The following is a 71,764-nucleotide window of genomic DNA, read 5'->3' as shown; positions in this document are numbered from 1 at the left end:
CGAGCAGGCTGATGATCCGTGAGGCCGTGGAGCTGTCAAGTGCGGTGACCACGTAAAGGTAACGGGTCTGATCCGCAACGATGTTTCGGAGTTCGAATTGTTCTTCTGCTTGTATGAACCAGGAGGCCGCCTGTTGTTCCCAAAACTGTGGGAGCTTCAAAGCCACGGAGTTCGCTTCCATGTTTCGTTTCGCTTCGCTTCTTCCGCGAAAATTGTTCACGAAAGTTCGGGGTCACCACTGTAGGAATGGCTAGATTCCTAACTAAAGGACTGAGGTCGAGTCAGTCTATCAAACAAACGATGTTTAATACTATTGAACAGAGTTTAACACGAAAACACAGGAGAACTAAATTACAGGTCTGTACTCTTTGCTGGCTCCACGAGGACTGGCTAGGGCGGCTCCCCAGCCTGACGTCATGACGTCATCACGTTTTCCCGCTGCTGGAGGATCACGTGATCAACGTGATGACGTCATCGCGTTTGGTCTCATTCTTAAAGGGACCGCGCTATGTACATGCAATAATATGAACAAAGATACAGATTCATTCTGTAGCTAATAATTTGTTAAAGATAATTATGTACATTAGATCAGAGTTCCCTGGTGGCTCTGCCACAGTTTTAACTCAGGGTATGAATTAACTCATTACCTCCATCTTGTACATTGGTGCTACATTATACATATTCTAACATACAAAACTAAAGTATAATAGTAATTTGGTTACTTCATTGGGGTTGGTTGGGTTTGTGCTCATATTCAGCGTCCGCGCGTCTCTTCCGAGTCAGCGTACACGTGCACCTTACCGGGCTCGAGTGCAATCAGGGGCAGTGCCTGCAGAAGGATCCAAAACCCCTGATGTGTTGGTATCTCTAATCCGAACTCCAGCTCAACAACTGATTAAAGACAGACATTTCCTAATCCGGGACAGTCTCGCTGTCTCAAACTGCCATATTCTGCAGTCCTGACAAACTGTTACCATTATCTACTCTGTAACTGCTAGAGAAATAATTAAAAAAAAGATTTATCTGTCGTACTAACTGAATTGCCCTTAATGTTGAGTTAGTTTCTTCTGCTTCATTTAGTAAAATTTATCCTATTGGGTCTATTTACTTAAAGTAAATATTTTGGGCTGGATTTTCTCAATGGAGACGAGTTGGAGGCGGGACTGCTGCTTGTCGGGTCAATGTCCCGCCTCCACCATCTTCTGGCCAACCAGAGGGATTTCCCTGATTGACCGTGTTAAGCCCACCCTGCGGGCTCAGCAGTCCAATTAGGGGGAAGTCCGTTGACGTGCTATCTATCGAGACTCCTTGAAAGAAGAAATGTTAGTGTTTGACAGCTCTGTGAAGCTGTCCAAACTACAGAGAATGTCAGTGTTTGATTCCTTGTGTTCAGGGCTCATCAAACCTTTCAACTTTGTAGATTTGAGACGGCTTTTGCATCGGAGGATTCAACAGTCAGTCTGTGAAATCGACAACGAAGATGGCAGGTACGGAGATCCAGGAGGTAGTGTTGGAGGAGCCGCAGCCCTTGCTCTTGTCCAACAGGTTTGAGGCTCTTACTCCCTGTGAGGATGGGAACAAGGACTGCGGGGAGGATGAGCAACCTGGCCACAGCACCGTGGAGCGGGGGGCCATTCAAGTGGGGGGAGTTAAAAGAAATGTTGTAGTGGTGGGGGATAGTATCCTTAGGGGGATAGATAGAGTTCTTTGCAGCCGAGAGCGAGAGTCCCGAAGGCTGTGTTGCCTGTCCGGTGCCAGGGTTAATGACATCTCCTCTGGGCTGGAGAGAAACTTGGAGTGGGAGGGGGAGGGTCCAGTTATCGTGGTCCATGTTGGTACCAACGACATAGATAGGACAAGGAAGGAGGTTCTGCTGAGGGAGTTGGAGCAGCTAGGGGCCAAATTAAAAAGCAGAACCACAAGGGTAATAATCTCTGGATTACTACCTGAGCCACGTGCAAATTTAGCTAGGGTAAATAAAATTAGAGAGTTAAATGCGTGGCTCAAAGACTGGTGTGGGAGAAATGGGTTTTGCTTCCTTGGACACTGGCATCAGTACTGGGACAGGCGAGAGCTGTTCCGTTGGGACGGACTTCACTTGGCCAGTGCTGGGACTAGAATCCTGGCAAATCGAATAACTAGGGCTGTAGAGAGGGCTTTAAACTAATTAGTGGGGGGGAGGTTTTAAGAGAGCGAAAAATAAAAATGACAGCGGAGAAGGCAATAGAGCAAGGTAGCAGTGGGGGAATTAAAAACCAGAGCGTGTCAGGAAGGGACAGAATGTATAATGATAAAGGTAAAGTGGTAAAAGCATGAATAAATTGTCAGAAAACATATTTGAAAGTTCTTTATCTGAATGCACGCAACATTCGTAACAAAATTGACGAGTTGACAGTGCAAATAACTACACATGGGTATGATCTGGTGGCCATTACGGAAACATGGCTGCAAGATAATCATGAATGGGAACTAAACATACAAGGGTATTTGACAATTAGGAAGGACAGACAGGAAGGAAAGGGAGGTGGGGTTGCAATGTTAATCAAGGATGGAATCACTGCAATAGTCAGAAATGATATTGGGTCAAAGGATCAGGATAGTGAAACAGTTTGGGTGGAGATAAGGAATAATAAGGGGAAAAAGTCACTAGTGGGCGTAGTCTATAGGCCTCCTAACAGTTGCAACTCTGTTGGTCGGAGTATAAATCAGGAAATAGTTGGGGCTTGTGATAAGGGAACAGCTATAATCATGGGGGATTTTAACTTTCATATTGACTGGACTAATCAAATTGGGCATGGCTGCATTGAGGAAGAGTTCATAGAGTGTATTAGGGATGCGTTCCTTGAGCAGTATGTAACTGAACCAACCAGGGGCAGGCAATCTTAGATCTGGTCCTGTGTAATGAGACAGGATTAATAAAAAATGTCCTAGTAAAGGATCCCCTTGGAATGAGTGACCATAATATGGTTGAATTCCAAATTCAGTTTGAGGGTGAGAGAGTTGGATCTCAAACCAGCGTACTAAGCTTAAATAAAGGAGACTATGAAGGTATGAGAGTAGAATTGACTGAAGTGGACTGGGAAAACAGATTAAAGTGTAAGACGGTACAAGAGCAGTGGTCTACATTCAAGGAGATATTTCACATCTTTCAAGAAAAATATATTCCACTGAGGAAAAAGGGGAGTAAAAGAAAAGACAGCCATCCGTGGCTTAGTAAAGTAATAAAGGATAGTATCCGACTGAAAACAAGGGCATATAAAGTAGCCAAATCTAGTGGGAGGATAGAAGATTGGGAAGCATTTAAAAGCCAGCAAAGAATAACTAAAAGATTAATTAAGAAAGGGAAGATAGATTATGAAAGTAAACTAGCAAAAAATATAAAAACAGATAGCAAGAGTTTCTACAGCTGTATAAAAAGAAAAAGGGTGGCTAAAGTGAACGTTGGTCCCTTAGAGGATGGGACTGGGAAACTAGTGGTGGGGAACATGGAGATGGCAAAGACGCTGAACAAATATTTTGTATCAGTCTTTACAGTAGAGGACACTAAAAATATCCCAACACTGGACAAACAGGGGGCAATGGGGGGGGAGGAGCTAAACACGATTAAAATCAGTAAGGAGATGGTACTCAGTAAAATAATGGGACTTAAGGCGGATAAATCCCCTGGACCTGATGGCCTACATCCTAGGGTCTTGAGAGAAGTGGCGGTAGGGATTGTGGATGCATTGGTGATCATTTTCCAGAACTCCCTGGACTCAGGAAAGGTCCCGGCAGATTGGAAAACTGCTAATGTAACACCCTTATTTAAGAAGGGAAGTAGACAAAAAGCTGGAAACTATAGACCAGTTAGCCTAACATCTGTGGTTGGCAAAATGTTGGAGTCCATTATTAAGGATACAGTAACAGAGCATTTGGATAAACATAATTTAATAGGACAGAGTCAGCATGGTTTTACGAAGGGGAAGTCATGTTTGACAAATTTGCTCGAATTCTTTGAGGATGTAACATACAGGGTGGATAAAGGGGAACCAGTGGATGTAGTGTATTTGGACTTCCAAAAGGCATTTGACAAGGTTCCACACAAAAGATTACTGATCAAGATAAAAAAAATCACGGGATTGGGGGTAATATACTGGCATGGGTGGAAGATTGGCTACCTAACAGAAAACAAAGAGTTGGGATAAATGGTTCATTCTCGGGCTGGCAATCAGTAACTAGTGGTGTTCCGCAGGGGTCAGTGCTGGGACCCCAACTCTTTACAATCTATATTAACGATTTGGAGGAAGGGACCGAGTGCAACATATCCAAGTTTGCCGACGATACAAAGATGGGAGGGAAAGCAGTGAGTGAGGAGGACATAAAAAACCTGCAAAAGGACATAGACAGGCTAAGTGAGTGGGCAGAGATTTGGCAGATGCAATATAATGTTGGAAAGTGTGAGGTTATGCACTTTGGCAGAAAAAATCAAAGAGCAAGTTATTATCTAAATGGAGAGAAACTGCAAAGTGCTACAGTACAAAGGGATCTGGGGGTCCTGGTGCATGAAACACAAAAAGTTAGTATGCAGGTGCAGCAGGTGATCAGGAAGGCCAATGGAATCTTGGCTTTTATTGCAAGGGGGATGGAGTATAAAAACAGGGAAGTCTTGCTGCAGTTATACAGGGTATTGGTGAGGCCACACCTGGAATACTGCATGCAGTTTTGGTTTCCATATTTAAGAAAAGATATACTTGCTCTCGAGGCGGTTCAGAGAAGGTTCACTCGGTTGATTCCAGAGATGAGGGGGTTTGTAAGGGGTCTTTTTAACGAGCTTGTGGTGTGCGAGATCGATTCTTGATTTCACACTGCTCTTGAGCAGTTTCGAAGCGCTCCCCCCTCACTGATTCTAGACACTGGACTTATTGCCAGACTACCTTGATGTGTTGGCCCAACTTGTGACTCGGAAGACAAATGGATCAGGTGAGACAAGGTAAGTTTTAAAATTAATGGTTTCTTTATTTATAAGGAGAATAAAAACACAGGGAACAAAGAAACAACACAGACAAAATCATTAACACGCCTCCCAATGGGAACTAAAATTGAACACACAAGAATTACTTTGACTATCTTAAAATACATCAATTCATTAGCTGCGGTATAATAAAACGGGGGTGGGGAAAGCGCGCGGTACAACGAAGGATAAATAACACTCCCGATTAACAAAGCCCTTAATATTAAAACCCTACCATCTCTAAAGTATCCCTCTACTAGGTCAGCTAGGTGGAGTTGGGCCTTTATGCTCACCAGGGTTTTAAAACTGTCCTCGACCTTGGTGCTCCTGTAGCTTCCGGGATTCCCGATTGATCTTCCTTCTGGGATGGGCTCCTGAACCTGCTCTCCTGCTCGAACTTGTAGAACCTCCGTGCTCCTCGAACCGTAATCGAACCTCCTAATCGGACCTCTCCACTCGAACCGTTCAACTTAACCTTAACCTCTCGTTGTTCTCTGCCTCCGATCGTACCTTCTGCCCGTCGATTTTCCCCCAACAGTTATACCGTTTCCTTGCCCTTATCTTTGGCGCCAAATCAGGGGTTTTCTTTTGTCAAAGTTTTGGGCCGGCTACTTTGACAAAAGCTGGTACATTAGTTTAACGACTTTAATCGTGGCCGAAACCAAACTGATGGGTTATGTCCCGTGTCCCGCTGAGTTTGATGCAGATAATGGGTCTTGTCTGTGCTCTGTGATTTCAGTGATGGGTTTACGTTTATCTGGCGATTAACATGACCTTTTCAAGTGCAAGTCCTTTGTTTTTGACTTCGTTACTGCTGCTACCTTTATTACCATATCAATTGCAGTCAGTCTGGAATTTTCCAATTGGTGGTGACTCAGGTTTCTTTAAGGTATTGCAGTGGTATGTCCTTCTGAAATGAGTCATGTGATCTGCCGACTCCATCTTGTGCTCTTAAAAATGTGGCCATTTCAGGGGTTTTAAAATGTAGGCTGTATTTTCCTGGATTTTGCGAATCCTACAGGTTGACGTATGAGGAAAGGTTGAGTAGGTTGGGACTCTACTCATTGGAGTTCAGAAGAATGAGAGGCGATCTTATCGAAACATATAAGATTGTGAGGGGGCTTGATCGGGTGGATGCGGTGAGGATGTTTCCACTGATGGGTGAGATTAGAACTAGGGGGCATAATCTTAGAATAAGGGGCTGCCCTTTCAAAACTGAGATGAGGAGAAACTTCTTCGCTCAGAGGGTAGTAAATCTATGGAATTTGCTACCCCAGAGAGCTGTGGAAGCTGCAACATTAAATAAATTTAAAATGGAGATAGACATTTTCCTAGCAGATAAGGGAATTAGGGGTTATGGGGAGAGGGCAGGGAAGTGGACGTGAGTCTAGGTTCAGATCAGCCATGATCCTATTGAATGGCGGAGCAGGCCCAAGGGGCCGTATGGCCTACTCCTGCTCCTATTTCTTATGTTCTTATGTTCTTATGTCGGGTCTCCCAATCCAGGGTGGATGAAGGCTGTCGGCAGAAAACAAGCTACGTGAATATTTTTTAACACTTATCACTCACCTTCCATACTTACCACTCCAGACTTGCACCCATCACTCAGCTCTACATCTTACCTCCAGGTGTCTCCGACCCCCGCAGACCTCCTTCACGTCTCCTCCAACCCGGCGGGATTATCCGAGGCCGGGAAGCTTTCACCTGAGAAGGTAAAATGGGACTAATCCTTTTTTCTACCTGTTAACAGGTAGTTAAAAGGATTTAATCCCTTTCCCGCCTCCAGGAGACGGGACCCGAAGCAGCACATCTTCCCGCCTCCTGGCAAAAGGGGGATGGGGGCGGGTTTGCCATTCGCCCCCACTTTCTGTACTTTACCGGCAGTCCCGCCTCCTCGGGACTGAGAAAATCAAACCTCTCCAGTTTTGAAGAAGGGTCAAACCCGAAACGACAACTCAAATTTCTCTCCACGGATGTTGCCTGACTTGCTGAGTTTTCCAGCATTTTCTGTTGTTACTTCTGTTTTTAATGTTGCCTCTTGTGTGTTTTTTCAGTTCCGTAGCCCCTTAATCCACTATATAGTTGGGTGGGTAATAAATTAAACACTGAGCTTTAATTCCAAGGCTCTGCCGCTCCTCCCTCTTTATTGACCATGATGTCACCTTTTCCCTCCGTATAGTTGACGTCCCCCGTTCGGAACCCCTGGAGGAAACGGCTAAAAATGGCCCTTTACTCCATTTCTCCTAAGGCAGGAGATTGGGAACAACCCCACGGAATTTCTGCCCCGACAAGTTTACATCTGTAGACTTAACTCCTGACTGGGGTTCATTATTGGACCCTCTGATCACTCGGGCTGTTTTCGCCAGCGCTGGCTCTTGCTCTTTGCCTCAGCGCCTCGACTACCTGGAGGTGAGCTGGCCCTCTGCCTCCTGGTGGCTGCCCAACTACCGACTGACCTGGGGTCAGAGAGATGGCCCTTATATCCCCTGATAATTTTACTGACAGACCACTTCTAGCTTTAAAGCTCCGTCTCCAGTTAAAGGTTAAGTAGGACGTCTGAGTCCGTTCCAAAGTGCCGATCAGTTTGGATGAACATATGTTGGGAAATTAGTCAATTTTTCACATTTTTTGATGGGGCCGCCATTTCTTGACCCTTGTTTACATTCAAGTTGCATCAAGGTCTATCTCGACAAGTTGCTCGGCTAGCTTCACAGATGTGCTTGATGCATCGGCTTCTGGGCCAACCAAAGAAACTACTACGACCGGCCACCTGCGTGTGTGCGACACAGTCTATCTATCATGCTTACTTCTTACAGATCGTTTGCCACGGATTCATTGTTAACCCTTCAGGTTCTCCAGAATTCCATATGTGGTTGAACACCCATTTTTCTTGGTTGGGGGCATATTTATGCTGCAGGTTGGGATCCCAGTGAGATTCCTGCCCCCCGAGAGACCACCTCCACCCCCACAGAGGAATATCCTGGCGGCAGAAGATTTAACGGGGCCAAGGAGTCCCAAAGAATTCAGCTGACCTTCTAGTAGACTGAGGGGGTGGGTGGAGGTCGGGAGGAGATTGCAAGGGTGCGGTGTATGTCCGATCGCGGCGAGGCAGGAACGCTGGATCCAGCAGGTAGGTGGAGAGGCACTTAGCTCTTGGATCCAGCAGTCCTCCCCTTCCTTTAGCTGGCGGGTTCCCCGAGGCATGGGGAAAACACCCGCCCACAGTTACATTTAAGATTGTGGATCACAATGCGGCACGCTGCCTCATTACAATGACCCGGAATTTGCGGTCGGGCACGGAGATCGCGAGGTCTTTGTATGAAGCTTACTTCGCTTCACCGCTGACTGCAAATTTCGGTGCAGGACAGGTCCTAGCTGCTGGAGCTCTTCACACTGAATGTAGCTGTTCTGTAGATAGAGGCGTTTTATTGTATCACACAGTCCCATGGCATGAGCCAGCACTGCACGGTCAATCGGAGTCGGCCACAAATCCTGCAAACTAAGTTCTCCCAAATCCCACTGTGGCCCGAGCCAGTCCTTTATTCTGAGACTCAAACAGTGCAATATCTGTTGTGTATGTACCTTTAAGAGAGAACTGTTTTACAGCTCCTGTATACTGTAGCACCGGCAGTGACCACACCTGTATATAAAGCCAGAGCAGGCTTCTGTACTTCAGTCTTAAGACTACTCTACTCCAGTAAATACCTGTTGATTGTTAAGTTACAGCATCCGTGTAGTTCTTGGGGAAACATCCGATTTAAAGAATCACGGATCTAACAGTGGCGACGAGTGTCGATTCGAATCTACCTGCAACTCTGCATTTCCCTTCGAGGATTCGCTCCGGGAGGGCGGTGGAAGAAAGTCGAGGCCAGAAGCACGGGCGTCGACCACGAGCAACCGCCCAGTCGTCCGGCAGAGAGTGAACATTGCAGGGGAGGCTGTGGAGAGCAGGGCTTGGTTCCCCAGCCACGACAATCAGCAACAGACTGACGGCAGGTACAGCGCAGACCCTTCCCGGACAGCGGCGGCTGGAGCCGACCGACGGCAGAGAAAAAGCCGAGCAGCGTCGACGGGGTAAGACAGAGGGTGAAGCGCACAGGGCGCAGCCGGGGGTTGAAAACCGAGCGGCATCGAGGAAAAACAAAACAGAGAGAGAGAGGGTAAAGCAGCAGCCAGGTTCAGGACCGAGCGGCGGAAACGGGAAAGGCGCACAGAAAAAAAAAAGCGTAGAGCACAGCCAGGGCTCAAGGGCTGAACAGTGTCCGCGGGGAGAAGAAGGGGGAGTGCGGGAGATGCCATTGAGCCGCGGAGAAGAAGGGAAAGCACGGGAGATGCCATTTTTGACAGTTAAATCACGCCCAGGGATGCCGAAGAGTGGCAGTATCTCTACGTTCGACAATGAAGTCGAAGATTGGGCGACATATGTGGAACGCATTGAGGTGTACTGCAGGGCGAATGAAGTGCCAGATGCTAGGAAAGCACCGGTTTTGTTAAATTCCATGGGTGCAAAAACTTATGGGTTACTGCGAAACCTAATAACGCCAGAGAAGCCTATGAATAAGAATTTCGAAAGCATAGTAGAAATCCTACAGGACCACTTAAACCCCACACCGCTGCTGATAGCAGAACGATTTAAGTTCTATAAAAGGAACCAACACAAAGACGAAAGCAATGCTGAGTACTTAACGGAACTGCGCAAGCTATCGAAACACTGCCAGTTTGGAGTGGGACTAGCAGATACGTTAAGGGACAAGTTTGTGTGTGGGCTTCAAAGTGAAGGAACCCAGAAACGGCTTCTATCAGAAAAGGATCTTACGCTGGACAAGGCTTTCAGCATGGCAGTATCACACGAAGCAGCCGCAAGGGGTGCTGCAGAGATACAATGGAGACCGCAAGAATATGGCACCAATGAAATGTCATATGGAGCAGTGAAGTGTTATCGCTGCGGCAGAACAACACACGACCATAAGGATTGTTGGTTCAAGGACCAAGTGTGCAGACAGTGTGGAAAAGTAGAACACATAGCAAGAGTCTGCACGTCGGGAAAGAAAACCAGTAGCAAGAAATCTCCACAGGAGAAGTACAAAAAGGTACATAAGGTGACGGAGAGTAGTTCAGATGAACAGAAAAGTGATGCAGACTCCGGAAGCAAGGAGCTGGGTTGCCTGAAACTACATAATGTAATCAAAAAGGAGGATCACCAAACTATCTGGGTCACGCTCAAGATAGACGGAGTCCAAGTGAAAATGGAATTGGACACAGGATCAGCCCTAACAGTCACAAACCAAAGGGACTACAAGTGGCTATTTTCACATATACCCTTGAAAGCTACAGAGATTGTCTTGAAGACGTACACGGGGCAAAAAGTCTACCCCAAAGGAAAAATAAGGGTGAAAGTGATATACAAAGGCTAGGAAATACCTAAAATGGACTTGTATGTATTGCCAGATGGAGGACCACCACTGCTAGGACGTGAATGGATCCGGAAGATACAATTAGATTGGCATTCCATACAGGCACTGAAGGTTGAGGCCAAAAAGGATGACGACGTCACACCTGGACGATTGTCAAAAATGCTAACTGACGCAAAAGAAGTGTTCCAGGAGGGACTTGGAACACTAAAAGGCATGACAGCAACGATTAAAATAGAGGAAAATGCAAGCCCAAAGTTTCTTAAGGCCAGACCAGTGCCTTATGCGATCAGACCAGCCGTCGAAGCAGAGCTGGAAGGGTTGGAACGTTCAGGAGTACTGTCCAAAGTAGACTGGAGCGAGTGGGCTACATCCTTCATTCCTGTAATGAAGAGGTCGTTGAGTAATACGCCTGGGGAACCAAAGGAGGTCCGCATCTGTGGGGATTTTAAGGTGGCAGTGAACCCAGTCCTTCACATGGCACAATATCCGCTTCCACGAATTGAGGATATTTTCGCCTCGCTATCTGGAGGTAAACGATTCACCAAAATTGATCTAGCCCAGGCGTACTTGCAAATGGAGGTAGAAGAAGCCTCGAAACAATACCTCACGATCAACACTCATAAAGGTCTCTATCAATACAACCGGCTGGTGTTCGGGGTAGCATCGGCTCCGGCTATTTGGCAAAGGGCGATGGATCAAGTCCTGCAAGGGATTCCAGGGACCCAGTGTTATTTGGACGACATCCTGGTCACGGGCGAAAATGACAGTGATCACCTCGCCAACCTGGAGAAGGTGCTCACCAGATTAAAGGAATATGGGCTACGAGCTAATCGCCACAAGTGCGAGTTTTTCCAGAATCAGATCTCGTATTGTGGCCACGTTATTGATGAAGAGGGGTTACATAAGTCCCCTGAAAAGATTGAGGCAGTAGTCAAGGCTCCAGCACCGGAAAATGTGTCACAACTGAGGTCGTTCCTCGGGCTGGTAAACTACTACCATAAGTTCTTACCAAATTTGTCCACGGTATTACACCCACTGAACACCCTACTGCAAACAGGGGTGCCATGGAAGTGGAATGACGAATGTAGACGAGCTTTCCAGAAGTGTAAAGAATTGATCACATCAAAAGAGGTGTTGGCCCATTTCAACCCAGCACTACCAATTAGTTTGGCATATGATGCATCACCCTATGGTATTGGAGCGGTGCTGTCGCACAAATTCCCAGACGGGTTGGAGAGGCCAGTAGCCTTTGTGTCTCGGTCACTAACCTCAGCCGAGCGCAACTACACCCAGATTGACAGGGAGGCCCTCAGCCTAGTGTGGGGAGTAATAAAATTCAACCACTATCTGCACGGGCAGAAGTTCACCTTGCTGACTGACCACCAACGACTTGTCTCCATCTTTAATCCAAAGAAGGGCGTTCCGGTGATGACTGCGCAATGGCTACAAAGATGGTCCCTTTTTCTAGGGGCGAACCAATATGAAATCGAGTATAAGGGCACGAAACAGCATGGAAACGCTGATGGGCTATCACGCCTGCCACTGCCTACTGCGGAGGAAGCACCAGCAGTGGACCCTGTCGAAATATTTAATTCGACTATAATTGAACGCTTGCCTGTAACTAACGCTGATATAGAGAAGGAGACCCGAAATGACCCGACACTGTCTCGGGTATATGACTTGACGGTGAAGGGATGGCCAACACATGGCGACTCACTGTTGCCAGCATTCTCATCCAGAAGAGAACAGCTGTCAGTATGCCAGGGGACCTTGACGTGTGGATCCCGAGTGGTAATTCCACCCAAGTTAAGGGAGAGAGTGCTCAATGAGCTTCACGAAGGCCATCTGGGAGGGGTGAAAATGAAAAGCCTTGCTCGGGCTTATGTGTGGTGGCCGGGGATCGATCAGCAAATCGAGGGCCTGACAAAGAGCTGCTCAGGATGCCAGAAGGTCCAAAATGCACCACCACATGCCCCTCTACACCCATGGGAGTGGCCCTCATCTCCATGGCAACGGGTGCATATTGATTTTGCTGGTCCATTCATGGACTCAATGTTTTTAATAGCCGTGGATGCGCACTCGAAATGGCCTGAGGTGATCAAAATGTCCTCCACCACCACGGAGGAAACTATTGCAGTCCTACGGACCATATTTGCCAGGAACGGCTTGCCAGAGCAGATTTGCTCTGATAACGGACCACAGTTTGTGGCCGAGGAGTTTCGAAGATTTATGAAGAGGAATGGGGTAAACCATTACTCATCCGCCCCGTATCATCCAGCCACAAATGGATTGGCTGAGAGGTTCGTACAAACCTTTAAGAAAGCAGTAAGGGCCATGTGCGATGATGACATTCCACTGCAGCACAAGGTGGGCAATTTCCTGTTAGCCTACAGAAATGCGACACATGCAGTCATCAACCAGACCCCAGCCATGATGTTCTTTAACTGAAGGTTGAGATCTCGTATGGATTTGCTCAGACGAAATGTACGAGGAGATGTTGAGAATAAGCAATTCCAGCACATCAATGAGAAGCCGACAAGGAGCTTCAATGTAGGGCAACCAGTCTTGGCCTGCGACAACCGAACAGAGAAATGGCAACCAGGAACGATATGCACACGGCAGGGGCCACTAATGTACACAGTGGATGTTGGGGAGAACATTGTGAGACGCCATATCGACCAGATCCTAGAGTCACAGGAACGCGTCAACCCCATGTCTCGCGTACCTGGTGATGAACCCGACATACAGGTAGCATCTACCCCAGAAACAGTAGCATCGGAAGCTGATGAACCAACCGACGACAGGGGGCCAGAATCGCCTCCGTACCAAGAGCAAGACACTCAGGAAAGGCGCTATCCAGAAAGGATCAGGAAGCCGCCCCAAAGACTGAATTTATAAATGGACTATTTTCAGTTAATGTTGCATGTTAAAAGTGTTAATTGTTAAATGAATGTTATGGTACTGTTAATCTAAAAGGGGAGGAATTGTAGTGTATGTACCTTTAAGGGGAGAACTACTTTTTACAGCTCCTGTATACTGTAGTACCGGCAGGGACCACTCCTGCATATAAACCCTGAGTAGGGAATCTGTACTGTAGTTTTAGAGTAACCCTCAACCAGTAAACACCATTGATTGTTCCTCTGTAGTCTCTGTCTATTTATTGAAGGACACCATACATCAAGATTCACGGATTTAACAGTACCATGTTATGTTCATTAATAACTAGTCGTTTTTATTAAGAACAGCTAGCTTTTGCTAGACACTTCATTGAGCACATGTGGACTAGGTACAGTATCTATAGAGGCCTCCATCTTGACTGCTGCCTTGTGGGTAGCCTAGTGCATCGTGGGTAGCCCACTCTTATATACATATAGCACCACCTAGTGTACCATTCCAGAATGACAGGTTACTGATCATTACAATTATGACGTCATATTCTGCGACTTTCTGACTGGAAATACTCAATTGCCAAGGCTTCCCACACATTGGAAATCAATTGGCCAATTGAGTGAAAATTGCATCAATTTCACAGACCCATTTAGATTCGTGTGGGAAACACCAAATTCGGGGAACCCGACAATTCCCCGCACCCGAGTTAAAATCGAGCCCCCTGTCTCTACTTAATTGCTTTTTAGTCTTCAAAGGTCAGTATGGATGTGGCCTTTCATGTTAGCCCCTGTCTTTCTTGCACCATTCAGTGAAACTGCCAGCGATGTCATTATAACTCTTTCCCCACTGCAGCTCCTTCCCTGGTTGTGTCGTCACTTTAGCGATTTTGCAGTTGTTGTTGTTTGACTGCTCCTGCTCTCTGACTCATTCCCACTACTCACCAATCAGCTGCCTCCCTTGTGCCGACGTGACTTTTAATCTCTGACGTCTCTTTTGAATGTTGCCTGTTGAGGTCCGCTCTCGCTGCTGCTTCCAATAGCTCGGTCTGTGCTTTGAGCCTCGCGCTTTATTTCCTCGCTCCTCCTTCGCCTGTTCCCTCACAGGTCGGTCCGCTCTTGCTGCTGCTCCCAGCGTCCTCTTGGCCACGATGCTGAAATAAAAGCCACCACAAAGCAAACTTTCCAATCCAACTTTATACATCTATCCATCCAATATGACAAAGAAATCAACTCATTACCCTTATGCATTCCCTTAGTGACTGTCTTGTGTGTGCCTTTGCCTAGTCTAGTGATGTCACACAGTGCTGCCCCAGTGGCTGCAGCATGACTGGTGGAAGGCTGCTGACTTTCTGTGGGGGACACTGCAGATGACCTTGCTGGTCGACCTCGAGGAGCTGGTGGCTGGCAGGGTCAAATCAAACGTCATCGTCTTCTCGCTCCCTCTTCTTGCAGGATAACCTGTGAGGGTACCAGCATCTTGTATCCTTTCAGCCCCGCTGCTGGCCAAGGGCTCAGCCATGCCTGTGCCAAGAAGGGCCGGCATCATATCCTCCAAGGGGGTGAGGCTAGGAATGGGAGATGTGCCTTGTGATTGATACTGATTGTTGGTAGGTGAGTGATTCACAGTGGAGGGAGTCGTGCGTGAGGCTAGTGATGCAGTTGGTAGGAGACAGCTTTTGAAGATACATTTACTGACCTTGACCAGTGGTCTGAGATCTTGAAGCTTCTTTGGGCACTGCACAAAGCTGGAGTGCTGCGTGCGCGATGCTGGGTGCCCCTTCCCTGGCTTGCTGAGCCATTTGTGTTAATGCTGAAGCACTTTTCCCATTTTTTGAGGTTCAGAAGGAAATTCAGCTTTTAAGCGCTGAAGAATCCTGTTTGGGAATTCTTTTTAGTGGTAAATCTTTTATTGAAAGGCAGTAAAGGATGAAAGCTGCATTTTTTCACTGCATTGTAATTTTTATTAGTTCTGAATGCATTGCCCCTTTAATTCATCGCCCCTTTAATTGCCCACAATGCCTTGCGAGCTGCACAGCCTCGCTCCCACAGGCTGTAAGAAGCAGCAACGCCTACTGTGGACGGGAACTTCGGGTCGGAGGCTTCCATTAATGCCATCAGGAGGATGTTTCATGGTTCATATCGCCAATCCCAGCGCGAATTTTTCGGCGGCCGTTAACTCGAGTTGCCGGTTAGGAGCATAAAGATACAAATGGTGTCCAACAGTCCAATGGAGCTGCTCATACACAGTCTTTATACCGGTGACTATTCCACTCCTCTCGATATACAAAGGAGACAGCTGATGTCATGGCATGAACATCAGTAGTCTCGCCTGTATATTGATGGAACACACCCACTAAAGTCCCTGCGATGCTCTTGCAAGCACCAGTGGGGGGCCGCAGACGCCCGATTGAGGCCTGATGAACTTTGTCTGCCTGCCCGTAGAAGCTGGCTCACGCCTGCTCCTGTGGTCACTGTCCGGGCCGCACACTCCAGGACCCACCGTCTGGGTTGCACTATCCGGGGACTGGGAGGGGGACTTGGCGCCTGCGCCTTGAAGCTCGCTCCTGCGCGGCCTGCTCCGTGTAGTGCACAGCACTTCCGAGCTTGCCACGTGGCTGCGCAGCTTAACGGGGACATTGGCGGGGAGCACTCCGGAGGAGGCCGCAGGACCCAGGTCGGCCTGTCCCCAGGGGTGGGCGTCTGATGCTGGGGAGCTTGTGGGGAGCCGGGAGGAAGCACTCCTGCTGCTCCTGGCCCACAAGGAGTGCTACCTGAGGCTGTCCTCACCTCGCTGCAGTTGCTGGGTTTCCTAAGGCCTGGAAAGCCCGGCCAGCCACAGTAAATCTTGCACATCTGAGGCTTCCCACCTCCTGGGAGCATGTTGGCTGCCCGCCCCTTGTCCCACCTCAGTAAAACCTGGCGGGTTGGAGCTGGCTTGCCGATCCGCCTCGAATTTAACGTCCCACCTGCACACCCATGTTAAAATTTCCCTCCTTACTGTTTAATTTTAGTTGTGGTGACCATGGGCCCCGATAATAACTCCAAGATGGGGGGAGGAGTATTTTCAGATGGAAATCCCAGACACAAGGGTTTCCCACAGGTCCTGCCGTGCTTTACTGCAGATCCTTGTTTTAAATTCTTGCGACAGGTTTTCCCGCCCAACAGCCAGCCAGCTTGACAGGCTGGAAAACAGCTGGAGAGCGGATCGAAGGCAAGTCTGACATCATGCGTGGGGTGGGGGATGGAGCAGAGTCAGACATCGCGAGGCGCATCAGCTGATTGCGGGTGGGGTGAATAGGTGGGCCGAGGAGAAGCACTCCTGCTCCTGGCCCACAACCAATGCTGGAAAGGCACTTACCTGCTGGATCTAGCCATTCTCGCCTCATAGAATCATAGAAATTTACAGCACAGAAGGAGGCCATTTTGGCCCATCGTGTCCGCACTGGCCGACAAAGAGCTATCCAGCCTAATCCCACTTTCCAGCTCTTGGTCCGTAGCCTTGTAGGTTACGGCACTTCAAGTGCATATCCAAGCACTTTTTAAATGTGAGGGTTTCTGCCTCTACCACCCTTTCAGGCAGTGAGTTCCGGACCCCCACCACCCTCTGGGTGAAGAAATTTCCACACAAATCTCCGACCAATACTTTAAATCTATGCCTCCTGGTTGTTCACCCCTCTGCTAAGGGAAATAGGTCCTTCCTATCCACTCTATCTAGGCCCCTCATACTTTTATACACCTCAATAAGGTCTCTCAACCTCCTCTGTTCCAAAGAAAACAAACCCAGCCTATCCAATCTTTCCTCATAGCTAAAATTCCCCAGCCCAGGCAACATTCTCGTAAATCTCCTCTGTACCCTCTCTAGTGCAATCACATCTTTCCTGTAATGTGGTGACCAGAGCTGCACGCAGTACTCTAGCTGAGGCCTAACTAGTGTTTTATACAGTTTAAGCATAACCTCCCTGCTCTTGTATTCTATGCCTCGGCTAATAAAGGCAAGCATTCTGTATGCCTTCTTAACCACTTTATCTACTTGGCCTGCTACCTTCAGGGTCTGTGGACCTGCATTCCAAGGTCCCTTTGTTCCTCTACACTTCTCAGTGTCCTACCATTTAATGTGTATTCCCTTGTTAGCCCTCCCCAAATGCATTACCTCACACTTCTCCGGATTGAATTCCATTTGTCACTGTTCTGCCCACCTGACCAGTTCATTGATAGCTTCCTGCAGACTACAACTTTCTTCTTCATCAACCACACAACTGATTTTAGTATCATCTGCAAACTTTTTAATCATGCCCCCTGCATTGAAGTCCAAATCATTGATGTATACCACAAAAAGCATGGGACCCAGTACTGAGCCCTGCGGAACCCCACTGGAAACAGCCTTCCAGTCACAAAAACACCCATCAACCATTATCCATTGTTTCTTGCCTCTGAGCCAATTTTGGATCAAACCTGCCACTTTGCCCTGGATCCCATGGGCTTTTACTTTCGTGACCAGTCTGCCCATGTGCGACCTTATCAAAAGCCTTGCTAAAATCCATATACAATACAGCAAATGCACTACCCTCATCTACCCTCCTTGTTAGCTCCTCAAAAAATTCAATTAAGTTAGTCAGACACGACCTTCCCTTAACAAATCTGTGCTGACTGTCCTTGATTAATCCATGTCTTTCTAAATGAAGATTTATCCTGTTCCTCAGAATTTTTTCCAATAATTTTTCCACCATCGAGGTTAGGCTGACGGGCCTGTAATTACTTGGTCTCTCCCTTTTTAAACAAGGTACAACGTTGGCAGTCCTCCAGCGCCACACCTGTAGCCAGAACGTATTCTTCCTCCCGCTCTGTGCAGCTGAGCCACCCGTGGTGCCGTGGACTTGGCTCTGACTGCACTCCCCAGTGGAACCATCACCCCCACCAGTACTCATTGCAGAATACTGGTTGGAGAGCGCGATGTACTCGGGACTCCTGTACTACCTGCCTGGTCCTCCTCTTCTGTCTGACGGTCACCCATTTCCTCGCTGCCTGCACACTCTCAAGCTGCGGGGTGGCCACCTCTAGAAACATGCTATCCACGAAGTTCTCGGCCTCGCGGATGCACCACAGTGACTCCAGCTGCCGCTCAAGCTCCAAAACACTGATTTCGAGCTGCCGTAGCTGATGACACTTCCTGCACATGTGGTCGCCCAGGTTACGCGAAGTGTCCAGGACTTCCCACATGGCACAGGATGTGCACTCCACGGAATTGAGCTGCCCTGCCATGCCTCTATTTAATAGACTAAGAATTAACTTAGCAGAAATAAACTTTAAAAAAAACCCAGCTCCTTCCCTTGTGCCGACTTTCTACTCTGACGTCACTCTTTCGAATTCTGCCTCTGTTGAGTTGCTGCCTCTCTTGTTCTGCTCCCGCTCTGGTCTTGTAGGGTTCTCAAAATTCCTGCACTCCCCAAAACTATGGATCAAGGGCCCCTGTTTGGACAAGTTATTTAAAACAGGGTACACAAAATGGCTTCTTTAACCTCGTGACCAAAACCGACAGGATTTTTAAAAGCAAGGCCCTGTAGACAGGCAGGCCCTGAAACCAAACTTAAAATGCAGGAATCTGTGAAAGGACTCTGTGGGGCCAGACAGCCAAAGCAAACACAGAATATGTATTCATTCGCCTTGAAACAGATCAAGCTAGAATGGGCCTAAAATCAAGGCCATAAGGTTTCTGCATATTTAATCGGTAACGGCTCACAGTAGCCATCAAGTCAGGATGGGGACAATTACGTTTCATCCATGACAAACAACCAGGACATCGAAGCCATTAGACCCGGAGACAACCACTCCAGAAATCGTTAAAGTAAATGGCTGTAATCATTTTAAACGAGCCCGCCAAAAGTTAGACAAAGGACTGACCTGATTTGGCGCGCAGGTAAGGAATGATGAACGGGTATAATTGTAGGCCCAACAGTGGTGATCGCTCTCTTGCTCCTGCCCTCATCTTTGACCTTGGCCTGCTGCCTCTCATTCTCGTGCCCTGGCCTCGTGGCGGGCTCTCTTCTCGCTCCCCGCGCCGCTCAACACCAAGGACGCCCATTACACCGGGGCCAAACACGGGAGGAGAACGAGACCCGAGTTCAAAACCACACAGGACACACACAGGCAGACGAGACGAGACGAAGAATACGGTAAACCGGTAAAGGCAGAGAAGGGCAGCGGAAAGACGCGTTGGGGGACAAGCGCCCAGTTATAAGCTGGCATTTGGTGAATAAGTTGGCATTGCATGCATTCAAAGAATGGGTAGCAAAATCAAGACAAACGGCCTAGTTATAAGCTGGCGTTTATCACATGGACAGTAATAGCCCAGTTGAAGAATAAACTAGCGTTCGAAGCTTGGATAGAGAAATCATTTAGACGATAAAGACCGCCAACCGAGCCCCAACCGTTTTAAAAACCCGTCAGCGACCAAACCGCCTGAGGAAGAAGAAGAAAACCCATCATGACTCAACGACGATGGTAGCTGAGGAAAAGGAGGGTGCTTCGCATGAACAACTTCAGCACTGCGCCCTGAGACCACGTGGCGATGGGATACCCCAAAGGACAGAAAGAGTGGACCTGAAAACCAACCCAGTTAAAGCAACAGGTTTTGGATTGGTGAGCATGAATTCCTGGCCCCTCATAGCTTAATCTAGTTAGGTATAAGGGGTGGGATAAGGATAAGGGGATTTTTAATGTAGTTGTTTTCCCTCGATGTGCTGTGTGTTCCCCATTCCCATATAAGTGTAATTGTTTATGCCTGTATTCATACCAGTAATTTTCATAAGATTGTTTTATTCTGCCTTTAATAAAATTTTGGTTTTCTTGCACCAAACCACTTGTCTACTCGATTTTCTGTATCGCTGCCTGTACCTAAGTCCGGTGTCTAGAACCCAGGGGTGTGGGAGCGATTGGAACCGCTCAAAGACAGTCAGAGGTGAAGCTGACTGGGCACACGCCACCCCCCTACAGTCTCGCCCAGGTCCGCTACCTCCTCCGGTCTCGGGCCTGCACTCCGCGCTCCTTTTATCGCCTCCTTTCAGCTGCCGGGTTTTCCAAGCCCTGGTGTTTAAAAATAAACATTAGTTAAAATGGAGGCATGCAGCTGACCCGCCTCCTCAGAGCTGATTGGTAGCCCCCCTCCCCCCCCCAACCCCACCGAATCCTTTAAAACCGGTTGGGGTGGATTGAATTATTTTTTTATTTTTCACCTGCATCCTCATCCACCCCGGGGGGGGATTCAAATTCCCCCCATGATGTCATTGGGTCGTTACTTTTGAATGTTAATGAGGCTCCCGCCTGCTTTTCATGGGAGCCTCATCGATGGCCTGATTTGTGAGTGAAATTTTAAACAGGTGGGAATGGAGTTGAGTTGCTACCTGTGTCTGCGACATCCTCTGATGTACCTGACTCACTGTCAACAGAACTCTTTGCTTGAACTGCTGTAATTTCAGTGCTTGAGAACACTGATTTCTCCAGTCATCGATCAGCAGGTACCTATGAGTTTGCTCAGCCTTGGTTGCCTGTCTGTGTTTCTCAAGCAATTCAAAGGCAGGTGTGACCACCTGAGGCAACCTGCGTAAGCCGCACCTTGCACTGTCCTGGCTGTGGAGTGTGTGGAGGGAATTGATGCTCAACACTGCCCCGCGCAATTAATGCCCTTTGTTTGAAAGCAGGCCCGGTAAGATTTCTGTCCCAGTGCAGGGGAGATGTTCAACACACAGAGTTCGGCCCCTCATCACCCCACCATGTTTTCTGTCTCTTCATCCTCAAGCAGGGACAGTGTAATGTGAGTGGGGACGCTTATTGCTGTGCAGACAGTCCTTGTGCAAAGCTGCCTTGGGCAGTGCCAGACAACCGAGGCTGCCTCTTTGCCCGGCAGAGTTATAATAGTCAAAGGTGAGGACCAGGACAAGACTGGCCCAGAGCAGCACTCCTGCTCCTCCTGGCCTACAAGGAAAGCAATTTTTTTTTTTACTTTACTCGCTGGGCCTCTTCTGGCCCACAATCCCCCTCCTGGCAAGTCTTACCTGATGGGGAAGCTGTCACCGTTCACCCGCTCAGGCCCCGAACTAAAATTGCAGTCGGGTCCCAATGATGCTCCACTCGCCTCTCATCATTCCCCAGATCCAACACCGCTTCCTTCCTCGTTGGGCTGGAAAACACACTGATCAAGAAAGTCTGTTGTACACATTTCAGGAATTCCTCCCCCGCTTTGCCCTTTACACTGTTATTTTCAAGTAGGATAATTGAAGTACCTCATTATCACTACTCTAAAGTTCTTGTATCTTTCTCTAATTGCCTGCAAATTTGCACCTCTATCTCCTTCCCACTATTTGGTGGCCTATAGTATACATCAAGTAGCATAATAGCTCCTCTATTGTTCCTTAATTCTAACCATATAGATTCTGCTTGCTTCTCATAGAAACATAGAGGATAGGAGCAGGAGTAGGCCATTCGGCCCCTCGAGCCTGCTCCGCCATTTAATGAGATCATGGCTGATCATCCAAATTCAGTACCCGGTCCCTGCTTTCTCCCCATATCCCTTGATCCCTTTAGCCTTAAGAAATATATCTAACTCCTCCTTGAATATATTTAATGAATTGGCCTCAACTGCCTTCTGTGGTAGAGAATTCTACAGGTTCACCGCTCTCTGGGTGAAGAAATTCCTCCTCATCTCAGTCCTAAATGGCTTACCCCTTATCCTTAGACTGTGACCCCTGGTTCTGGACTCCCCCGCCATCAGGAACATCCTTTCTGCATCTAGTCTGTCTAATCCTGTTAGAATTTTATAAGTTTCAATGAGATCCCCTCTCATTCTTCTAAACTCTAGCGAATATAAGCCTAATCGACCCAATCTCTCTTCATACGTCATTCCTATAGGGGGTGGTGTTTGGGGTCAGCTGCACCTCTGACTTATGAGCGGTTCGAATCGCTCCCACTCCCTTGGTTCTAGACCTTGGACTTATTTGGGGGTTGTGATAAAATTGCAGCAGACAACTGGTTTTGGTGCGAGAACTTTGAATTTTATTTGAGAAAGAAAATACAACACAATAATCTTAACACGCTAATAAAATGGGTAAACACTTTGACATACTCGAGGGAAAATTACAGCAGACAAATACCTCACCCCTCCCAATCCCACCTTACTAGCTAAGTTAGGCTCTAAAGGGACTAGGGATAATGCTCACCAAAACGACTCCTTGACAGTTGAGCTGGTTCGCGATTTTGGGGTTCGCTAGATGTGTTGGTTGGGGCCTGCTGTACCCCGGATGCGGTAGAGGACTTCACCTGCGTATCTGGTCAGTCTTCGCGAGTCCGCTGATGCGGTAAGGTGCGTATTGGGTTTATCAGGTGAGTACCCAATTTCCTTTGGTTAGCAATAGGGCTTAGAGTCTTTTTGGATAAAATCTTACCCAGGGATAAGTCAGGATAGTTTGTAGAGTGGAAAAACTTGCGGATCTTCGGTTTCTTCCGAGTTGGTTTTTCGTTGGTCATGGTGGCTCAATATTACAGGAAACTTTGTGATATCCGGCACCGACGGGACCGGCGTGTTGCCGATCTATCAAAAGTTCCAGAGTGGTGAGTGGATTATCTACCCAGGCTGTTTTTAACAAAGAAAAATTTAAAAATCAAGAAATGTGCAATATACAGTAATTGGGTACTCACCTACAGAATGTTGTGTTAAATGGATGGTGAAAGATGCTTGATTAAGTACAGTACTGCCAGTTGATGGTAATCCATAACTCTTTAATTACTTAACAGTAAAACAAAACTTATAAACGACTGTGCAGTGCACCAAAACTTAAACGACTGTACAGTACAGTATAAAGTACTGTACGGTGGTTGACTGTACACTTATTCCAAGCCAACTGGTTCATCAGGAATATCCATGCCAGCTGGGTCATCAGGATCATGCACTTCAACAGATTCTTCAGGCACTTCCACTGCTCCAACTCTTTTGGAAGCTTTCTTAAACATGTCCCGGATGTCTGCTTGCTTAGTGGACTCTTGCCTTTTTTGTAGAAAGGTAGACTGCAGGATATGGAGCTGCATAACTTCTTGGGCAGAATAGCAAGAACGGCTTTCAGCAAATTTGATGAATGAAGCAAGATCTCCTGCAGCTTTAGCCCAAGAAATCTTCTTCACTTCAGAAATCTCATCATCTTCATTTTCCATCACACTTTCCTTTTCTTTCCTTGGATTCAAAACAGTCTCCATTATTTCATCATCACTTAGCAAATGCACAACAGCAACTTCTCTATCTGCATCAACCCACTGCTCAATATCACTTTCACTGAGGTGATGTAGAGGGTTTGCTGGGCCTACATCTTTCACCATGTCAGCCATTTCCATTACTGCAGTCTTCCGCGGATGAAGATTGAACCCACGAAATTTCTCCTCTGAAGAAGAACCTTCAGCAAACATTATAGAAGGCCACAATTTGCACCAGGCATGTCTCAAAGTGTGACCTTTCACCAATTTCCAGGAACATGCAACATTAAAGATGGCATCTTTAAGATTGTATTCCTTCTGAAATGCCTGAATACCTGTATTGTCATCTTGGCTTATCAGTCTACGTAGGAAGTCTTGTAATGACACTTGAGATTTTGGATAACGCCCTGGTCCATGGGTTGTATGAGAGAAGTTACATTTGGTGGCAAATAAATGGTGAAAATATTTCCAGAAACCAACTCGGATTCATGCGGATGGGCTCTACAATTTGCTATCTTCAGGTTTCCTTATTCTACGGAAATGTTCCCTCACAGATGGAGCAAAAGTATGATGGAACCAATTTGAAAAGATTTCCTTATCCATCCAAGCATTTGCTTGAGCTTTGTACTCAACAGGTAAGTGCCTCACATTTTTAAATGCACGGGGATTTTTATACTTCCCAATGACGAGAAGTTTAACCCGGTGTGATCCAGTAGCATTTGCACATGTTAGCACAGTTACACAATCTTTATTTTTCTTGTAACCTGAAGCATTAGCCTACTAGCCCCAGCAAGTGTTGATTCTGGCAAAAACCTCCAAAATAAGCCAGTTTCATCAGCATTGTATAGCTGTGCTGGCGACAAATCATGTTGCTGCACAATCCAATTGAAATAATCGCAGTATTCTTCTGCGGCGTCGTGGTCAGCTGATTTCTTCTCCCCGCAAACATCGAGTCGTCGTATCCCATGCCGTGCCTTGAAGCACGATAGCCATCCATCAGAGAAAGCACACTTGTCAGTGAGCTCCATCTTTGCGTAAAAATCCTTCGCTTTTTCAATTAGCATGGGTCCGGAAATCGGAACACCCTCTGAACGCTTCAGAGCAAACCACTCAAAGCACGGTATCCAGCTCTTCAAACTTAGGCTTACGAAGCGTACGCCGTTTCTCTGCACTCATGGATGTCTGCGAGCTTGCATAAAACTTGAGCAGCTTATCCTTCTGCGCTTTGATGTCGTACATTGTTGACGAACCGATTTTGAATTCTTTCATAATGTGCATACGCTTCGCTCCCATTTCTAGTCGTTTGCATATATCAATTTTCTGTTTTAAAGTTAACACCACTCTCTTCCTTTTGGTTGGATCAACTTTTGGGATTTACATAATGCAGTCCAATGAGTTGCAACAGCGTTGGAGACACACAGTACTGTACTGGAACCCCAAAAAATGGCGGATCAGAAGAGGCTACCGGCAGCGTGGGAGGGTGAGACTCCTGATGCAGGGTTTCTGAGGTGTTCCGAGTTCCGCTGGCGCCAAGAGGCCGAGTAGTGGCAGTTTGTAGAACTACCCCCACTGACGAACTCGGCAACCGTTGGAGACTCGGACTCGGAACCGGCAACATTGCCGGTTACTGAGGCGCTGTTTTCGGGACGTGAATTCTGCCGGTAGAGCGAGGTTTCTGGACATACAACCTCCGGTTAAACCAAAGTTTCCTGTACCCGCTTGGCTGAGGGTAATATTCGGTTGGTTGTTTCGTGGGGTCCTTGGTGCCGCGAGGTGTCCGATGGTGTGTTACTACTTCTTCAAGAGAGAACTGCTTCGAGATGCTTGCTCCTTGATCTTGATGTTACTCGACGATGGCTCTTCTTGAGCTTGGAACTGTTTCGATTCCTTTCTGAACTTGAACTGTACTGTGCCTGAGAACTGAACTTGTGAACTCGAACTGTACTTCTTCGAACTCCCATCTTGCTGAACTGTACTGTACTGTCCTGAACTTGTGAACACCACTTTGAACACCTAGTACTTCTGGGACAGGCCTCCAATTATACCAGTTGAGGCCTGCTAATCTACACGCCAAATCAGTTTAGGTTTATTGTTAGATTTTGGTGGGCTCGTTAAAATTGAGTGGTGTAAAAATGTTTAAGCGGTTTCGGGATGGCTTCCTGCGCTGTTGAAGTTGTTTAAAAATGTGAGAAGTGGTTTTGGGATGGTTGTCCTGAGCTGTTGAGCTCTTATTTAATTGAAGTGAATTGTCCTCAGACTGAGTTTCCTGTGGGGCCTGAGATTCTTTGTAGGTTGGCGAAGTGATTTGTTTTATGCATGTTTTTGGATGGGTCCTGTGAGGCTGTATTTCCATGGGTCTATTGTTAGCATGTAAATTTCTTGATAGGGGCTGAGTGACGTTTACAGTTCCCCCAGACAGTTTGACTATCTCGAATACTCAAACTGTCTACTGCAGAAGTAGATCCCAAATTCTGCAACAGCCTTTTCAAATGCCAAGTCTGTTTCTGACCTTGAATCTCCTTGTTAGGCCCAACATGCCCTTTTATCACTCCTGAAGTTTTAAGCAAGGGTCCAAAGTCATCTTAATAGGGTTATCCTTTGTTTTGTGGGACCTGTTAATTTTAAGAATCTTACATTCCTACCATCCCAGGTATCAGTCTGGTGAATCTCCACTGCACTCTCTCCATGGCAAGAACATCCTTCCTCAGGTAAGGCGACCAAAACTGCACACAATACTCAAGGTGTGGTCTCACCAAGGCCCTGTACAACTGCAGCAAGACATCCTTGCTCCTGTACTCGAATCCTCTCGCTATGAAGGCCAACATACCATTTGCCTTCTTAACCGCCTGCTGCACCTGCATGCTTACCTTCAGCGACTGGTGCACAAGGACACCCAGGTCTCGTTGCACTTCCCCTTTTCCCAATCTATTGCCGTTCAGATACTCTGTCTTCCTGTTTTTGCCACCAAAGTGGATAACCTTGCATTTATCCACATTAATACTGCATCTGCCCAATCACCCAACCTGTCCAAATCATACTGGAGTTTCCCTGCATCCTCCTCACAGCATGCACGCCCACCCAGCTTTGTGTCGTCTGCAAACTTGGAGGTATTAAATCCAGTTCCCTCATCTAGATCATGAATATATATTGTGAATAGCTGGGGTCCTAGCACCGATCGCTGCGGTACCCCACTAATCACTGCCTGCCACTTGGAAAAAGGCCCATTTATTCCAACTCTTTGCTTCCTGTCTGCCAAGCAGTTCTCTATCCAAGTCAGTACCTTACCCCCAATCCCATGTGCTTTAACTTTGCACGCTAATCTCTTATGCGGGACCTTATCGAAAGCCTTCTGAAAGTCCAAATACACCACATCCACTGGTTCTCCCTTATCTATTCTACCAGTTACATCCTCAAAAAATTCCAGTAGACAAGTCAAGCATGATTTATCTATTGTAAATCCATGTTGACTTTGTCCGATCCTGTCACTGTTTTCCAAGTGCTCTGCTATTACATCTTTTATAATGGACTCTAGCATTTTCCCCACTACCGATGTCAGGCGTACCGGTCTATAATTCCTCGTTTTCTCTCTACCACCTTTTTTGAATAGTGGGGTTACATTAGCTACCCTCCAATCCATGGGAACTGTTCCAGAGTCTATAGAATTTTGGAAGATGACCAGCAATGCATCTACTATTTCTAGGGCCACTTCCTTAAGTACCCTGGGATGTAGATTATCAGGCCCTGGGGATTTATCGGCCTTCAATCCCGTCAATTTCCCTAACACCATTTCCCTACAAATACTGATTTCATTCAGTTCCTCCCTCTCATTAGACCCTATGTTTCCTGACATCTCTGGGAGGTTATTTGTGTCCTCCTTTGTGAAGACAACCAAAGTATGTAATTGGTTCCTGATAGATCTCTTAGTTCTTAATGAGATTCGAAGTCCGGTAGTAGATTCAGGTGATCTTTATTGCAGTACATATCATTACAATAATCACAATTACTATTTCGATACAGCTTGATTTAATGAGCACACCCACCAATGAGCACACCCACCTTACGTTGTAATTGGCCTTTGGCATCAGCCGTTTTGAGTTGTCATGTGTGCAGCATTTTATATCAGCGTTTTATCCCCGGAGTTTATGACAGCGAGTTACTCGCTGTTGCGTCCTGATTGGATGAAGGGTGGAACTCCTTTTATGGCTTTACAGCTTGCTTATTCCCTATCAGTCCGCCCTTTGATTCTCCCAAAAGTGAATCACAAAAGGCAAGCAAGCGAAGTTTAGCACCTGGGGACGTCCTTAAATATAGGATGCCCGTGTACGATGTAAGAAGGGGCTTTGAGGGTCTCCTCTGCGGGGCGGCGACTATAGCCGCCTGGTTGCAACAGCATTTAATCAACATAAACAGACAATACAATATCACAATAATCGCAAAGAATAAAACCAATCCTTGCACCATTGAGGTTCCTATCGAGCCCAGCCATCCAGTTGCCCAACTCCACAAGGTGGAGGATGGGGGTTGTTTAAGTTTTTCTATCTCCTTTTGGATATGCCCCGCCAGGTTAGTGATCTCTTCGGAGTTATCTGGGATGTAGATGCAACATTCGGCTCCGATTAGGGCACAAGTGCCTCCCTTTTCAACCAGGATATAGTCAAGGTCCATTCTGTTCTGTAGGGCTACTGTGCGGATGGCTACCATTTCAGTATTTATCTTAACTAGGGCTTCAGAGGTATCATTAGCCACCTTTTCCAGGATGGATGCCATGTTAATGGACTCCCTTGCCAACTTAGCGGTCCCATACCAGGGAACCAAGATAGCGAAGAATCTCTCCGTTTCTGTAATTGCCTGTCTCATTCTCTGCCAACGAGGCGGTACAGGCAGGGAGGTCGAATGACGGATATAGGGTGTGACATAACTCAAATAACAAGATCCTGTCCAAAATTGCGGTAATCAGGGGTAGGCCTTGTGGCCGCAAATAAAGTAAGTACCGTTATAGGAGGTGAAGCGAGCCAGCACTCAGAGAAGTTGCCCTCGCTCGTAAGGTTCCTAAATGTCAGGAGGGTGGCGTTGGCGCCCTGAGTTAAATTAAAATACTGGGAGCAATTACTGCGCCCCACTTCTTGCCTTCCCGTTTGGTTTCTGATTAGACATACCAACCCTAGTGGTCTTCCTACCCCTGAGGTGTTGGTGCTAGGACTGTTGAACCCGTAAATCTTAAGGTATGGTGTTCTTCAATAACTAGACGGAGGCTGTAGATTAACAATCAACAGGTGTTTACTGGAGGAGGGTAGTCTAAAGACTAACAGTACAGATGCCTGCTCAAGGCTTATATACAGTTGTGGTCACTGCCGGTACTACAGTATACAGGAGCTGTAAAAGTAGTTCTCTCTTAAAGGTACATACACTACAATTCCTCCCCTTTTAGATTAACAGTACCCATAACATTCAAATAACAGTTAACACTTTAACATGCACATTTAACTGAAATAGTCCATTTATAGATTCAGTCTTTGGGGCGGCTTCCTGATCCTTTCTGGATAGCGCCTTTCCTGAGTGTCTTGTTCTTGGTGCGGAGGCGATTCTGGCCCCCTTTCGTCGGTTAGTTCATCAGTGTCCTACATTGAAGCTCCTTGTCGGCTTCTCATTGATGTGCTGGAATTGCTTATCCTCAACATTTCTTTGCACATTTGGTCTGAGCAAATCCAGACGAGATCTCAGCCTTCGGTTAATGAACATCATGGCCGGGGTCTGGTTGGTAACTGCATGTGTCGCATTTCTGTAGGCTAACAGGAAATTGTCCACCTTATGCTGTAGTGGAATGTCATCATCGCACATGGCCCTTATTCCCTTTTTAAAGGTTTGTACGAACCTCTCAGCCAATCCATTTGTGGCTGGATGATACGGGGCAGATGTGTAATGCCTTACCCCGTTCCTTCTCATAAATTTCCGAAACTCTTCGGACACAAACTGTGGTCCGTTATCAGAGCAAATCTGCTCTGGCAAACCGTTCCTGGCAAATATGGTCCGTAGGACTGCAATCGTTTTCTCTGTAGTGGTGGAGGACATTTTGATCACCTCAGGCCATTTCGAGTGCGCATCCACTGCTATTAAGAACATTGAGTCCATGAATGGACCAGCAAAATCAATATGCACCCGTTGCCATGGAGAGGAGGGCCACTCCCATGGGTGTAGAGGGGCATGTGGTGGTGCATTTTGGACCTTCTGGCATCCTGAGCAGCTCTTTGTTAGGTCCTCGATTTGTTGATCGATCCCCGGCCACCACACATAAGCCCTAGCAAGGCTTTTCATTTTCACCCCTCCCAGATGGCCTTCGTGAAGCTCATTGAGCACTCTCTCCCTTAACTTGGGTGGAATTACCACTCGGGATCCACACATCACTGTCCCCTGGCATACTGATAGCTGTTCTCTTCTGGATGAGAATGCTGGCAACAGTGAGTCGCCATGTGTTGGCCATCCCTTCACCGTCAAATCATATACCCGAGACAGTGTCGGATCATTTCGGGTCTCCTCTATATCCGCGTTAGTTACTGGCAAGCGTTCAATTATCGACGAATAAAATATTTCGATAGGGTCCACTGCTGGTGCTTCCTCCACAGTAGGCAGTGGCAGGCGTGATAGCCCATCAGCGTTTCCATGCTGTTTCGTGCCCTTATACTCTATTTCATATTGGTTCGCCCCTACAAAAAGGGACCATCTTTGTAGCCGTTGTGCAGTCATCACCGGAACGCCCTTCTTTGGATTAAAGATGGAGACAAGTGGTTGGTGGTCAGTCAGCAAGGTGAACTTCTGCCCATGCAGATAGTGGTTGAATTTTTTTACTCCCCATACTAGGCTGAGGGCCTCCCTGTCAATCTGGGCGTAGTTGCGCTCGGCTAAGGTTAGTGACCGAGACGCAAAGGCTACTGGCCTCTCCAACCCGTCTGGGAATTTGTGCGACAGCACTGCTCCAATACCATAGGGTGATGCATCACACGCCAACCGAATTGGTAGTGCTGGGTTGAAATGAGCCAAAACCTCTTTTGATGTGATCAATTCTTTGCACTTCTGGAAAGCTCATTTACATTCGTCATTGCACTTCCATGGTACCCCCTGTTGCAGTAGGGTGTTCAGTGGGTGTAATACTGTAGACAAATTTGGTAAGAACTTATGGTAGTAGTTCACCAGCCCGAGGAACGACCTCAGTTGTGACACATTTTCCGGTGCTGGAGCCTTGACTACTGCCTCAATCTTTTCAGGGGACTTATGTAACCCCTCTTCATCAATAACGTGGCCACAATACGAGATCTGCTTCTGGAAAAACTCGCACTTGTGGCGATTAGCTCGTAGCCCATATTCCTTTAATCTAGTGAGCACCTTCTCCAGGTTGGCGAGGTGATCACTGTCATTTTCGCCCGTGACCAGGATGTCGTCCAAATAACACTGGGTCCCTGAAATCCCTTGCAGGACTTGATCCATTGCCCTTTGCCAAATAGCCAGAGCCGATGCTACCCCGAACACCAGCCGGTTGTATTGGTAGAGACCTTTATGAGTGTTGATCGTGAGGTATTGTTTCGAGGCTTCTTCTACCTCCATTTGCAGGTACGCCTGGGCCAGATCAATCTTAGTGAAGCGTTTCCCTCCAGATAGCGAGGCGAAAATATCTTCAATCCGTGGAAGCGGATATTGTACCGTGTGAAGGACTGGGTTCACTGTCACCTTAAAAATCCCCACAGATGCGGACCTTCTTTGGTTCCCCAGGTGTATTACTCAACGACCTCTTCATTACAGGAACGATGGGTGTAGCCCACTCGCTCCAGTCCACTTTGGACAGTACTCCTGAACGTTCCAACCCTTCCAGCTCTGCTTCGACGGCTGGTCGGATCGCATAAGGCACCGGTCTGGCCGTAAAAAACTTTGGGCTTGCATTTTCCTCTATTTTAATCTTCGCTGTTATGCCTTTTAGTGTTCTGAGTCCCTCCTGGAACACTTCTTGTGCATTAGTTAGCATTTTTGACAAGTCGTCCAGGTGTGACGTCGTCATCCTTTTTGGCCTCAACCTTCAGTGCCTGTATGGAATGCCAATCTAATTGTATCTTCCGGATCCATTCACGTCCTAGTAGTGGTGGTCCTCCATCTGGCAATACATATAGGTCCATTTTTGGTATTTCCTGGCCTTTGTATATCACGTTCACCCTTATTTTTCCTTTGGGGTAGACTTTTTGCCCCGTGTACGTCTTCAAGACAATCTCTGTAGCTTTCAAGGGTATATGTGAGAATAGCCACTTGTAGTCCCTTTGGTTTATGACTGTTAGGGCTGATCCTGTGTCCAATTCCATTTTCACTTGGACTCCGTCTATCTTGAGCGTGACCCAGATAGTCTGGTGATCCTCCATTTTGATTACATTATGTAGTTTCAGACAACCCAGCCCCTTGCTTCTGGAGTCTGTATCACTTTCCTGTTCATCTGAACTACTGTCCATCAGCTTATGTACCTTTTTGTACTTCTCCTGTGGAGATTTCTTGCTGCTGGTTTTCTTCCCTGACCTGCAGACTCTTGCTATGTGTCCTGCTTTTCCACACTGTCTGCACACTTGGTCTTTGAACCAACAATCCTTCTGGTCGTGTGTTGTTCTGCCGCAGCGATAACACTTCCCTGCTCCATATGACATTTCATTGGTGCCATATTCCTGCGGTCTCCGTTGTATCTCTGCAGTGCCCCGTGCGGCTGCTTCGTGTGATACTGCCATGCTGAAAGCCTTGTCCAGCGTAAGATCCTTTTCTGATAGAAGCCGATTCTGGTTTCCTTCACTTTGAAGCCCACACACAAACTTGTCCCTTAACGTATCTGCTAGTCCCATTCCAAACTGGCAGTGTTTCGATGGCTTGCGCAGTTCCGTTAAATACTCAGCATTACTTTCATCTTTCTGCTGGTTCCTTTTGTGGAACTTAAATCTTTCTGCTATCAGCAGCGGTGTGGGGTTTAAGTGGTCCTGTAGGATTCCCACTATGCTTTTGAAATCCTTATCCACTGGCTTCTCTGGGGATATAGGTTTCGCAGTGAGCCATACGTTTTTGCACCCATGGAATTCAACAAAACCAGTGCTTTCCTGGCATCTGGCACTTCATTCGCCTTGCAGTACACCTCAATGCGTTCCACATATGTCGCCCAATCTTTGACTTCATTGTCGAACGCAGTGACACTGCCACTCTTCGGCATCCCTGGGTGTGGTTAGACTTTCTAAAATGGCATCTCCCGCGCTCTCCCTTCTTCTCCGCTGGCTCAAAATGGCGTCTCCCGTGCATTCCTTTCTTGCCGCGCTCTCCCTTCTTCTCCGCTGGCTCAAAATGGCGTCTCCCGCGCTTTCCTTTCTTCCCGCGCTCGCCCTTCTTCTCCGCTGCGGCTTCAAAAATGGCGTCTCCCGCGCTCTCCCTTCTTCTCCGCGGCTCAAATGGCGCTCTCTCCCTTCTTCTCCGCAGCTCAAATGGCGTCTCCCGCGCTCCCTTTCTTTCCCCGCGGACGCTGCTCCGCCCTTGAGCCCTGGCTGCGCTCTGCGCGTTCTCCTGTGCGCCTCTCATTGCAGCCGCTCGGTCCTGAACCCCGGCTGTGCTTTACCCTCTCTCTCTTTTTGTTTTCCATCGACGCCGCTCGGTCTTCCACCCCCGGCTGCGCCCTGTGCGCTCTACCCTCTCTCTTACCCCGTCGACGCTGCTCGGCCTTTTCTGTGCCGTCGGTCGGCTCCAGCCGCCACTGTCCGGGAAGGGTCTGCGCTGTACCAGTTGCCAGTCTGTTGCTGGATCGTCGTGGCTGGAGAACCAAGCCCAGCTCTCAACAGCCTCCCCTGCGATGTTCACTCTCTCTGCCGGATGACTGGGCGGTTGCTCGTGGTCGACGCCCATGCTTCTGGCCTCGACTTTCTTCCACCGCCCTCCCGGAGCGAATCCTTGGAAGGAAATGCAGAGTTGCAGGTAGATTCGAATCGACCTCGTTGCCACTGCTGAATCTGTAAATCTTAAGGTATGGTGTTCTTCAATAACTAGACGGAGGCTGTAGATTAACAATCAACAGGTGTTTACTGGAGGAGGGTAGTCTAAAGACTAACAGTACAGATGCCTGCTCAAGGCTTATATACAGGTGTGGTCACGGCCGGTACTACAGTATACAGGAGCTGTAAAAGTAGTTCTCTCTTAAAGGTACATACACTACAAGGACCAAGAATGGGGGCTGTTGGGTCCGGTTGTAATTGAGTCCGTACCTACCATAAATAAGGTTTTGAGGATAACCTGCTGAGCCAAAGTTTTTGCGGGTTTCCCTCATTGCCTCCCTTAATTCGGTCTTATTGGTCACATTGTTTGGAAAGCGCGTTCCGTCTGCCGGTCCGAAGAGGTACCAGTCCCTTAATTCTGACGCATTAAAGGGGATGGGTCTCCAGGGGATGCCTCCCCTTGAGTGGATGGTCACATGTGCACATACCCAACAACTGGAGATGTTCGTTTCTTTGGCATAGGTGTATGACATGTACAGGAAGGTGTTTACATGTAATTCCCTAGATACTCGATTAGTTCCCTGAGGTGCAGGGGGTTGGCTGGTCAGAAGTAGGCAGATGCCTAGGATACATGCAGACAACATCACAATAAATTTAAGCATTTTGGCAAATAGTAATTGTTCTTACATCAGGTTGAAGTTTCAGTCGCTGGGTGCTCGTTTAACGTGAGATGCGTGGATCCAAGCCTTCTTCCCTTGGACTTTAACAGCTGCTTGGGCAGTCAGTAACACTTGGTAGGGTCCTTCCCACTTGGCACACAGAAACATAGAAACATAGAAGATAGGAGCAGGAGTAGGCCATTCGGCCCTTCGAGCCTGCTCCGCCATTCAATGAGATCATGGCTAATCATCCAAATTCAGTACCCTGTCCCTGCCTTCTCCCCATATCCCTTGATCCCTTTAGCCTCAAGAAATATATCCAACTCTTTCTTGAATATATTTAATGAACTGGCCTCCACTGCCCTCTGTGGCAGAGAATTCCACAGGTTCACCACTCTCTGGGTGAAGAAGTTCCTCCTCATTTCAGTCCTAAATGGCTTACCCCTTATCCTTAGACTATGACCCCTGGTTCTGGACTCCCCGGCCATCATAAACATCCTTCCTGCATCTAGTCTGTCCAGACCTGACAGAATTTTATAGGTTTCGATGAGATCCCCTCTCAATCTTCTAAACTCCAGTGAGTATAAGCCCAATTGACACAATCTCTCCTCATACGTCATTCCTGCCATCCCAGGTATCAGCCTGGTGAATCTTCGCTGCACTCCCTCCATGGCAAGAACGTCCTTCCTCAGGTAAGGTGACCAAAACTGCACACAATACTCAAGGTGCGGTCTCACCAAGGCCCTGTACAACTGTAGCAAGACATCCTTGCTCCTGTACTCGAACCCTCTTGCTACGAAGGCCAACATACCATTTGCCTTCTTAACCGCCTGCTGCACCTGCATGCTTACCTTCAGCGACTGGTGCACAATAACACCCAGGTCTCTTTGCACTTCCCCTTCTCCCAATCTGTTGCCATTCAAATAATAATCTGCCTTCCTGTTTTTGCCACCAAAGTGGATAACCTCACATTTATCCACATTATAGTGCATTTGCCATGTTTCTGCCCAATCACGCAACCTGTCCAAATCGTACTGAAGTTTCACGACATCCTCCTCACAGCTTACCCTCCCACCCAGCTTTGTGTCGTCTGCAAATTTGGAGATATTACATCCAATTCCCTCGTCCAGATCATTAATATATATTGTGAACAGCTGGGGTCCTAGGACCAATCCTTGCGGTACCCCACTAGTCACTGCCTGCCACTCGGAAAACGACCCGTTTATTCCAACTCTTTGCTTTCTGTCCGCCAACCAGTTCTCTATCCAAGTCAATACCTTGCCCCCAATCCCATGTGCCTTAATTTTGCACGCTAATCTCTTATGTGGGACCTTATCGAAAGCCTTCTGAAAGTCCAAATACACCACATCTACTGGTTCTCCCTTATCTATTTTACCAGTTACATCCTCAAAAAATTCCAGTAGATTAGTCAAGCATGATTTACCTTTTTTAAATCCATGTTGACTTTGTCCGATCCTGTCACTGCTTACCAAGTGCTCTGCTAATACATCTTTTATAATAGATTCTAGCATTTTCCCCACTACCGATGTCAGGCTTACCGGTCTATAATTCCCCGCTTTTTCTCTACCGCCTTTTTTGAATAGTGGGGTAACATTAGCTACCCTCCAATCCATGGGTACTGTTCCAGAGTCTATCGAGTTCTGGAAGATGACCAGCAATGCATCTACTATCTCTAGGGCCCCTTCCTTAAGTACCCTGGGATGTAGACCATCAGGCCCTGGGTATTTATCGGCCTTCAGTCCCATCAATTTTCCTAACACCATTTCCCTACAAATACTGATTTCTTTCAGTTCCTCCCTTTCATCAGACCCTATGTTCCCCGACATCTCTGGGAAGTTATTTGTGTCCTCCTTTGTGAAGACAGAACCAAAGTATGTATTTAGTTGGTCTGCCATTTCCTTGTTTCCCATTATAAATTCCCCTGATTCTGACTAAGGGACCTACGCTTGACTTCACCAATCTTTTTCTCTTCACATATCTATAAAAGCTTTTACAGTCAGTTTTTATGTTCCCTGTAAGCTTACTCTCATATTCTATTTTCCCTTTCTTAATTAATCCCTTTGTCCTCCTTTGTTGACTCCTAAACTGCTCCCAATCCTCAGGATTATTGCTTTTTCTAGCCAATTTATATGTCCTCTCCTTGGATCTTATGCTATCCCTAATTACCCTTGTTAGCCACGGTTGAGTCACCTTTTTTGTTTTATTTCTATGCCAAACTGGGATGAACAAATTCTGTAGCTCATCCATTCGGTCTTTGAATGTTTGCCATTGCCTATCCACTGTCAACCCTTTGAGTGCCATTCCCCAATCAATCCTACCCAACTCGCTCCTCAGACCATCGTAGTTTCCTTTATTTAAATTGAGGACCCTTGTCTCTGAGTCAACTACTTCATTCTCCATCTTAATGAAGAATTCGATCATATTATGATCGCTCCGACCCAAGGGGCCTCGTACAACAAGATTGCTAATTAATCCTTTCTCGTTACATAATACCCAGTCTAAGATGACCTGATCTCTGGTTGGTTCCTCGACATATTGGTCCAAGAAACCATCCCGTAAACACTCCAGGAATTCCTCCTCCACAGTATTGTTACTAATTTGGTTAGCCCAATCTATATGTAGATTAAAGTCACCCATGATGACTGCTGTGCCCTTATTGCACGCTTCTTTAATTTCCCTTTTAAGGCCGGACCCAAAGGTTCCTTATGTATTTTCTTCACGTAAACCCAGACTCCCGGGACGATGTCATGTCCTCCTCCTGGTGGATCGCCCCAAGCTGCCGATACCTGTCGGGAAGCAGAACTAATAGCATTTGCTAGGTTCTGACAATATTCTAATAGAGCGTCACTCATCAAGTGACAATCAGCTTTTCGTAAAACAATGGTTCCTGGCAGCGACATGGGTCTCCTTGTTATAATTTCAAATGGACTCAGACCCGTAGTTCTATTTGGGGTTGCCCTAATACTGCGCAGGACTATTGGTAGTGCCTGGGGCCATGGTGTTCCTTCCTGGTGATATTTGGCAAGTTGTTGTTTCAGAGTTCGATTCATTCGCTCCACTTGCCCTGATGATTGTGGGTGATGCGGACAGTGTAATTCCCATGTAATGTTTAGTAACCTACAGACTTCTTGGCAGACAGCACCTGTGAAGTGGGTTCCCTGGTTGGAGTCAATGCTGGTCGGGACTCCTCATCGGGGAATGTAATCCTTACACAAGACCTTGGCAGTGTGATTGGCCATGGCTCTTCAGGCTGGGGTGGCCTCTACCCATCTGGAGAATCTGTCGATAACGACAAGAATGTTGGTGTATCCTTGACATGGAGGGAGAGATATATAGTCGACCTGCAATTGCTGGAATGGTCCGGCAGGGGCAGGGGGCCTCAGTTGGGGCATTACCGTGATGGGTCCGGGATTATTTTTCTGACAGACCACACAGCGGTCTGCTACCAGCTGGGCGTGTTTTTTGAATCCCCGACCCCACCAGCTTTTCTGGAACCGTGCCGTCATCTGTTGTGGAGCCAAGTGCCCTCATGAGTAGATCTGTTGGGCTAAAAAGGGCATCAGCGCCTGTGGCACGACTGGCTTGTCGGTATCTCTTTGCCTCCAGATACCGTCTTCACATAGCTTAATCCCTGCCTCAATCCATGTCCATTTTTCCTCTCGAGAGCACTCGCCTTGCATTGTCTGTAGGTCTCGTGTCAGATTGAGTGCTTCCAGTCTGCACATCTGTGTTGGTTCTCCCGGGGAAGCACATTGTGAGGCGGCTTCTTTGGCTGCCTGGTCGGCTAGGGCATTTCCTTGCGCTTCTGTGGTATTTTCCTTCGTATGGGCCTTACACTTCCAAGATGGATACTTCCTGGGGTAATTGTATGGCTTCGAGTAAGTCTTGGACCTCTTTCCCATTTTGGATAGGTGTAGGGGGTGGTGTGTTGAGTCAGCTTTGCCTCTGACTGTTTTGATCGGTTCGAATCGCTCCCACACCCCTTTGGTTCTAGACTCTGGACTTAGGTACAGGCTGCGATACAGAATTGGAGTAGACAACTGGTTTGGTGCAAGAAAACTGTGTTTTATTAGAGTCACAATAAAATTATACACTTAGATTACTGGAGTAGTTACAGACATTCAAGAGTACACTTAATTAGGAATGGGGAACACACGGCACAACAACCCTTGTCCCACACCCAATATCTAACTAAATTGTACTAAAAAGCGCCAGGGATCATGCTCACCAATAGGGGTTTCTTGACAGTTCAAATCCTGTCAGTTAAGCCGGTTGCATTTTTGGGGTTCACTCTTTGGGGCCTGCCGTCTCCACGTGGTACTAGTCTTAGAATCTGCGAAGGTTCTTCAGTTGGGTGGAGTCCGCTGATGCGGTTTGGGCATGGTTGTGGATTTGTCTGGTAAGTACCCACTTTTCTTAGTTAGAAATAGGGAGAGTAAAGTCTTTGTTGGGTACCTTAGCTTGTAGAGTGGAAAACTTCGGGTTTTGTTCTTCTGGTGGTGGTCTGGTTGTCGAGTTTTGTTGCGGTTGGGGTTCGGTTGGCGGTCTTCAGTGTCGGCTCGGTCGCGGTGGCCTAGATTATTACCTGTGTAGTGGTAATGATCTGAAGGTATGGTTTACCCGGCCCTTTGTTACCGCGGTGCTCGTGGTCGGTCCTCGTGTCGGGCTGCGGTTGCGGCCTTGTTGTCTTCGGTCGAGCCTGCCCCACCGAGTCCCCTCGCCATGGTGTTCCATGAGCCTTCCTGTTGGCTTCTGAATGAAGATGCAGGGTGGTGTCGTTGTCGTGGTGGTGTTCTTGGTTACCGGTGGGCCTACAGTTATACTATTTTTGAGTTTGTTATCTGCGCGCCAAATCAGGGTTAGTTCTTTGTCCGATTTTTGGCGGGCTCGTTAAGGTGATTATAGCCATTCACCTTAACTGGTTTTGGGGCGGTTGTCTCGTTGCTAAATGGCCTTTAATGTCTTGGGTGTTTGTCATGCATAAGGTTAATCGGTATCTTCCTGGCTTGGTAGCTAGTTCGAACTGTAAGCGATTATTTATGCAGAGTTTTGATGGGCTTTAGGTTTGTGCAAGATTAAGTCTTTTCCTGAGTTGATTTGTTTTAAAGGGAAGAATGCATGTTCTGTCTCCTCCAGTTGTCTGGTTTTGAAATAACAAATCAAAGCTGTCTCCCACAGGCCCAGGCATGTCAAGTTTTAAGCCCTTTTGAACTTGACATCCTGCCTGCTGGGTCCCACTGTAACATTGCAGTTTTGCCATAAAGTCCAAAAGCCATTTCCTTCAGGGTTCCCTTATTAATAACTTGTCCTTCCAGGTCCCTTATTAATAACTCGGGAGATGTGGGAATTTTGAGAACCCTACAAGGTTTACCAGCGGCAGTAAGAAATCCTCTTTTCTGCCATAACTGACCAAAGTCGTGAGTGACTCCAAAAGCATAGCGTGAATCCGTATAGATATTGACCCAGTAATTCGGGTCCCAACGCGTGAGTACGGATGGGGTACTCACGCGTGGGCCCGATGGAAGTGCCGGTTTTCAGCATGCACAGCGCATGCGCGGAAAACCGGCATTTCCTTTCCTCTGAACCAAGGGGTTAAGAGGCAGAATGCGTGCAACGTTTCAGACAGCGCGTGCGCACTGAAATTCAGAGTTTTCATGAATGGTTTGAGTGAGGGTAAGTCCCCACAATTTACACATTTGAAAAGGAGGAGTAAAGCCGGCCAGCAGCTCCGTAACACTGAGGGTGAAGAATTGCTTCAGCAGTGCTGGTTCTGAACGGCAAATTTTTAGTTGTGAAAGGGAGGGAATTTATTGTAAGAAAGTCTGATGTAAGTTTCCAACTTTATTATTTTTTTTAAAAACGGGTTTTGAGTAGTGTAGGTATAAGGATCAATTGTAGCTGTGTGCAAGGCCTAATTGAATGTGATTGCTTTATTAAATGTGAAAATGACTGTTTAAAAATGAATAAGATGTTTAAAAAATAAACGTCTCATCAGTAATATATCTTCTTTTTAGTAAGTATGTATGTATGAATGTATGTATGTCTGTAAAAATTCCTTGAAGGATGTGCATTTCTGTATGTATTCCTTTCAGTATGTGGATGAATGTATGTATGTAATGATGACTTTCTGAAAATGTAAGTTGTTGGAAAATGATCTCGGCCTGTGATATTCATCAGGCGGGTATGACATGTTCCCAAGCCGTTAAAGCATGTTTCCTGCCATAGGCCGAGTTGATTTTATAGCCACTCAGTTTATTAAAATAACTGTAACAACTATTTCCATTTCTTCCTTACAAGTACGTCTGTGTAAAGAGGAGTCCTGTGAGCGAGAAACATGCCCTCTTATAGAAATGTTGCCGTGATGCTGTGTGTGGATTTGCTTCAAAGAAATCGGAACGCCAGGGAACAACGTAGAAGAGTGAGGAACCATAACCGTCTCCTGATCAGAAGGAACAACTACCCACCCCACAGAGTGTACAGGGAGAGGCGATCATTTGAGATGCTGTCGGAGGAGTTGTGTGTGAGGAGGCTGCGCTTCAGTAAAGAGGCAATCGGCCGACTATGTGACATGTTGAAGGCGGACCTGAAACCACGCTCGAAGACCCGCACTGCCTTGTCAGTGAACATGAAGGTAACCACAGCATTGAACTTCTTTGCAAGTGGGTCATTTCAAGCAGGCTCCGGTGACATAAGCAACATCTCCAAGAATGCTGCGAGGGTCTGCATTCACCAGGTCACAGAAGCCATTTGCCGTAGGCTTTCAGATTTAATTAAGTATGACTTGTCCACTCGACATCAAAAGGAGATGGCCTTAGCATTTCATCGCATTGCTGGATTCCCCAAAGTGATTGGGGCCGTCGATGGAACCCATATTGCATTGAAGGCACCAATGGATGTACCTGTGACATACATAAACAGGAAGGGGTATCATTCATTGAATGTAATGATATTATGTGATGCGCACCTCAGAATCCTAAACGTGAATGCAGGGCACCAGGGACGTAATCATGACTCCTTCGTCCTCCGTAACTCTAAATTGTATAATGCTCTCAGCAAATTGCCTACAGGATCCGCATGGATATTGGGCGACAAGGGCTACCCGCTAAGACCATGGCTGATGACCCCCTACCGCAAGACCACTAATCAGTCTCAGGAGAGATACAACCAGGCACACGTGTCAACACGTCAAGTGGTGGAGAGGACAATAGGAGTTCTGAAATCACGATTCCGGTGCCTGGATAGGTCAGGGGGGACCTTGCAGTACTCTCACCAGAAAGTGGCAAGGATTGTGATGGCCTGTTGTGCTTTGCACAACCTTGCCCTGCAAGAAGGACTGACCCTTAACACTACAGAACAGCTCCCTGCTGAAATGGAGGATGAAGGCGATGGCAATGTGCATGTTGACAGGCCTCATGGGCAGGAGCCAAGTGCCGCCGAAAATAAGGCTGCTCGGGAACTGCTGGTAGCCAACACCTTCACGAGGTAGTGTCGCCTTGTACCTACCCCTCCCCCCGCAAGGCAAAGACAGGAGCAGACATATTAAAGTGAAGCAGTGACCATTTATTGCATCATCAAACAGTTTTCAGCTTCAGTTTCGCTGTATAAAGTTTATAACTTGTAAATTTTAAGTAGCGCTTCTCTACTTTTAAAACATTTGTGAACAGGAACAGTTAAGAAAAAAATTTGTAAACAGTTTCTATTTACTTGTCTTTCTTTCTTAGTGCAAGTAAGACATTGAGGATGTTAACCACCTCTTTTCTGCTACTGAAAAATATGCAAACGTTAACAGTTTGGAAATCACTGTGTAAACAGTTTTAAGTCACTTTTTTTGGTTTCTTAGTGTAATTAAAAAATTGAAGATGTTAACTACCTAATTTCAAGTTTTCAAACATGTGCAAACTGATAAATGTTGGGAAAAAAATTGTAAACATTTTACAGTAATTCATTTTTGTTTCTTACTGCAATACAGACATTCAAGGTGGAAACTACCTATTTTCTACTTTCATAACAGTTGTCAAAAAAAATGTTCTCCAATAAAAGTTGAATTTCTTTTCACATTGACTAGTGGATGTATTGCTTAAACGAAAAGGTTACATATCCTTTCAGTCAAAAATAAACATTTGAATTTAAAATTCAAAGAAAACATTTAACATTTCAATAAAATTATTAATTAAACAATTGAACGATTTGGCCACTCGCTTCTGTGACTGAGGGTTGAAGGAGGCGCAGTGAGCTAAAAGTGACACCCTAACGTTTCCTGCGCCTTCTCCCTCCCCGTGACTGGAGCCCTCCGGAGCTACTTGCAAGGCCCCTGTGTGACGTCTCCTGCTCTTCAGCAGTTGCCTCATGACAGGGTTGTTGCTGATGCAAGTCTACGTTTCCCTGCATCATGACTGGTGCACCTGCTGGCTCCTGGGACCACACTGGCTCTGCACTGTGAGCTGATAAGGGCGCTTCTGCTGGAGTCAGAGCAATGGCAGAAGTTATAGGTTCATGCGAATGAAGTAGTGTAACGATATTCTCATTAAGCGCCGCCAACTGCAATGTTACCTGATTAAGTGAATTCTCATTAAGCACCGCCAACTGCGATGCTACCTGATTAAGTGAATTCTCATTAAGCGACACCAACTGCAATGCTATCTGATTTAGTGTAATGCCAAGATTATCGATTCCATGCCTGATAGAGTCTCTAGAGTCAACATCCTTCTCAGTAAGAGAACTCAGCAATTGACTGAAACTTGCAATATGTTGCTCCTCAGCTTGTAGGTGCTGTTCTACTGAATGTCTTTCTGTTCCTCCCACCTGCGCTGAAGTGTCAATATGGTGTCTGTCTGTGGAGCTACAGTCAGCAGTGACTCGCACAGAGCCACAGGGGCCAGGAGATGGTGAGATACTGGGCAGCAACACAGGGTCCATACACTCCTGCTGCACTTGCTGACGTAGGACAAGTTCCTCCTGTTCCTCAACCACCTCAGTAACTGCTGTCACTGCATCGGAAACACCTTCCCCAATGCCCTCTGCGGCCGCTGACTCCACGCACTGCTCATCCCGTGTGTGAGAGGTATTCTGTCCATCTGTGGGAAGGAAACAGAAAACATTTGCAAAGGTTAAGCATGATGTGCCACATCACAGATATTCAACACACACCTAACCTTCTTTAACATATAGCTGGCCAGCCCAACTCACGTTCAGGTGCAACAATGTCTGATTGAGAAGCATCCGCGGGGCGATTGCTAGTAAATCCGAACAGCTGCTGGATCCATTTCTCATGTTTGGTGAAAACCCTCAGCATGGCAACACCACCGCCTGTGAGTGCAAGTTCCCTGGTGTTGTGAGCATTTTTACTCTGAAATGACAACAGAAAAAAGAGAAGCACACAGCAGCATTTCTGACAGGGACTGCAAAGGCTTTGGAGACTGGGTTGGGTGTTTCTTTAAATCTCTGATTGAAGTTTTACAGCTCAAAGCACTGGAATCAAGATAAGAGAACAATAGATAACCCTGAGCTGGCCCCAAAGCCATAAAGTTTTATTGCTACCTCAGGTGACTTGACCAAGAAGTCACTTGACTAAAGTACATGCATTGAAAACATTTTTAAATCTAGTTAACTTAAATTCTAAGCAATGTTACTTTACACTTTTGTAATAACTGTACAAACCTTGACAGATCGCAACAAGTCACTGAATTTCTTGCGGCATTGTTCCGCTGTACGTGGAATGGTGGAGGTCGCGCTGATAGCTTGGTCGGAAGTTGCCCAGGCTATCATCTGACCTTTTCGCGGCGCCCTGGAATGCTCATTCCCAATGATGTGCAGGCGCTTCACCTCCACCTCGTTGAGGAGATTGCTGAGATCATCTTCAGTGAAGTTTTGAGTTTTAATCACGTGAATTGTGCTCATTCCAGCCATTTCACTCTGCTAATTAAATTAAATGAATGAAAAGAATGCTTTCAAGGCTTTCAAAACTGTTTAAATAGCTTCAAATCTCTTTAAAACGATTTCAGAGTCCTCAAAATCATGTAAACGTATTTAAAAGTTTAAAAAAGTTACCAAAACATTCATAAAAATACAAAGAACCTACTTACAATGCTGCTCTGTATGTACGAAGCGTCTCCAGCTGCTGAGAAAGATTGGGGGCGTGTCCTATGGTAATGCGACCTCACGGGGCATGTCTCACTTACACTCCGCGCTCGAGGCTTCGCGCTGGCTGCACTCCTGGCGGCGTGATGTCAGACGCTACCCGGGAGTAATCATCAGAAAAAAGGAATTCCACGCGCCCCGCGAGCACAACGGCCGGCACGCCGGGTAAGTGCACATCAGGGGCTTGCACGCGCGGCAAGCCCCCGAACCCAATTTCTGGGCCATTAGCCGTCTGTCCCTCCACTATCCGGCATGCTTCTGACAGGGCTCGCAACTCGGCCTGTTGGGCTGACGTTCCTGAGGGTAGGCAGCCTTTTGTCACGACCTCATGTAAGGTTGTAACTGCCCATCCTGCTTTTCTGGTGCAATTGTCAACAAAGGAGGAGCCATCTGTAAAAAGGATGAGGTCTGGGTTGTCAATCAATCAATTCAATTCAATTTTATTTATCATATATGCAGCAAACGTGTGTACTGCACAATGAAATGTTGATTTTTACGAGTCCTCCCAACATTGGAATAAATATGGCATAGCAATGATAAAAATACCAATAGAAATACAGTAATAAATAATAATAAATTATTCGTTCATGAGTCTTATGGCCTGGGGGTAGAAGCTGTTTCGAAACCTGCTGGTATGAGACCGTATGCTTCGATATCTCTTACCGGACGGGAGCAGGGCGAAGAGGTTGTGGCTGGGGTGGCTCGCGTCTTTGATGATTCTCAGGGCCTTCCCCCGGCACCTCTCGGGGTAGATATCCTGCACAGCAGGTAGTTTAATTCCTATAGTATGTTGTGCAGCTTTCACCACCATCTGTAAAGCCTTGCGGTCTATGGTGGTGCAGTTGCCATACCAGGTAGTGATGCAGCCGGACAGGATACTCTCAATGGTGCACCGGTAGAAGTTGGTGAGAATCTGGGGGGCCATTCCAAATTTCTTCAGTCTCCTGAGGAAGAACAGGCATTGGCATGCCTTCTTGGTTACGACGTCGATATGATTGGACCACGTTAAGTCCTCCGTAATGAATACACCCAGGAATTTGAAGCTGCTAACCCTCTCCACCTCAGCCCCTTCGATGTAGATTGGGGTGTGTCCCTCCCCCTGCCGCTTCCTGTAGTCCACGATCATCTCCTTTGTTTTGCTGATGTTGAGGGAGAGGTTGTTGTACTTGCACCATTCTGCTAGGGCTCTTGCCTCCTCCCTGTAGCCTGTCTCGTCGCTGTAGTGTATGTACCCGTTTACCTTTAAGGGAACTATAGAATGTAACCGTTCGCCTTTAAGAGCACTACTTTAGGTGTGGCACTATTTGTTGGCTCATGTATACTGTAATACCGATAGTGACCACACCAGTATATAAGGGTTGTGATACGTTAACTAGGGCAGATTCGCCCGAACCTCTGAATAGTAAAGACCTGTTTTATTTGTTAATCTTGGAGTCTGTGTATTATTTGCAATACAACCCACAGACTTTACAATGGCGACGAGGACGATCGTACCCTGCGGCAACAGTACTTCCTAAGCTACTAAGGAGCGTCGAAGTGAGGCAACCGCCTTCGTCGTGCTGCTGGAAGAACACACGAGGCTGCAGCAACAGACAGGAAGCAGACTAGCAACGAAAGTTCATCAGCAACAGGCACAACTACCCTTTTACCACGGTGCGGAGTGCGTCGATCAACTAACAAAAGAAAGCAACCGGCGACCGCAACGACTGTGAGTAGGGGAAAGTGTGGAAAATATCCGGAGGATAAGGGCAGTGACCACCACGGTCGAGGGGGTGAAAAGGCCGGACAGCGACCGGGATCACAAGGCGCGGTGGCGATAAATAAATAAATAACTAAATAACCCGCGAAGAATCAGCCGCAGCCGGGGAGGAAAGGGCCGGACTGCGGGAGGTCGGGGAGAGGCGTTTGAATCCGCTGAGCGAGAGCCCGAGAGGGAGCGAGCAAGAGCCGCGCGAGCGGGTGAGCCAGAGCCCGAGAGGGAGCGAGCAAGAGCCGCTTCGAGCGGGAGGCGCTTCGCGAGCCAGCGATCGCACCAGCGATAAGGGCCGAGAGCCGCTTCGGGCGAGAGGCGCAGCGCGGGCCATCGATCGCATCCACTGATAAGGGCCGGGCCGCTTTGAAGTGAGGGGCGCAGCCGGGCCATCGATCGCAATCCCTGATAAGGGCCGCACTCGGGCTGGTAGGGCAGAGTCGGCAGACACTGAAGGCGCGAGAGCCGCGGTGAACAGCGCGGGCCATCGATCGCGGCAGAGATAAGGGCCGCACTCGGGCTGAAAGACAGCGTCGGGGGTCGGGTGAAGACCGCCAAGCGCGGGAAAACCGCGCGGGAAAGCCGCCATTTTTCGCGGGGAAACCGCTGGGGAAGAAGACAGAAGCGGGAAACCGCCATCTTAGAAAATTAATAAGAACTTTCAGAAATGCTGGTGTGTTCTCAAGAAGAGAGGAAAAATAAGAATAAGTAAAGCAATACTTGTGTTGTTCTCAAGAAGAGAAGAAGATGCCTAAGCGAGGAAATATTAATGATTTTAATGCTGAAATAGAAGACTGGGCCACGTATGTGGAACGCATAGAAATATATTGCGTAGCCAACGAAATTGAGGATGACGACAAGGCAATAACTTTGTTAAATTCGATGGGAGCAAAAACATACGGGCTCTTGAAACATCTAATAGCACCAGTTAAACCAGTGGACCAGACCTTCGAAGAGATCGTAGCAGTGCTGAAGGATCACTTGAACCCCACACCGTTGATGCTGGCTGAACGATTTAAATTTTACGCAAGAACCCAGAGGAAAGATGAAAGCAATGCGGAATACTTAGTCGAACTGCGTAAGCTAGCGAAATACTGCCAGTTTGGAGGGAATTTGACAGAGGCGCTGCGGGACAAGTTCGTATGCGGCTTGGCCAAAGAAGGAACGCAGAAGCGACTTCTGGAAGAAAACGACCTCACACTGGACAGGGCTGTCCTCATAGCTTCATCGCACGAAGCCGCAGCGAAAGGAACGGCGGAAATGCAGCTAAAGGCGGCGGCACTCGGGGTGGACCAAATTACTGCAAGCACTTCCAAATGCTACCGTTGTGGAAAGACAACGCACGACCAGAATCAGTGCTGGTTTAAGAACCAAGAGTGCAGGAAATGTGGCAAACTGGGTCACATCGCGAAGGTATGCAGGTCCGGAAAGAAGACCAACAAGCAAAGGAAGCCACCACCACAAGAAAAGTACAACAAGGTGCATCAGGTGGCTGAAAAGAGTTCAGACGAACAAAATTCAGACTCAGACCCAAACAGCCAGGAGCTGGATAGTCTGAGAATCCACAATGTGGGTAAAGTAACTGATCTACAGACGATCTGGGTCACACTAAAAATAGCTGGAGTCCAAGTACGAATGGAGCTGGACACGGAATCAGCTGTATCAGTCATCAACCAAAAGGACTACCACCGGCTATTCTCTCACATACCCTTAAGAAATACCAAGTTCGTATTACGGACATATACGGGGCATAACGTATACCCCATGGGGAAAATAAGAGTCAAGGTGAGAGAAAGGGGTAAAGTACACCCAAGAATGAATTTGTACGTACTACCTGAGGGAGGACCACCACTTCTAGGACGGGAGTGGATCAGGAAAATAGACATGGAATGGCACTACCCACAAGCAATAACGAGTGAGGACTCGGTGCAGACAAGCAGCTCAGACTCCGAGCCGGAAGACGATAAGTCCAGCTTACGTATGAAAAACAAAGTTAACATGAACTCACGGACTAAGGTTGGAAAATCGATGGCGTGCATAAAGACAGAGAATTCTGAGTCTGTTCAAGTTACAGACATATGCATTACGGAGGAACACCGGGCTCGAACTCAACGTTATTTCAAAGTACGACAACAATTAGAACAATTAAGTTACCGCCTCGTACAAGAGATGAAAACAATGAAAAAGTTCTATGACACCGAATGGGAGAGTCTGGAAAGACAACAGAACCTACTGGCTCAAGCAGAGAGCGACCATAGAGCCATCGTGACCAATTACCGATCACATCTCCCTTATGATGTTCAGGAGTTAGAATATTTGCATGATCTAGAGATACAGCAGAAGGGCAAACCACGCTACACTGAGGATTTTGTTCTGCAATTGGAGACGGAGCTAGTGCAGGCAAGGTTAAGAGAAGTTGAATCGCAGTGTGCTCTTAAGGAGATGCAGAAACAAATCTTGGACATGGAAAAGAGAAACGCTTCTTTACCTGATGTGAATAATGTGGACATGTTGCGAGAGGGGATTATTGAGGCGAAACTGAAAGAAGCTAAGCAAAGGATGTTGGAACTTGAAACACAGAACCAAATCAGCAGAAATCAGCTATGTCGAGCAGAGAAGGAGTGCTATGGTCTACATGAGAAGGTGCAATATCTCTCAGCCCAGAATAAGGGGCTACTCACTCAGTTAAATGAGAGTAAACGGGAAATGGCTGAGATAGACTGCAAGAATAAAGAAGAATTGATGGCAGTGAGACTTCGAGAGGCAGATAGCATAGCAGCCTTGGCTGAACTCCAACAGGAAATTGCAAAAAAACCAATTGCAGAGGAATCTTCAGGAAGCCAGGATTTTATTCCAGTCCTTCTCTACGACTCCTTACAAGCAGAGTGTGAGAAGTTGAAAGAACAGTATGGACAGGCCCAGGCTACAATTCTGGAGGGGATTAACTCGGCAACCCCCGAAAAGCTAGTTTCAGTAGAAGCATATGAACAACTAAAGGTTGAACATGAGCAAGAAGTCCAAAGGCTGCAGGAAATGTTTGATGAGCTCCAGGCCAAGGCTGCCTCATCGGTAAAGATTCCATCCATAGATGAAACATTAGTGGTGGAAGAGGAGAGGGGTTTGGAGCTCTCAAAAGTTATTGAAATAGCTGAGGTTGCAACACAGACTGAGAAGATGGCAGCAGAGCAACCCTTGGATACCAAAAGTACGCTGACTCACGTCAATGTAGAACAACAGACCGCTGAAACAGCTGCTCCGGTAGAGGGATTGAATAGTCCGATCAATCAATCTCCAAAGGAAGTTGAAGTATTAAAATCACAAATGAGGTCATTAGTAAACGACTTGCTGAAAGCCCAGAAAAAGCTGGATGAAGAGGTACACATGAAGAAGTCTCTTCAGGAAAGATGTCTGGATTTGGAACAAGAGCTGGCTAATGTCCAGCTGGGTATGGAGGAAATAGACGACCCTCTCGCTGGCCTAGCTCAGGACGACACCGAATATTACCATGACCTGGTGGACTACACCGAATAGTATGATGTCTTGTCCTGCCCAGCTTGTAACTTCGACTCCCAAAGTGCAGAAATCATGGAGGAGCACCAAAAGTCTACGGAACATTGGGAGAAGGTGGCTCTACTACGGAAAAAGGAGGAAGAGAAGGAGGAACTGCGCATGCAGCTGGCAGCTGACAGTGGAGCCCAGAGAGTCTCCAAGAAGCAGAAAAGGAAAAGTCGAAACAGAAGATGACCCATCTGAACCATTATCACCTCTACCAGATCACACACGTGGTCCCTCCGAACGGAGCCAAATCAGTTCGGAAGTTCAAGCTGTTAAATCCATGGAAGGACTATTGAATGAGTCACTCCAGCAATGTGAACCGACTACACCACAGAGACTGAATCTGTGAACTGTTTTCCGCAGAGACTGAATCTGTGATCTGTTTTGACATGAAGTTATATATGTTATTATGTTATGTTAAACATGAAGTTATATGACGTTGACTCCATCGAGAGTATATCTGTAAATTGTTATATGATGTTGACTCCATCGAGAGTATATCTGCAAACTGTTTATATAAAGTTGAAGATTGTATGTTTAACGGGATTCTGTAAGTAAAAAGCTAAAAAGGGAGGATTGTAGTGTATGTACCCGTTTACCTTTAAGGGAACTATAGAATGTAACCGTTCGCCTTTAAGAGCACTACTTTAGGTGTGGCACTATTTGTTGGCTCATGTATACTGTAATACCGATAGTGACCACACCAGTATATAAGGGTTGTGATACGTTAACTAGGGCAGATTCGCCCGAACCTCTGAATAGTAAAGACCTGTTTTATTTGTTAATCTTGGAGTCTGTGTATTATTTGCAATACAACCCACAGACTTTACAGTCGCCATCTGTGATCAGGCCTACAACAGTAGTGTCATCAGCAAACTTGATGATGGAGTTGGAGTTGTGCATGGACATGCAATCGTGAGTAAACAGGGAGTACAGAAGAAGCTGAGCACACAACTCTGGGGAGCTTCCGTGTTCAGGATCAGTGTGGAGGAGGCATTACTGCCTATTTTCACCACCTGGGGTCTGCCCGTCAGGAAGTCCAGGATCCAGTTGCATAGGGAGGTGTTAAGTCCTAGCTCACTGAGCTTGTTGACAAGCTTGGAGGGGATAATGGTATTGAATGCTGAACTATAATCAATGAACAACATTCTCACATAGGTGTTCCTCTTATCCAGGTGTGATAAGGCAGCATGCAGTACAGTGGCGATGGCATCATCCCTAGATCTGTTTGGGCGGTAGGCAAATTGGAGTGGGTCCAGTGTGTCAGGTAGTAACGAGTTGATGTAGGTTTTGTAAGATCCGCAAAATTGAACATTGTATTATAAGGGTCCATTGGCAGAAGAGGCCTTGTTTTAAAGACTGTTTTAAAAGAAGCCCAGGAAAAAGGGGCATATAAAATGGCCGCCAGACCCCATGACTAGCTTTTTGGACACTTTAAAATGGTTCCTGCAGTCCCCAGACAGCCTTTGTGGATTCAACCCACAGTAAGTTCTGGAAGCCGTTTCTGAGAAAATGAAACCAGACACAAACACATACATATGGATTGGATGCAGATCCAGTCAGATCGGCCTGTAGATAAAGGCCATCTAAATGTTTACCCAGACAAAGGGAAACAGTTTTATATTCATAAGGGGAGCATCAAAGACCCATTAAAGACATCAAGAAGACATTCAAAACAATGCAGGGTCATTCCAGACCAGAGATGGCCATCACCGGCCATCCTGAAAGCAGTTTAAATATAATAACTACCCCGTTGTGATACAAGCCCGCCAAAAGTTAAACAAAGACTAACCTTGATTTGGCGGGAGATAAAGGCTTCTCTTGAGAAGCATATTTGGGGTCCCAGGGTAGCCATCGAGAGCGAGGAGAGAAGAAGCGATCAGCCAGACACGCTTTTGAGCTTGTCCTTGTGAGAGCTGTGGAGAAACATTGACCAAGAAGGGGATTCGAGTCTGCATCCCGCCCCGGGGTAACCATTGGGAGATCGTCGACAAACCCCGGGCCACTGACGAGACAAAAGGGCAGCAGCCCTACAGAGGAAACCCATATGAAAATGGTAACCAGCTAGACACCTCTCCAACCGTGGTCGAACAGATGGTCTCCGTCCCCGCCGACGTCCAGGCCTGCCAGTGTCCAGCCTGCCCGTGACCTTCACCTCGAGAGAGAGAGAGAGAGAAGTGTAGCGCAGCTCGATGTGGCTCCACTGACCACGCGGAAACAGGACGCCTGAGGGGATCAAAACGCAGACTTGTTTCAAAACTCTATGGCCTAGAAATTCAGTTGCGTTCGCCAGCCGCTAACGCCATAAGAGGGGTAGATTTCCAGCGCTAGGCACTTAGCGCCCGGGTGCAGAACGATCTGCGCCTACGCCCAACTTCAGTTGACATTTAGCGCCGGCGCAAAGTGTTTGTGCCCGCACAGCTGCGCGCGCAGCTTATGACGTCATTTTGTCGTGCAACGCTGTTTGTGTGCCCCAAACCGGAAATTCAGTGGCGCCCACCCAATGTGGGCGTGGCGCTGTTAAGAACTGTGAAGTGGAACGCAACAGAGGCCCTGTGGGCCTCGGGGAGCGCTAATTAAAGGGCACTTACACTGACCTATAAAGCCCAGCCATTTTGCTGCAATGACTTTAGTGCTTTGGATTTCTGGACAGAGACCAAGGAACAGAGCTTACTGATTTGGGACAACATAGGAGAGGTATTTTTGGCTTCTGGCCAGAGCTTGGAAATTTGAATCATTGTGATTTCACTGTTTGCAAGTTTATTATGGGGGCTGTAGGGGGTTCCAACCCTCAGTTCCAGCATTATGTGCGAAGGGCTCGCAGACGCTGTGTGAGAGGGCCAGCCATGCCTAGACGCAGAGGGGCCATCAGGCGTCGGCAACGTAGGCCTTACCCACTCAGGGAATACCGGCAGCAGGTGTCCTATCTCACCATGACTGCCGCGCATTGTGTTAAGAGGCTGCGCTTCAGAAGGGAGGTGGTTGCAGAGATCTGCCAGCTGCTTCACAGAGATCTGCGTCCACAGCTGATGTGCAGGACGTCTCTCTCGGTGGAAGTGAAGGTCACGGCGGCTCTGAACTTTTATGCAAGCGGCTCCTTCCAAGCCGCTGCTGGGGACATAGCGAACATCTCCCAGTTCGCCGCGCATCGCTGCATCCGGCAGGTCACCGATGCCCTTTTCGCGAGGAGACACCAATTCATCTCCTTCCCCATGACCCTAGAGAGGCAGGAGCAGCGTGCAGTCGGATTTGGCAGGATCGCGGACTTCCCCATGGTGCAGGGCGCCATTGACTGCACGCATGTGGCTATGCGGGCACCTATCGACAATGCCGAGGATTACCGCAACCGGAAGGGCTACCATTCCCTCAATGTACAGCTGGTGTGTGACCACAGGCAGCGCATCCTAGCTGTCAATGCCCGCTTTCCAGGAAGCAGCCACGATGCATTTATCCTGCGCCAGACTACTGTGGCTGACATGTTCGAGGCACAGCCTCCACCAAGGGGATGGCTTATTGGGGACAAGGGCTACCCTTTGTGTACATGGCTCATGACCCCGCTCCGCGCGCCCAGGACCCCTGCGGAGGAGGCATACAACGAAAGCCATCAAGCCACAAGGAACATCATAGAGCAAACGATTGGCATCCTCAAGCAACGGTTCCGCTGCCTGGATCGCTCCGGCGGATCTCTACAGTATTCGCCGGATAGAGTCTCCCAGTTCGTCGTCGTTTGCTGCATGCTGCACAACCTGGCTATCCGCAGGACTCAGGCACTGCCACCTGACGTCGCACCACCACCTCAGGAGGACGCGCAGGAGGACCATGAGGAGGAGGAGGAGGAGGAGGAGGAGTACCAGCCCAGGAGGGAGCCACAAGGTCCAAGGGCCGTCCGCCGGCGGCTTATTGAACGACACTTCTAGGCCCCCTGTCAGGGAATGGATTGTGGCAATGAACGCACCTGAATGCAGCCGCTCCGCAAGCCCTCAGCCGCTTAACGCAACAACCACTGGAAACATGACACCTGGACAAGCTGAATAAATAAAAAGCTTTATTTAACAAACTCAGGGCCCTTCCCACATGAAACAGAAAAACAGGCAAGACCCCCAAAAAACAGTCACAAAAATATCTCACTCCCACAACCTGGGGAGGAATAACAAAACTTGCCCATCCAATTGGCCTTCATCCTCGGCCTTACCAAAAGAAGCCCCCCGCACAACACAAACACCCCCATATAAAAAAAAACGTTGCCAACACACTCTACTGGGCGTGCCGAGAGGGCGAGTCCTTGTGCAGCCTTGTGCGGCCCCTGCCCGACCTGTTGCTCCGCCTCAACCTGGGCCCTGTGGGTGTTGCAAGGCTGGGGGAAGGCTCCTGAGGGGCAGAATGCGTGACGGCAGATGCCCTTGGGGGTCGGCCTAGACGAGGTCTGGCCCTGGAGGGGCCGGCTGCTGACTGCTGCAGCTGTGGCTGGGCAGCATCAGTGTCTGCAGCAGCTCATCGCACCTTGGCTGGGGGAGTTGCAGTGGCGGCTGCAGCAATGGGGGCAAGCTGGCTGATGCCAGGCGCTCGCTGGTCGCCAGAGACACTGGCACTCGGCCGGGCTGGCAGTGCAGCAAGCGCAGCAATCTGGTGGAGGCCAGACCACTGTGCTGCAGCAGGGCGGCGGGTGCCCTGGCGATGCTTCCGCGACACAGCGAGTGTGGCGGAAGTGAGTGCCCGAACTGCCGTGGCCTGTGCCCGCATCAGATCAGTGAGTGTCTGCACGGCACCACTCATGAACTCGCGACTCGCGTCCTGCGCTGCCGCGAGTTGATGGACACCCCTGTCCTGTGCTGCCGCGAGTTGGTCGACACCCCTGGCCTGTGCTGCCGCGAGTTGTTCGACACCCCTGGCCTGTGCTGCCGCGAGTTGGTCGACACCCCTGGCCTGTGAGTCCCCGAAAGCGGCCACACTATGAGCCAGGGACTCAATGGCCTGAGGCAACTGTCCCACAACCCCCATGAACTCCTTGTGGCGGCGCTCAGAGTCCGCGGACATTTCATCTAGGAGGCGCACCTCCTGGGCGAGGACCGTCTCCGGACTGGAGGCCGGACTCTCCCTCTGGGGAGAAGGCTGCCGTTCTGCCCGACCCTTCCCACGTGCCTGGACGCCACTGGGCCCAGCAACTGGCCTCCCCTGCAACACTTGCCCCCTCTGGGGAGAAGGCCGCCGTTCTGCCCGACCCTTCCCACGTGCCTGGACGCCACTGGGCCCAGCAAATGGCCTCCCCTGCAACACTTGCCCCCTCTGGGGAGAAGGCCGCCGTTCTGCCCGACCCTTCCTATGTGCCTGGACGCCACTGGGCCCAGGAGCTACACCCCCCTGCAGCACTTCCCCCTGGCTCTCCTCCAGGCAAGACGTCTCCCCTCCATTGCCATCCCCTGGCGCGGATGAGGCTTCCCCCGATGTGCCGCCTTCCTGTTGGTCCTAGTCGTCCTCCTCTTCCGAGGGACTGGCCCTCTCAGCTTCAAGGACCTCCTCCTCACCAGCTGAAAGCAGGAAGGCACAAGAGTAGCTTTAGAGTGAGGACAGGGCATCAGCGAGGGAGGCATGAGTGGTGGCATTCAGCGCATTGGTCGGACAGTGGCAAAGGATGTAGATCTGATGCGCTAGGGGAACGAGAGAGGTCCAAACGGTCATGTCCTTACCATTGGGTCGCAGCACAGGGTCGGCATCTCCAATGGCAACAGGGCCAACCACCCGGCCACGCATGAGTCGAGCCACACTCTCCTCCAGCTCACTGAGCTCCTGGAACTGGGCACGGCCTCCCCCGGTGACATTCTGGCTCTTCAAATTCCGGGCCATCTTGGCCTGCAAGAGAAAGGACGGCCTCTAAGTACATTGTGGTGGCCTGTTGTTGTGTGCACTGCCTCCCATGGTCGAATAGATTGGCCAGTGTGTTAAGTGCAGAGAGTGCTATTGATGATCATGCCAGTGCCATAGCTGCGGGAGGAGGGCTGGCCATTAGGCCTTTGAGGTCCCTTTGCCCATAGTGTGAGGTGCACATGCAAGGATGAGGAGGACACTGGAAAGGGTACTCACCTTGACCATCCGAGTGAGGTCGTTGTACTTCTTGCGGCATTGGTCACCAGTCCTGGGGACATCGCTGTTGACTGACACCCTGTGGGCGATTTTCCTTCAGGCTCTCCTGTACTGCCTCCTGGGAGCCTTCTTGCCACTGTCCGGGCACAAGATCTCTTTGTACCTTTCCAACCCCCTAACCAGCACCCTCAAAGCATGCTGGGAGAAGCGCTGCGCTCGTTCACGGGCCTTCTCCATGGCTTCAGGCGCTATTTGGGTCCACCAGCAGTGTTCAGGCCTAGCTGCAGGGCTCCACTATCCAGGGCGTGGCTGCAGACCAAGTCGACCCTTCCCCCTTTAAGAGCTGGCCGGCGTCAGGGTGTCTGCTGTCAATCAAAACATGACCGCACCTGCGCTGCGCCCGGCCTCGGCGTTATCAGTCCGCACCGCCGGCTTAGCGCCTAAAGATAGGAGTGCAACGCCAGTTTCAGCGCTCGCCCAAACTCTTGGCCAAATCTACTGAATTTCGACGAAGTGACCTGCACTTTCCGGCGGGCGCTAACTTTAGCGACCGCCCGACTTTACCGCCCCAAAAGTGGCTATACTGAATTTCTAGGCCTATAATTTTCCAACTGGATTGGTGAGCATGTTTCTGGCCCTTCATAATCAGATCTAGATAGGTTTAAGGGGGTGGGCATTTTGGGTATAATTAACATGAGTTGTTGTCCCTCGATGTTCCGTGTGTTTCCCCATTTCATGATGACGTTTGTAAAGTATAATATGCCTGTATCTATTTTAGTTAGTACTGTATTTTGATTTGTTTTTCCCTCCCATGTACCCTCTTTGCTTGCATTTGATTTGTCTTTCCTTATGCAATAAAATTTCATTTTGTTTCATTAAACTTGGTCTATAAGAGTATTCTCTGCATTGTAGTTCCTGCATCTAAGTCCAGTGTCTAGAACCTAAGGGGTGAGTGGGTCGAACCACTCAAGGTTTTACTGTGCAAGAGGGAGAGAGAGGCCTCTAGAGAGAGAAACCTCTGCGATCCAAAGAGGAGAACCCCTTACAGTTTTGACCAGCCTCTCAAAGCACTTCATGATGACAGAAGTGAGTGCTATGGGGCGGTAGTCGTTTAAACAGGTTACTTTTGTTTTTTTGGGGACTGGAATAACCGACGTCATCTTGAAGCGGGTGGGGTCTACTGACTGGTACTGTGAACGGTTGAATATATCCGTAAACACGGCTGCCAGCTGGACCGGGTGCTTTGTGGGTGTTCACTCTCTTAAAAGTCTTACTCATGTCAACCACGGAAATTGAGAAGACCCAGTCGTCCTGAGCCGCGGGCGCCCTTGTAACAGGCCAGTTGTTGTTGGCCTCAAACTGGGCGTAAAAAGTGTTGAGCTCGTCCGGGAGAGAGGCATTACTGGGCATGACGCAGCTGGGTTTCTCTTTGTAGTCCGTAATAGATTGTAATCAACTCCACATCCTTCGCAAATCTGATCTATGATAGTGTGACTCCACTTTATCTGTGTATTGTCTTTTTGCATTTTTGATGGTTTTTCTGAGGTCGTACCTTGATTTCTTGTACTCATCCATGTCCCCAGACTTGAATGCGATGGACCGTGCTTTTAACATAGCACAGATGTCGCCATTTACCCATGGTTTCTGGTTGGGAAATGTTCGTACAACAATCCTCGGAACAACGTCGTCTATGCACTTGTTTATGAAACTAATGACTGAATCTGTATATGTGTTGATGTCATTGTCTGAGGCATTCCGGAACATATCCCAGTCAGTGGAATCAAAACAGTCTTGTAACATAGCACGTGATTGATCCGACCAGCGTTGTAGAGATCTCATCACAGGCTTTTCCTGTTTCAGTTTTTGCCTATAGGTGGGTAGCAGCAGGATGGAGTTGTGATCTGATTTGCCGAAGGGAGGGCGGAGGAGGGCCTTGTACCCATCCCGGAACGGAGTGTAAACGTGATCTAGTGTGTTCTTGGCTCGCGTTGGGCAGGTGATATGCTGATGGTACTTAGGCAGTACTTTCTTCAGATTGGCTTTGTTGAAATCGCCAGCCACGATGAATGTAGCCTCTGGATGGGAAGTTTCAAGCCTGCTAATGATCCCATGCAGCTCGTTTAGTGCCCTATTTGCGTCGGCCTGTGGTGGAATATACACCGCTGTAATGATCACGGATGAGAACTCTCTCGGGGGGTAGAAGGGTCGGCATTTGATCATCAGGTGTTCGAGGTCGGGTGAACAAGAAGATGTAAGTAGTTCCATGTCGGAACACCAGGAGTTGTTGATCATGAAACATACTCCACCCCCTCTATTCTTCCCCGAATCCTTTGTTCGGTCTAGCTGGTGAATGTTGAATCCCTCTGGTTGAATGGCCGAAGCCAGTATCGATGGATCAAGCCAAGTCTCAGTGAAAATCAAGACGTTGCAGTTCTTAATGTCTCGCTGGAAGGTGAGCCTCCCCCTGAGTTCGTCCAGCTTATTGTCCAGTGACTGCACATTCGCCAGGAGAATACTCGGAAGGGGAGGGCGGTGTTCACGTCGCCTCAACTTCACTAATGCACCTGCTCGTCTGCCCTGCTTGCGCCGTCGTCACTTCCTGATCACAGGAATGAAGTCAGGTAAGCTGGTGGGAGGGTAGATGATAGTAGCAGCAGAATCCCAGTTCGAAAAATCGGGGGTAGGTCCTATATCCCCGGACAATCTTATGTCCAGAAGTGATTGACGGTCGTACCAGATAAGCGAAGAAACAGTTCGTACAAAAGTGTTTAATAATAACAATAAAATAATAAATAAGGTGGAAAGTTGGGGACGAGCTCATAAAACGGGGGCTACGCTTGTCGACGCCTTACTGGGTTTGGTGAGGGGAGGAGAGAGACCTGGCTGCGGGATCTAGAAGAGGAGCAGCGAGGAGCGAGAGGGCGAGAAAGGAGTCCAGGAGCGGGACCTGACCAGCGGGGGCGGGGAGCGGCGAGGTTGGGGCCCGGGAGCGGGACCTGACCAGCGGGGGCGGGGAGCGGCTAGGCTGGGGCCCAGGAGCGGGACCTGACCAGCGGGGGCGGGGGGAGCGGCGAAGCCGGGCCCAGGAGCAGGTCCTGGCCGGCGGGGGGAGCGGGCGGAGAGCAGCGAGGCTGGGCCCAGGAGCGGGACCTGACCAGCGGAGGCAGGGAGCGGCTAGGCTAGGGCCCAGGAGCGGGACCTGACCAGCGGGGGCGGGAGGAGCGACGAGACTGGGGTCCGGGAGCGGTTAAACAGTAGAATACTTAAAAAAAAAACAACTAAACTACTAATACTAAAACTAGAATGCTAAATACTAAACAGTAGAATACTAAAAAACTAACAGTACGATGTAGGAATGTCTAGTTCCTATCCAAAGACTGAGGTCCACTCAGGCGCTTAAACAAAACGAAGTTTAATGGAAACTAACAGGTTTAAACAAGTAACTGCAGGAGAACATCGAGTGTAGGTCTATTCAGTTCGGAGGCTCCACGAGGACTGCTGGCTGGTCCCGTGGTTGACGTCATCAAGTTCTTCCCGCCAGTGGGGGATCACGTGATGTACGGCGTGATGTCATCGCGTTTACCCGCGCTGTTAAAGTGATCATGCTCTATACAAGTAAACAGTACAATTAAAGATACAGACTCAGGCTGTAGCTAACATGTTGTTAAAGGGAATTATATACAAACGGTCTGAGTCCTTTAGTGGCTCTGCCACAACGATATATTAAAATACAACATTAAATACAACATTAAAATACCAGTTGGGGAGGAGCTCGTAAAACAGCAGCCAGACAGGTCGGCGCTATATGCAGAGGTTCCTCCGCCGCCAAGGTCGCTTCTTCTGTTTCTCTTAAAATTTCCACGCAGTCATGCTCTTCTCCATATTCTCCTCCCCCCTCTTGCTCCTCGGGCATCGGGAGCATAGTTGCGGGATTAACCGGGCTGGCCTGGACGATATGGAGATTGGGGGCCTCCAGGACCGCCATCCAGCGGGTCCATCTGGCTGCCGTCACTTGGGATACTCTATTCATAGACAGCAAGGTGTGTACGGTGTGGGGGCACTTGACAGTCAGCTTTTGGTCGAGGACTAGACCCGCAGTGGCCATTACAGCTTGACATGTGGCTTCCATGGCCCTCAGGCAACTTCCCCATCCAAGGGCCACCGCGTCCAGTTTTCCCGAATAGTAGCCAATAGGTCTTTGCTGATCCCCATGTTCTTGTGTCAGTATAGCTGTCATATATCCTTCTTTCTCATGGACAAACAGGGTAAATGGCTTCCCGTTGTCAGGGATTCCCAGAGCCGGTGCCGAACACAAGGCCTTTTTTAGATTCGTGAAGGCCTCTTGCTGTTCTTTCGTGAGGGCAATGGCTTCCTTTGATGTCCGCTTCCCCTTTAAGAGGTCATTCAATGGCTGAGCAAGCTGTGTGTAGGAGTCGATCCAATTTCTGTTAAAGTTACACAAACCCAAAAAAGACCGGAGTTCTTGGATAGTAGTAGGCTGTTTGGCAGCCCGAATGGCTGTGGTCTTTTCTTGGGTAAGTTCTCTCTTTCCTTTCGAAATCTTTTGCCCCAGGTACACAACCTCTTCTTGGGCTATTTGTGCTTTGTCGATGCTGGCTTTATGTCCTTTCAGGCGAAGGTGGTCCAGCATGGTATGTAGGTCCTGTTCGTGCTGTTCTTCCGTGTTGGAGGCTAACAGAATATCATCCACGTACTGGATAACTGTGGAGGGCATGGTAGGTAACTCTCGCAAATGGCTTTGTAAGGCCATGTGAAATACCATAGGGCTGTTGTGAAAACCCTGTGGTAGCCGGGTCCAGGTATACTGTTGCTGTTGGATGGTAAAGGCAAACCATGGTCGGACCTCAGGTGCCAATGGCACCAACCAAAATCTGTTGGCCATATCTATAACCGAGAAGCATTTATGTTCCGGTGTGAGGGTGTTAAAAATGGTGGAGGGATCCGCGACCAAAGGGGCCTTTTGATCAATACACTGGTTGGCCTTCCTGTAATCGATGGTCAGATGCCAAGTCCCGTTGGGTTGCCGTACTGGCCATACGGGGCTATTGGAAGAACTATGGGGGAGAAATTTGGTATCGCCCCGTTTGGGGCGCTAGTATTGGCGGTACGCAAAGTTTAGCGCCAGGTGCAATTTATCGCCACCTCGAGCGATATTAGGTTGCAGCGCCCCTGAAGGTGATTGCGGCGCTAAATCAGGCGCTGCACGGTACTCTTAAGGCGCTAACCCGGCGGCGCTACTCAATTTCTTGGCGGCCGGGCGCAGCGCAGGTGCTGTCAATAATTGATTTTTCAATTCAATTCAATTCAAATCGCTTTATTGGCATGACAAGTTACATCTTATGTTGCCAAAGCATCGGAAAACATTCATGTTTGTTCACAAAAATACAGATCTATCCATACAGTGTATAAACAGATATATCCCTGAGTGTATAAATATACTTTCATATAATTTATATATACTCTTATCTTATCTTTAGTGGTTGTCCCTCTGTTTATGGCAAGCTGTAACATAGTGTGCCGCTAGTGTTATGCAACTTCCCTCTTCCCCTAGTAGGTATGGGAGTTTTTGGTCGTCATTCAATTTTCTGAATTCCGGGCATATTTTTGTAAATTTTGGGTAGAAATTCTCCCTTATGCCCTGATATTTTCTACAAGCTGTGAGGAAGTGCATCTCTGTCTCCACCATTCCCTGACTGCAGTGAGAGCATATCCTGTCCTCTCTTGGTAGCTGGGTCTGCCTGTGTCTACCTTTTTCGATCGCCAGGCTATGTTCACTAAGTCTGTACATTGTCAGGATTTTTCTCAGTTTGCTGTCCTTTACCATGGTCAGGTAATCAGCTATGTTGTATTGTCTGTTTAGGGCCAAGTAGCAATTGAGTTTGCTTTGGGTTTTTGTTGTTTCTGCCCAATATGTCAGATATTTTTCCTTTTGCTTAGCGACGATTGTGTTGGGTCGAATTCTTTGTGTTACGCTGTCACTGTCCTGGGGCTGGTTATTGTTAGTAGTTACTTCACTGAGTCCCAGGACTAGTTGACTGAGGGTATTCTTCTTTATGGTCAGCTCTTGGCATTTCAGGGCGTCGTAGTGATAGCATTGGGGGTTGCTCATTTGTAGGTGATTCCAAAATTTAGTGGCTCTTTTTTGGATAGTGATTATTAATGGATATTGGCCTAGTTCCGCCCTGCATGCATTGTTTACTGTTTTCCTTTGAGTCCGGAGGATACTTTTACAGAATTCTGCATGTAGGATCTCAATTGGGTGTTTGTCCCATTTTGCAAATTCTTGTTGTGTTAGCGGTCCCCATACCTCACTGCCATAGAGTGCAATTGGTTCAATTACTGATTTGAAAATTTTTAGCCAAATGCTAATTGGGATTTCTATTTGGATTGATTTTTTAATGGCATAGAAAGCCCTTCTTGCTTTCTCTTTCAGTTCATTCACAGCCAGTTTGAAGTTTCCCGTAGAACTGATTTTTAAGCCCAAGTATGTGTAGTTAGTGGTTTGTTCAATTTTGGTTGTTCCTAGTGTGAAATTTATTTTGGGTCCCTGATGTCTGGATCTTTGCTGGAACACAAGGACTTTGGTTTTTTGGGGATTTATTGTCAGGGCCCAAGTCTGGCAGTACGACTCCAGCAGATCCAGGTTCTGCTGTAGACCCTCCTTAGTTGGTGACAGCAGAACCAGGTCGTCTGCATAGAGGAGGAATTTAACCTTGGATTCATATAGGGTGAGGCCGGGTGCTGTAGATTGTTCAAGTAGTTTTGCCAATTCATTTATGTAAATATTAAAGAGTGTCGGTGGGATTGGCGAGCCCTGCGTCACCCCCCGCCCCTGTGGGAAGTATTTTGTTTGTTTGTCTCCAATTTTAACTGCACATTTGTTGTTTGTATACATTGATTTAATTACATCATATGTTTTTCCCCCTACCCCGCTTTCGATAAGTTTCAGGAATAAACCGTCATGCCAGATGGAGTCGAAAGCCTTCTGGAAATCTATAAAGCATGCGTAGATTTTGCTTTTGTTATGGTGAACGTGTTTGTCAATTAGGGTCTGTAGGGTGAAGATATGATCTGATGTTCTATAGTTTGGCAGGAATCCAATTTGGCTTTTACTCAAGACATTGTGCTCCTCAAGGAAGTTTATAAGTCTTTTGTTTATGATGCTACAGAATACCTTCCCCAGGTTACTGTTTACACAGATGCCTCGATAGTTATTTGGGTCGACTTTGTCCCCACTTTTGTATATGGGCGTTATGAGTCCTTTGTTCCAGATATCAGGGAAGTAACCGACACTCAGAACCAAGTTGAAGAGTTTTAGGCGAGCCAGTTTCATTTTGTCGTCTGTGTGTTTAATCATCTCGTTTAGTATGCCGTCTGTCCCGCAAGCTTTTCCTGGTTGCAGGTCCTTGAGTTTTTCAAAAAGTTCTTTTTCTGTTATTATGGAGTCTAGCGGGTTTTGGTTATCTTTTATGGCCATTTCTAGCTTTTCCAGTTTTTTGCATATTTGGTGTTGCTCTGGCCTTAGTGTGTTTTTCTGGTATAATTTTTCAAAGTGGTTTTCCCATGTGTCCCCATTTTGAATGGCCAATTCGTCGTGTTGTTTTTTGTGTAGTGTATTCAAGTTGTCCCAGAAACAATTGGAATCAATGGATTCCTCAATGGAGCTGAGTGTATTCTTAATATATTGCTCTTTTTTGGTTCTGAGTGTGTTTCTGTATTGTGTTAGTGCCTGACAATAAGTAAGGCGTAATTCCTTGTTTTCTGGATGTCTGTGTTTTTGGTTTGATATTTTTCTAAGTTTTTTCCTCATGTTATGGCAATCTGGGTCAAACCATTTTTCATAGTTTTTTGTTTTGGGTTTGTTCTTGCGAGCTTTCAAGTTTGCCCTTGTTGCCAAATTATCAAAAATATTGTTTAGGTTATTTACTGCCCGGTTTACGCCTTCTTTATTGTGAGTGTATATGTTATCCAGAAAGGTGTCCAAGAGAGCTTGAGTTGATGCATTGCTAATTGTTTTCTGGTATTTTTCCGTGTCGTTTTTGGCCCATCTGTACGATTTTTTGGTGTTGTACAGTTTACTGGGTTATGTTTCTATGTTGTTTGTTTCTGTCTTTTTGAGATACATAGTAATTTGACTGTGATCTGACAGTGTTGTTTGTGGTTTGACTGTGAATGCTCTGAAAGAGGATGGGTCCAAATCTGTAATCATATAGTCTACTGTGCTGCAGCCAAGAGGTGAGCAATAGGTCGATCTTCCTAGGAGGTCTCCTATGAACCTACCATTGACAATGTACAGACCCAGGCTTCGACAGAGCTGTAGGAGCTGTTTTCCGTTGGTATTTGTCTGCTTGTCGCAGTTATGCCTGTATGGAAGGGAAGGGATGTCAAAGTGGTTATTCCCGAATACGTAATTGTTTCCCTGATTATTGGTGAAGTCTGGTTCTTCGCCAGTTCTTGAATTGAGGTCCCCACAGATCAACACGTTCCCCTGGGCCTGGTATTGGATAATTTCCCCCTCTATGTTGGAGAAGGTGTCCTCTTTAAAGTACGGGGAATCCATTGGGGGGATGTAAAGTGCGCAAATGTAAACATCTTGGGCGTTAGAGATAATCTCCCTCTCAATTTTGAGCCACATGTGGTTTTCGCCCTTTTTTATAAATTTGATGTAATTCTTAAGTTCTGTTTTAAACCAGATCAGTATGCCTCCGGAGTCTCTGCCTTGGGTTACTCTTGGTAATTTATTGGAGGGGACCACCAGCTCAGTGTACCCTTGGGGACAGCCAGTGTGTCCTTTTCCTTTATACCAAGTTTCCTGTAAAATGATAATATCTAGATCTTTAGTTTCATCTATGAACTCTGGGGTCCTACTCTTCACGTCGAGCACCGAAGAGCGTAGACCTTGGATATTCCAGGTCGAAATATATAAGGATTTCATGTTAAGTTTGATCTTTTACTATGATAGGTTAAAGAGTGGTACGTGTTTGTCGTGTCTAAGTGTGGGAAAAAAAGATCATCTCAGTTGTCTATAAAAGTTAATACTATTTGGTTACAGTTCTTTCTATTAATTAGTCCTTGATCCATAAGGCGGAAGTAGATGCTGCTGCACATCTGCTTATTGTCTCTTAATGGATTGTCTCTGTCTGAGGTATTGCGTACGTCCTGTGCATCTCTCCCTCTGTCTGGCTGGGAGCGGTCCTGTTCCCCTGTGGGACAGGAGTGGTGCAGGTCTGATATTGTTGTTGTGCATGGGGATCCTCTCTGGTCTCGGTTGGTGTGGTGGTGGTCTTTGTAGTGGTCCTGATATGTACCCCGCTGATCTCTGGTGGTCGGGGGGGGGGTCCTCTTGGAGTCTGGGTATGGACCCGGTTAAAAGCGACGTCCTTCAGGGCTTTAGCAAAGATCGATATTCTTTTCCTTTGGATGTGGACGTGGTCGTAAAGACATTCCTCATCGAGGGTGGGGTGTTGGGCCAGGTGCACGTTGTGTTTTGATTCGCAGTCTCTTGCTATGCTGGCATTTATCTCATGAATTGTGTTGTTGTTGAAGTCTGTTCTCGGCAATATTGTGGAAACAGTGATTCTAGTGTTTGGAAATGTACTGCTTGCCTTCCTAATCACTGCTCTGAGCGATGTTGCTACCTCTTTCTGTTGGGCCTTTAGGTCATTTGTGCCCGTGTGTATTATTGGGCCAGAAATTCGTGGCCAAAGGCGTGAGTGCGCTCGGGGTACTCACGCATCTGGCCGTTGGAAATGCCGGCGTTCAGCATGAACAGCGCATGCGGGGAACGCCGGCATTTCCAGACCTCGAGCGCATGCGACTGCACAGGCAGCGCTTGCACAGTGAACTTCGTAGATTTCATTCATGAAATCCGTGAGGGTAAGTCCTCAGAAGTTACACGTAAAAAAAGCAAGTGTAAAGTGGTTCATTGGCAGCGGAGGAAGAAACATTTTATCGTGGAGCTTCTGAAATGCAATATTTTTGTTTGGGAAAGGGAGGGAAGTTATTTTAAGAAATTTTAAGTAAGTTTTAAAGTTAAAATTTTTTTTTTTAAAGGGTTTTCAGAACGGTAGGTAGAAGGAGCAATTGTGGCTGTGTGAATGGAATGTGAGAATGAGTTATGTATGTATGTCCACATATATTCCTTTACGTATATGTATGTATGTTTTATATTCCTTTACTAATGTGTATGAATGTATGTTTTTAATTATGATTTTCCAATAAGTTACTTTCTCTGAAAGTCATAATTAAATAATACATTCATACACATAAGTAAAGGAATATATACATAACACGCAAAGGAATATATACAGACATACATACTTTCAGAAGCTCCACGATAAGAAATACCTTCCTCCGCAGCCTCTGGAGCAACTGTACCCATGCTTTTTTCATGTGTAAGTTGTAATGACTTGACCTCACTGAAAGCATTAATGAAAGCGGCGAATTATACTGCGCACGCGCTGCCTGTGCAGTCGCACGCGTTCTGCCTCTGAACCCCTTCGTTCAGAGGACAGGAAATGCTGGTTTTCCCCACATGCACTGTGCATGCTGAAAACCGGCATTTCATCCAGCCAGATGCGTAAGTACCCCGACCGTACTCGCGCATTTGGAAGGGAATTACTGGGCCAACATTTTACATGTCAATAAAATGAAAAATTTAACAATTGCACGACTTGCCCCCTCGCATCTGCGACTGAGGGTCCAAGGAGGTGCATTGCGCAAGAGGTCATCATCGTACGTATCCTCACACTGTTCCCTTTGGGGAACTGTATGAAGTGGTGGAAGGATTTATGGCCGTGATTAACGCTCATTCCGTGACCGTAACCATCTTTGAACCAGCCATTAGAGTGGTTAGTCCTATGGCGGGAGGGTTTTACGGGCTCCCACAACCCATCTGAGGGGGGGGGGCCACCAACACCCACGGACGCAAGTATCCCGCTGGATGTCCACCCAGAATTTAAAGTTGGAACTCCGACTCCACTTGCCGGGACTGTCTGGAGTGGGGTTCAAAACCCTACTCCTTCTGGCCCAGCGGCGGGGATGCTTACTGCTACGCAAAAGGCCCACTCCGCACAAAAGGTGACACCCATACGTTTCCTGCGCCTTTTCCCTCCCCGTGACTGGAGCCCTATGCTGCCATTTCACGTTGCTAATCGGATTGGGCCTTTGTCATAGCGGTAGGATCCCCGCCGCTGGGCCAGATCAGGGTAGGGTTTCGAACCCCGCTCCAGACAGTCCCGGCAAGTGGAGTCGGAGCTCCGGCTCTAAATTCTGGGTTGACATCCAGTGGGATATTTGCGTCCGTGGGTGTGGGTGGCCCCCCCTCCTTGTATAGCTTGTGGGAGCCCGTAAAACCCTCCCGCCATAGGACTAACCGCCCTAATGGCTGGTTCAAAGATGGTTACGGTCACGGAATGAGCGTTAATCATGGCCATAAATCCTTCCACCACTTCATACAGTTCCCCAAAGGGAACAGTGTGAAGACACGTATGACGACGACATTGCTAAATAAATAAATGGAATTAAAAAAATTCTTTTAGGGCTTTTAAAAGTCTTTAAATTGCTTTAATTCTGTTTAAAACTACTTCAGATTACTCAAAATAATGTAAACATTTTAAAAAGTTTATAAAAGTTACCAAAATCTTCAAAAAACTTCCAAAAACCTATTTAAACTGCTGCTTTGCATGTAAAAATGGTTAGCAGCTTGACAGAAACATTGGGGGCGTGTCCAGTGAAACTGAGACCTCAAGGGGCGTGTCTCACTTGCACTGCACGCTACAGGCTTCGCGCTGGCTGCACTCCTGGGCGGCGTGACGTCATACGCTGCCCGGGATTCTTCTTCTGGAAACACCAATTCCAGGCGTCCCTGGAGCTGATCGGCAGTAGCGCGGGGTAAGTGTAAATACGGGGCTTGCACGCGCTGCAAGCCCCGTTCTGGAATTTCTGGGCCATTATGTGTTGCGGGGAGCCTAATCGGGTTTTGGTCAGCCATCCCATGGCTCTGTCTGTTGTTGGGCACCAGATCTTTTCTACTTTACTTCTAGGGAAGAGCTTTTTCTCCCATAGAAATTTCCCATTTGAGTCTATGAGTATTACGATGTCAGCCTTGTTTGTGTTTACTGTCTGGTGGCTTTCGCCTGGACTCATAGTGTGTGTGTTGGGCTGGGGTGTCTGGTGTGTGCGTTCCTCTTGTGAGCGGCTCGCTTGTGGTTCCACGGTGGTGGGGGAAGATTGAGATTCAGTATGCTGGTCGGTCTGTGTGGCACCCCTTGTATTGTGTGTCTGCTGTTGTTGTTCCGTGTGGGAGTGCAGCCGTTCCGTCGGGCTCTGTCTTGTCTTATCTCTAGCCTCTGGTTGCTGGTCTAATGGTGTTATCTCTCCTCTATGGCTCTCTTCGTTTTCCTGCAGCTCTTTCACCCGATTCCCAAGTAGATTCACCTGGTTCGCAAGTAGATTCAGCACTCTCTTGTATCCCTCTCTTGCTTTTGTTCATGATTCATTTTAAGGAACTTCTCTCTAAGTTTAACCATCTCTATCTCTAATTGATTAAATTTATCTTTTAGTTGTATCTGGCTGTGTGATCCCGGGGTATGTGTCTGGTCGACCCTGGAAGGCTCACTCACTTCCTGGCTATGCTGCTCTTCTCTTGGTGAGCTGGAATTGGTAGGGGGACTATGTGTGGCTTCCTCCCTGGTAGTTATGCTGGGGTTTGTCAGTTGTATCATGTGGCTGTGGGTCCCCGGGGTTAGTGTCTGGTTTGAACTGTGTGGCTCGTTCACCTCCTGACCAGGCTGATTTCCTCCTGGTAAGTTGTCAATGTTGGGGGGAGTGCGGGTCGCTTTTCCCCTGTTAGCCACTCTGGGGCTGTTCCTTCCCCTCTCAGTTATTCCTTTCAGTGTCTTGAAGGCCGTTGCAAAGTTGTCGAGGTTGCCTTGCACTAATATTGTTCCGGTATTGTACATGTTGACAGTCGTGGTTGCCCTGTCTCCTGGTGTGTTAATTTTCATTTTGGACCCATTAGCGGTTTTTTCTAGCTTAACCCTGGTATAGTGTGATTTTATTGCTGTGATCCAAGCCGCTGGCTGACCTGAGTAGAAAATGAGGTTACATTTTGTCCCAGTGTTGTACCAGTCAGCAAAAAGAGTTTCTGGTTTTTCTCTCATCTGCTCATGCTTGATCGATTTTATAGCATTTTTTGTGGTGTTGGGGGGAATCTGGAAGCGGTTGCTCTCAGTGTCCCTCGGGGGCTGTTGTGGCTCTTTTGATTCGCTCATTATTGGTAGTGTAGAGAAAGTACTGTTGATCTTAGAATAAGCTTTTCTGGGGCCCCGGGTTTGGTGTTTCCCTCTCCCTGTTCGCGACCTTTCCCAGTCCCCCTCTCCGACCCCGTGGTCCCTGGGCCTCGGCTCCTGGGTTCACCCTTCCCAGGTCTGAGTCTGTGAGCCGCTGTTTCCCGGTGCCTCCGGGCTGTTCCCCTCCCCCTCAGAGGTCTCTGGGCCTCTGTCTCGGCCTGGCTCCTCGGACCTTTCCCTGGCTTCAGTCTCCCTCCCTGGGCCCTGTACTCACAGTCTTGGTTGGGAGCCTTCTGGTTGCTCCCCTTCTCCTCAGAGGTCTCTGTGCCTGATGGCCTGGCTCCTCGGGCCTTTCCTGTGCTTTCTATCTCACCTCGGCTGTGCCTCGTTCCCGTTTGGGTGCTGGATTGCTGGGCTGCGGCCCGAGTCACCTCGGCTGTGCCCCGTTCCCAATCGGGTGCTGGATTGTTGGGCTGCGGCCCGAGTCCCCTCGGCTGTGCCGGGTGCTGGATTGCTGGGCTGCGGCCCGAGTCCCCTCGGCTGTGCCGGATGATGGATTGCTGGGCTGCGGCCCGAGTCCCCTCGGCTGTGCCGGTTGCTGGATTGCTGGGCTGCGGCCCGAGTCCCCTCGGCTGTGCCGGGTGATGGATTGCTGGGCTGCGGCCCGAGACCCCTCGGCTGTGCCGGGTGATGGATTGCTGGGCTGCGGCCCAAGTCCCCTCGGCTGTGCCGGTTGCTGGATTGCTGGGCTGCGGCCCGAGTCACCTCGGCTGTGCCGTGCTGGATTGCTGGGCTGCGGCCCGAGTCACCTCGCCTCCTCGAATCGCTTTGCCTCGGTCCCGATGCTGCCGATTCAACTGCTGCTGCTGAGGCCCCGTGTGGCTGCTGTTCGGGTTCTTCTATGGTTTGTGTAATTCTTCTCTTATTTCTTTTTGCTTTGGCTTTTTTCCTTTATTTTTTCTCTATTTTCCTCTGGTTTTTTTTTCTTTGGTAGTCTTTTTGGCGGTCTTTTCCTTCCTTACTTTATCTAGACTAATCTAAACTTAAACTTAAACTAAACTAAACTAAACTAACTTAACTAGAAATAAATTTAATTTTAAAACCTTTTAAAACTTGAAATGAAACTTTTTTTCCCCACTTTAGACACTAAAAACACTAAAAATTCAGCAGCCCATCTTCAGCGTGTGTATTCACTCCGTCCGGCCAGCTCTTAAAGGGGCGGGTCAATTAACATCAGCAGCCACACTCTGCGCCTTGTAGGCCTCAAAATCGGCGGTGACCTACCTGTGGCGTTCAAAACTTCCAAGACATGGAGAGGGTCAGGCAGAGAGCGGAGCGCTTTAGCGATGGGGCATTGGATGCTCTGGTTGGCCCAGTGGAGCGCCGGTGAGCTGTCCTGTACCCCGAGAATGGCAGGAGGCCTCATCAGAGTGAATATTGCAGAGCTTGGAGGGATGTTTCCCAAAGAGTCACCTCCAGCAGCATGGTGCCCAGGACTCCTGTGCAATGCAGGAAGAAGTTCAACGACCTCACTCGGGTCGTTAGGGTGAGTGCCTTTTTCACAATCATCTTCATCCCTCCATCTGCACCTGACTTTATGGCCAGAGGGTGCGCGAAGCCCCAATGGCCATCTGCCAGCCAACACCCATGGCCCTTTCTGGAAACACACATGCACATTCAGCTCAGTGCATAATGTAAGGGCTATTCTACCATGGGGGGCATGTAATGTCAGCTCAGGGCAGCATGTTTCATCACTTCCCGTCCTTTCTCCTGCAGGCCAAGCTGGCCAGGAACCGTAGGGAGCAGCTTCGTACCGGAGGAGGCCGGCCTCACCTGCAGACCCTCGCAGACCTCGAGGACCGAGTCCACCAGATTGTTGGAAGCCGGATGAGTGGTCCTGTCACCTCTGGAGCTGCCGACCCCATTGTGCACAGCAATGGTAAGGTCGTCACCTTTTTGAACTCTCTCCTTCCACTTGTTCCCCCCACCAGCATGCTTTTTCACTTTGGACCCAAGTCAGTGCATTGCAGCACTCATCCATCCCTTGCTGCCACCCTGTCCTTTCGCTAAAGCCACTCTTCAACCTCCCTGCTTTCAGATGCTGCATCACCAGCTCGGGAGCCGGGCCCTCAAGCTGCCACTGCCACTGACTCTGGAGGCGACGAGCAGGAGGAATCCGTACCATCCCTACCACCCTCAGGCGAGCCAGCCCATCTGCAGACTGGGGAGGCTACTTCCCTGGAGGGGAGTGGGGGGGAATGCTCTGAGGAGGAACCAACTCCAGGAACCAGCGGGCTGCAGCAACGCAAGGGGGGTAGGGAAGCTTGGGGGCCGTCTCCCCGGAGGGCGAGTCAGGCCGCGAGTGCTGCTGCACAGAGCGCAGAAGAGGTGCGTGCCCTCGCAGAAATGAGCGCCCAGGCTGGGCTGAGGCACACTGAGCTCATGGCTGCAGTGGCAAGGATGCCTGAATCCATCGAGACACTGGCAAGGAGTGTCCAAGACTTCGGTGCAGCACAGGCAAAGAGTGCGCAGGACTTCGGCGCAGCACAGGCAAGGAGCGCGCAGGACTTCGGGGCAGCACTGGAAAGGGCTGTCCAGGGCTTCGGGACAGCACTGGAAAGGACTGTCCAGGGCTTCACCGAAGCACTGGCACCTGCCACGCAACTGCTGAGTGCTGCCACGCAGTCACTCGCTGGTCTCATGCAGACGCAGATTGAAGCCACGTGACCACTGGCTGCTG

The 71,764-nt window shown here is 48.1% G+C and overlaps 1 protein-coding gene and 1 pseudogene across 1 annotated transcript; both read right to left on the bottom strand.

The window, feature by feature from the left end:
• Positions 1-42,084: 42,084 nt before the first annotated feature.
• On the bottom strand, positions 42,085-44,190 carry LOC147110901 (uncharacterized). Its single transcript, XM_086001295.1, has 2 exons — positions 43,378-44,190; positions 42,085-43,265 (listed from the first exon to the last, which is right to left on the bottom strand). The coding sequence occupies exons 1-2, from the start codon at positions 43,481-43,483 to the stop codon at positions 42,439-42,441; spliced, it is 933 nt and encodes a 310-aa protein (XP_085857421.1). The 5' UTR covers positions 43,484-44,190; the 3' UTR covers positions 42,085-42,438.
• A 381-nt stretch (positions 44,191-44,571) lies between these two features.
• LOC147110900 (uncharacterized) lies at positions 44,572-60,060 on the bottom strand (annotated as a pseudogene).
• Positions 60,061-71,764: the final 11,704 nt, after the last annotated feature.

The sequence above is a fragment of the Somniosus microcephalus genome, chromosome 11 (genome assembly GCF_052327205.1).
Source record: "Somniosus microcephalus isolate GS21.2 chromosome 11, FLI_Smic_1.0, whole genome shotgun sequence".
Classification (NCBI taxonomy): Eukaryota; Metazoa; Chordata; class Chondrichthyes; order Squaliformes; family Somniosidae; genus Somniosus; species Somniosus microcephalus.
The sequence above is the reverse complement of the archived record's forward strand: the minus strand, read 5'-3'. Positions and strand labels throughout refer to the sequence as shown.

Excerpts from the sequence above, each read along its gene's own strand:
- LOC147110901 (XM_086001295.1), bottom strand. The coding sequence starts at position 43,483 with ATGCTGAGGGTTTTCACCAAACATGAGAAATGGATCCAGCAGCTGTTC. Across the intron at positions 43,266-43,377 it reads AGACATTGTTGCACCTGAAC|ATGGACAGAATACCTCTCAC; the intron begins GTGAGTTGGGCT and ends TCCTTCCCACAG.